This window comes from Somniosus microcephalus, unplaced genomic scaffold (genome assembly GCF_052327205.1).
Source record: "Somniosus microcephalus isolate GS21.2 unplaced genomic scaffold, FLI_Smic_1.0 scaffold238, whole genome shotgun sequence".
In the NCBI taxonomy this organism is placed as follows: Eukaryota; Metazoa; Chordata; class Chondrichthyes; order Squaliformes; family Somniosidae; genus Somniosus; species Somniosus microcephalus.
In genome coordinates, this window is record NW_028225425.1 from 391,025 (window position 1) to 463,113 (window position 72,089).

Genomic DNA, 72,089 nt, shown 5'->3' on the forward strand with positions numbered 1-72,089 from the left:
AGGTACAGCATCTCGCATATGTAAATTTCCAGGTGATCCCTAGGTGCTTGCAAGAGGGCAACACCAAGCGGGGCATATCTATGGGCAACCGTGGGTGACGGAAAAGTGTTTGCTACCTTGGGATTAGCCAAGGGCCAAAAGGGGGGATTGTTAGGATAAAATTTGGTTTTGGAGATATAAAGGGGAGGACCTCAACATTTGACCGGAATAATATGGTCTGTAAGGTACCATTCAGTCTTATTAGGCTGGGATACTTAGCTATATTAACTCTTTTTAAACTAACATAATTAAATTTAGCTGACCAAAGACATTCTGAAGTGTTGCTTGTGGTTACACTGAGTAACTTTTTAGAAAGAACCTGCTCTTGGAAGAGATAAGAATACAAAGGCACGATTAATGAATAGCAGCAAATAAGGCCTTGAAAAGTAGACAGCAGGCTACATAACTCACTTTGGCTTTGTAGTCATGCAGCCATGTCTCTGCTGAAAATACCTTCCCATACTGATAACAAGAGTAAGAGATAGCGCAGGAATACAGAAGTTAGAATGAAGCCTCAAGTCCACAAGCTTCTTACTGACATATCCAAAGGGTACTCGAGTTCAAAGGACAGGCCTAATAGTTGATTGATTAATCATGTAAACTAATGAAGTATTAATATTCTCACGTATACACCCCCATTAGTAATATGTGGGTGCTGTCTAATAAACTGTATAAGCTAAGCTGTATTGCCACTTTCTCCCTTGAGAACGATGTCTCTAGCTAAGGGTAGCTGAGATAGTTCTCCCGTGTGCACTCGTAATAAAACTATTGATCTGGGTAACACCTGAGTCTCTTAGTTCTATTTTAACTTCCAGGTTTTCCTCACTTACAGAGGGTCGCCGTCTCTGTCAACCTTCCACTCCCAGAAATCTGAGACTCTGAGAGACAAAGAAGGGAAGTGTTCTGGGTATTTCAGCCACTGTCTGATTTCAAACAAGTGAATCAAAGAACGACGAGTCTTGTAGAATTTCTCAATGGGTATCATGTGCAAATTTATTTAGCGAGATTGTCACAGGAGCTGAGACAGTAAGAAATAAAATGGCTGGATGAGTGAATCAGAAAACATCGCCTGAAATGTTCAGAATTAGCATAGGCACGGACTGGAGTCGAAGCCGCGCACTTTGGTTTATAAGACCAATGTTTTTACTGCTGGACCACCGTGCCACCTCCACAAAATCAGAGCACGTGATAATCCAGATGTCACACTCAAGATGTCAAATATTATCCAATGTTAATTTCGGAATTGACCTTTCCCCACGGGAACCGGGGTACTGACCGATAGTTCGACCACCAAATGACCTAATATTGGCTTCAGTTTAACATTTCATTTGAATAAGCAGCGCCGCCGACAGTGCGACGGACAGTGCGGCGGACATTGCGGCGGATATTGCGGAGCTGGGGCAGAGCCAACAGCCGCCTCTCTGCAATAAGTGACAATGACGGACCGTTGGAACAGGCCCGGCCAGCTTATTCGATGGAGCATTGGATTCTCAATCTCAGGGTCCTGGATTCCAGCCCCACTTTGCTTTGAGTTTTATTTTGCTTTCACGGCCGAATTCCGGTTGTGAATTCTCGCGGCAGTGTCACCGCGCTGAAAATGAGTCTTTATCCAGTACCTTGTGCTTAATAATATAATTATAGTGTCATAGCGTCATAAAGGAACAAAAGGAGTCCATTCTGCCCATCGCGTCCATGCCAGCTCTCTGTAGAACAATTCAGTCAGTCCCATTTCCCCAGTCTATCCCCGTAGCCCTGCAAGTTTATTTCCCTCAAGTGTCTATCCTGTCCACCATTGAAACCATTGAGTGTCTTCGCTTCCACCACTTCCGTCGGCAGCGAATTCCAGGTCATCACCATCGCTGTATAAAAAGGTTTTTCTTGTATCTCTTGGCCAAACCCTTAAATCAGTGTCCCCTCCTCATTGTACCGTCACCTACCGGGAGCAGCCTTTCCCCGTCTAGCCTATTCAAACCCGTTCTGCGCGGGGGAAGGTCAAAATTTAATCAAAAGGGATAGGGGTAATATATTGGCATGGATTGAAAATTGGTTAACAGACAGTAAAGAGAGAGTAGGAATAACTCGGTCTTTTTCGGGCTGGCAGGTGGTGACAAGTTGGGTACCGCAGGAGTCAATGCTTGGGGCATTCAAAATTATATATCAATGATTTGGATGAGGGAAACTGATGTAATATTTCCAAGCTGCTGACGACACAAAACGGGATTGTGAGTTGTGAGGAGGATGCAAATAGGCTTCAAGGCGATTCAGAGAAGTTGAGTGAGTGGGCAAATACATGGCACATGCAGTATAACGTGGACAAATGTGAAGTTATCCACTTCGGTAGGAAAAACAAAAAGGCAGTTTATTATTTAAATAGTGATAGATTGGGAAATGTTGATGTACAAACGGACCTGAGTGTCCTTGTACACCAGTCACTGAAAGCAAAGAAGCAGGTGCAGCAAGCAGTTAGGAAGGCGACTGGATGGCCTTCATTGCAAGAGCATTTGAGTACAGGAGCAAGGATGTCTTACTACATTTATACAGGGCCTTGGTAAGACCACACCTGGAATACTGTGTGCAGTTTTGTACACCTTACCGAATAAAGGATATAGTTGCCATAGAGGGAGTGCAGCGAAGGTTCAGCAGACTGATTCCTGGGATGGCAGAACTGTCGTGTGTGGAGCGATTGGGTCGAACACGCCTGTATTCGCTTTAGAAGAATCAGAGGGGATTTCATTGAAACATATACAATTCTGACTGGTCTTGTCAGACTGGATGCAGGGAGGATGTTTCCTCTGGCTGGGAGGGTCTAGAAAGGGGGATCACAGTCTCAGGATACGGTTTAGGACATTCAGGGCTGAGATGAGGATATTTTCTTCACTCAGAGGGAGATGAAACTCTCAAATTCTCTACCACAGACGGCTGTGGAGGCCAAGTCACTGAATATATTTAAGAAGCAGATGGATAGATTTCTAGACACAAAAGGCATCAAGGGGGACGTGGAGAGAACATGAATATGGCATTGAGATAGAGGATCAGCCATGATCATATTGAATGGCGGAGCAAGCTGGAAGGGCCGAATGCCCTACTCCTGCTCCTATTTTCTATGTGTTCTAAGTTTCTAACTGAATGAGTTAGGGTTTCAGATGTACAAACATTTCTGACGGGCCTCAGATTTTCTCAGAGATTAAAACCTCCCCTGATTCATTGCCCATTGTAAGGCAGGTGTGACGTTCCAGTCAAAACTCTGTCCAAACCAAACTGGTGACAGTCACAGAATTAGAATGGTCATGCCCTGTGGACCGAGAGGAGCCGCTCCACATCTGTGAAGAAACAGAGTCCACATGAGAAAACATTTTTTTTTACACAGCGAGTTGAGGTAATTGAGGGAACGCACCACGAATATGAGGCCACCTACACATCAGTAAATCACTATTATTCAGGAAAAGACTGCGGACCAGACTAAGCAGGATGGAGTGTTTGGTTTTCTGGTAAGTATGTGAGCGGGCAGTGTGATGCGGGGCTGGCTGCGCTCGCATTACCGGAGGGCCAGGTCCTGCGCACTGTTCAATATAGCTGTGGTACTAGATCTGCAGAATACACAGGGCTGGCAGCGGTGTTGATGGTGCTTGAAGAAGGCACTCGGGAGAAGGATTTGGTTATTGTGCTCGATCAGACGATGTGTTTTGGGAACATGCGCAGCTACTGCAATGGTGGGCGGATATCAATTTTAAGGCCACAGATAACAGTGCGATTGGATTCGGTCCCAAGCGACAAGATATACAGGATTGGGCCCTTCAGTACACGTGGGTGTTGCTTGTGAAAAAGAAGGGCCACAGGAACAAAGGTTGATTGTACAGGACTGATTATACGGGGCACTTGTCTACTACCGCATGGGATGAGGAGTATCTTTCGGTTGTTGTCGATGTGGTATCATGGCTGGCAGAGGCTTTCTTTGCCTGCATCAGATGGCTGAAATTACCGCGACTATACCTTTATATGACATCTTTACTCGTAAATTCATAGAGTCATATGGCACCGAGGAGGCCATTCGGCCCATCGAGCCCGTGCCGGCTCTCTGTAGACCAATCAAGTCAGTCCCATTCCCTACTCTATCCCCAAGTTTATTTCCCTCAAGCGCCTATCCAGTTTCCCCTTCAAAACATTGAGCGTCTCCGCTTCTAACACTTCCATTTGCAGTTAATTGAAGGACCTCATCACTCGCTGCTTAAAAAAGTTTTTCCTCACATCTTCTCTGTATCTCTTGTTTGCCAAAAACCTTAAATCTGGGTCCTGTGGTCCTTCTACCATCAATTAGTTAGAACAGCCTTTCCCGTCTAGGCTATCCAGACCCGTCATATTCTTGTAGACCTCTATCAAATCACCCCTCAACCTCCTTTGCTCTAATGAAAACAAATCCAGCTTCTCCAAGCTGTCTCTTTAACTAATGTCCCCCACCCCCGGAACCATTCTAGTAAATCTCCTCTGCACCCTTCCTAAAGGGTGGTGACCAGAACTGGACGCAATACTCCAGTTGTGGCCTAATCAGCATTTTATGAAGGATCAGAATAACTTCCCTACTTTTATACTCAATACCTCTATTTATGAAGCCCAATATCCCATATTCTTTGTTAACCACTCTCTCAATATGTCCTGCCGTCTTCAGTGACCTATGCAGATTAAAACCCAGTTCCCCCTGTCCCTGCACATTCTTCCAAACTGTGTCGTTATGTGTATATTGCCTCTCCTGTTTCCTTCTGCCAAAATGCATCACCTCACAATTCTCTTTATTAAATTTCATCTGCCAATTGTCTGCCCTTTCTGCTAGCCTTTCTATGTCTTGTTGCAGTCGATTGGTATCATCATCACTGTTTGCCACACCCCCAAGTTTGGTGTCATCGGCAAATTTAGAAATTCTACTCTGAACTCCAAAATTCAGGTCATTTATATATATATAATAAATATCTAAAAAAGAAGTGACCCCAGCACTGACCCTTGGGGAACACCACTGTCTACCATCCTCCAGTCTGACAAACAGCCATTTACCACATCTCGGTTTTTTCTGTCCTTAAGACAATTCCTTATCCAAGCTGCCACTGACCCATCTATTACACGAGACTTTATTTTGTTAACCAGCCTTCTATGTGGTAGATTTTCAAAGGCCTTCCTAAAATCCATGTAGACAACATTCTTTGCATTCCCTTCATCGATCCTCCCTGTTATTTCAAGAAAAAATCAATTAGATTAGTCAAACACGATATGTGGGAGATCCCTCGAACAGTTGATTGTGACAATGGGTCCTCATTTGTGGAGATTGTGGTCAAAGGTATCTTGGAGATTCTTGAGATTGATCAGAATTACTTATATTTTCTTTGCTCTTTCATATTAACTAGAATCTTACTCTAAAGACTGTCTCACTATTTGCCCAGTGTCATGGAGAGAGGTGCCGGATCCCATCAATTATTTAATGTAACAGAAACTAACGTATATAAACACAGCCAGAGATACAACGATTATCGGAAATCACCGGGCAATAGACAAGAGATATTGACAAGGGAAAAGCGATATGCTATCGGAAAATTACGTGAACCCCAGTGGTTAATTAATGGGTTGATGGTTGACTTCCTTATACACCTTGGAATTCAGGAGAACTTAGTTCGCCGTTTGTCGAACAAGTTGAACCCCTGGAGCAGAGAAAACAACCGCCTCTCTGCAATAAGTGAAAATGCTGCAAAGTTAAAACATGCCTGTCTTGATCAGTCGGTTGAGCATTAGATTCTCAATCTCAGAGATATGTATACGAGCCCTACGTCGGGCAAATATTTTTATTGCGTTTTCTGTGAGTCAGGATGGCCGAGCGATCTCCACTGGAGGTGTGGGTTCGAATCCAACTTCTGACATGCAGATCCTTTCACTTCTCCGTGCAACTGTACTTTGTGGAATGAGCTGCAACTGTTTCATCGGCCCAGTTGATTTGTTTTGATCAGAAAACTAAGCCTGGCATTGTTCTCCTTCGAGCACAGAGACCGAATAGAGTTATTCAAAATAATGAGCGTTTTGATTTGGCCAGTAGGGAGAAATTTTCCTCGGGTGAGTGGATCGCAACCAGAGGTCATAGATTTAAATAAATTGGCAAAAAATCTAGAGGAGACATTAGGAGAACTTTTCTCTGTTAGGACCTGGAACATGTTACCTGAAAGGATGGTGGAACCAGATTCCATATAAATTTCAAATGGCAATTGGACATGAATTTGAGGAGAACTAATTAGCAGGTTATGGGGTAAAAGCTGGGGTGTGGAACTAAATTGGACAGTTATAACAAAATAGAAACATAGAAACATAGAAGATAGGAGCAATAGTAGGCCATTCGGCCCCTCGTGCATGTTCCACAAATTAATGCAATCATAATGAATCATCCAAATTCAGTACCCTGTCCTTGCTTTCTCTCCATATCCCTTGATCCCTTTAGCCTTAAGAAATATATCCAACTCCTTCTTGAATATATTTAATATGTTGGCCTCAACTGCCTTCTGTGGTAGAGAATTCCACAGGTTCACCAATCTCTGGGTGAAGAAATTCCTCCACATCTCAGTCCTAAATTGCTTACCCCTTATCCTTTGACTGTGACCCCTGGTTCTGGACTCCCCTGCCATCGGGAACATCCATTCTGCATCTAATCAGTCTAGTCATGTTAGAAATTTATAAGTTTCAATGAGAACCCCTTTTATTCTTCTAAACTCTTAGAATATACGCCTAATCGACCCAATCTCTCTTCAAATGCCATTCCTGCCATCCCAGGTATCAGTCTGGTGAATCTTCGCTGCATTCCCTCCATGGCAAGAACATCCTTCCTCAGATAAGGCGATCAAAACTGCACACGATACTCAAGGTGTGGTCTCACCAAGGCCCTGTACAACTGCAGGGAGACATCCTTTCTCCTGTACCAACATACCATTTGCCTTCTTAACCGCCTGCTGCATCTGTATGTTTACCTTCAGCGACTGGTGCACAACGACACCCAGGTCTCGTTAAACTCCCACTTTTCCCAATCTATTGCTGTTCAGATAATAATCTGTCTTCATGTTTAAGCCACCAAAGTGGACTTGCATCTGCCGAATCACCCAAACTGTCCAAATCATACTGGAGTTTCTCTGCATTCTCCTCACAGCACACACGCCCACCCCACTTTGTATCTTCTGTAATGTTGGAGATATTACATCTGTTCCCTCGTCTAGATCATTAATATATATTGTGAATAGCTGGGGTCCTAGCACCGGTCCCTGCTTTCAGTTCTCAGTTCCCAGTTCTTTCAGAGAACAGGACGGGCCGAACGGCCTCCATCTCTGCGGTCAGATTGTAAGATCCTAAGATTCAGTGATTCTATGACTCCAGCCTGTTCACACTGCAAATAGTCTGCCAGAACCTGTCCTCACTCTCTGGAATTTGCTCCCTAAATCCTTCTGTCTCCTCCTTTAAGATGCTCCGCAAAACCATTAGCTTTGAGGAGATTTTTGGTCACACATTTTAATAGCTCCTTCTTTGTATTAGGCTTCCATGTTTATGATCACACCTCTAGGTAGAGCATTGGTAGATCCACTAGAATTGGGGAGGGGGCCAGGTATATCAAGCTGTGTTCAACACTTTACTGAACACGTGCTTTTCTGTCTGTTGGTGACATTAAATAAATAAGGGCATCTGACACTTCTCTCCCTGACACTGGGAAACCAGTGAGACAGACTTTACAGCAAGGCTCTGTTTATTGTGAAAAATCAAAGAATTTATACTTGCAGAATTAATAGAAGCTGATGTGATTTGAACACACAGCTTTTTTGATCGAAGAAATCAGATGCGCTTCCGTTACGCCACGAGATGTTTCCATATTTCAATCTTCCTCAAACAATGTTTCATTCTCCCGCATAATCACAGCATCACAGGAACATAAACCAGGAATCTGCTCAAAATACAAAGCAGGTCGAGCAGCTTCTGATAAATGATTAACCTTTTGGCGTGCAGAAAATAGTTAGAACTGCAAACAAGGACGTGTGAAAATATAAACTGTGGGTGTCTATATATTGAATCATAGAAATTCACATCACAGGAGGAGGACATTCGGCCCGTCAGGCCTGTGCTGGTTTAGAAAGAGCAGGCGTGCTTAGTCCCACACCCCCGCTTTTTGTTATGTAACCCTGGACGTTCCTCTTCCTCAATTACCTCTGCAAATCCCTTTAAAATCATTTATGGAATCAGCTTCCACCACCTATTCAGTTAGAACGTTCCAGATCCCGACACCTTACAAAATACATTTGGAATGAAGACAGATGCCAGCCCCACCCCCCTGCCAGTAAATTAATACATGTTACAGATACATGTAAATACATTTGCAAGCAGCAGAATCATGAAATGCATTTAGTATAAAAAAATGTAAAAATCAATTTGCATTCAAAACAGATAGATCAATTATATTTAGAATTATCCTAATTACTCCTTCCACCGTTCCCTTGTAGTCTAGTTGTTCGTCATTGCCGCTCTTACCGCTACAGCTCGTGATTAATTACCGCTGATGGGATTAACTCTTACAACAGTTGTTGATTCAGAACCTTTTAAAATTAATTACAGGTACAAATATTTTAATCCCCATTAATTAACTTATAAGGTTCTTTTGCAAAATGAAAGAAATGCTGACATGCTTACTGAGGGACAGTCCATGCTTCAATAGGTTATTTTGCCCATTTCTCTGTGATGGACACTTAATCCTATCGCCTTTCAACACTATATTTTGGAGCCTGGTTTGAAATGTTCTGTGCTTATGACTCCAGGAATTTGGGACAAATTTTCTTAAGTTCTTGTTCTTGCCATGGAGGGAGTTCAGCAAAGATTCACCAGGCTGATACCTGGGATGGCAGGAAGAGGTATGATGAGAGATTGGGTCGATTGGGCTTATACTCGCTGGAGTTTAGAAGAATGAGAGGGGATCTCACTGAAAGTTATAAAATTCTGACAGGACTGGACAGACTAGATGCAGGAAGGATGTTGCCGATGGTCGGGGAGTCCAAAACCAGGGGTAGCAGTCTAAGGATAAGGGGTAAGCCATTTAGGACAGAAATGAGGAGGAATTTCTTCACCCAGAGAGTGGAATTCTCGGCCACAGAAGGCAGTAGAGGCCAATTCATTAAATATATTCAAGAAGGAGTTGGATATATTTCTTAAGGCTAAAGGGATCAATGGATACGGGGAGAAAGCAGGGACAGGGTACTGAATTTGGATGATCAGCCATGATCTCATTGAATGGTGGAGCAGGCTCGATGGGCCGAATGGCCTACTCCTGCTCCTATCTTCTATGTTTCTATGTTTAACAGGATTGGCTATTTCTCAGAAAAAAATTATCTAACACAATGTTTTTAGAAAATACACTGACTTATGTTTCTGACTTCCAAAGTGGATGATCAGACACTTCCCCACATTGAAATCCATTATTCACAGTTTTGCCCACTCACATAATTCATCAATGTCCTTTCACAATTCACTGCCCCCATCTACATTGCGTGCTGTGCTCCGAACTTAGGGCCATCAGCAAACTTGGATATCCGGTTCTCTATTCCTTGATCTAAGTCATATATCAACATAGTGAAAAGCTGACGCCCCAGTCCAGCTCCCAGTGGGACACCGCTAGACACATCCTGCCAATTGGAGTACATACCCATTATTACTACTCTGTGTCCCCTACCTCCTAACCAATTCCCTACCTGTGTCAATATGTTGCCTCAAATTCCAAGTGCTTTGGATTTTGCTTACACTCTCTTCTGAGGAACCTTATCAAATGCCTGCTGGATGTCGCTATATTAAATTTCGTAAATCCCTCTGTATGATGTAGTTTTCGTACTCTCCATGTCTCTAATATTTTATCCTTTCCCTCTACTTTGAAGACCGATACAATACATGTCTGCCATTTCCTTATTTTCAATCACAATGTCGCCTGCGTCTGTCTTTATGGGTCCCGCATTATCCTGTGCCACTCTGTGAGACCGCGAATAATTATGTTAATGCCCATCATTTTGTTGCAGACGGAAGGAAATGCTTATATGATTGACGAGTGACAGGGGAAATTTTATGGCTTTTCTACTCTGCATGTCCTGAACATTTAACCTTGTCGTTTTGCGCACTATATTTTAAGAGGTTGGTTTAAAATGTTGAGTGCGTATGAAACCAGGAATCTGCTGCAGCCGTTGTTAAATTTAAAAGGATTGTAGCCCCTTTCACATGGAAGAAACGTCCATGAGGAGCAAGTTCCCATAAATTGTTTCCGCCCGGGATTCCCCATTGAGGCCCAAATAAATTTTCCCTCACTCCGGTATCTGTAAATGCTGCTAGAAGGCTGAGTGACCGGGATATACTCGCCCCGCCTTTTCAGAAGCCTGTGCTGGGTGTACGGGGAGATTTGGCCCGGGCTGTGACAGCTTGCATTCCAGCGATGGCCAGTAACCCGCTGATTGAGGCTGAATTCGCCGCTTTCGGCTGGCAGCGGGCGATTGCAGAGTGTGGGTTCGGAATGTTGCTGCTTGTCCCGGCCTCACTCAGTCTGGAGCTGGGGAAGAGCGAATTATTGTTGGGTTTGTTTCCAAGGTCTAAAAAGCGGCTTAGAAATGTTGTTGTTGACCGAGGCAGCGCTGCAGGATCCTTGAATCATCTCTCACAATTCAACTGATATCAGCCGGAATGCGCAGCTTTGAGAGGCGCTTTCTGCACCATCAGGGCTGGTGACGGGATCGAGTGAGAGAGCCTCGGAGCATAGTAACAGGAGGAGGTCATTCAGCCCCTCGAGCCTGTTCCACCATTCCATGAGATCATGGCTGATCATCGACCTCAACTCCACTTTCCCGCCCGATCTCCATACCACTTGATTCCCCTAGATTCCAAAAACCTTTCGACTTCAGCCTTGAATATACTCAAACATTCAGCAGTCACATCACCCATGGGCAGAGAATTCCAAAGATTCACAAGCCTCTGGGCACTGTGTTGAACTGTGCACAGTACTCGAGAGTGAGAGAACATAGGAATATAGGAACAGGTGTAGGCCATTCAGCCCCTCGAGCCTATTCCGCCATTCAATGAGATCATGGCTGATCTGTGATCTAACTCCATAAACCCGCCTTTGGCTTATATCGCTTAATACATTTTGGTTAGAAAAAACTATCAATCTCAAAAATAAAATGAACAATTGATCTCGCGTTTGCGGAAGAGAGTTCCAAACTTCTACTACGCTTTGTGTGTAGAAGTGTTTCCCCAATTTCATTCCTGAAATGTCTCTCTAATTTTTAGACTATGTACATTATTCCTAGCATCCCCAACCAGCGGAAATAATTTTTCTGTATCTAACCTATCTGTTCCTCTTATTATCTTGAAACCTCGAACACATCACCCCTTAACCTTCTAAATTCTATGGAATACAAACCTAATTTGTGTAATCTATCCTTCTAACTTAACCCTTGAAGTCCATGCATCATTCTGGTAAACCTACGCTGCACTCTCTCCAGGACCAATATATCCTTCCGAAGGCGTGGTGCCCCGAATTGCTCACAGTACTCCAGGTGTGGTCTAACCAGGGATTTGCATAGCTGCAGAGACACTACATACAGATACCAAAAGAGGGACACTACATACAGAGACACTGTAGAGTTTGAAAGTGTACAGAACCGTACAGAGAAAGAGCAAATGTAAAACAGCAGTGAGATATTGTATTTTGTTAATATCTAAACACAAATGTGAACTATTCTGTTTTCCCAATATTTAATTCAACAAGTTCTCAAAACGTCGCCGTCCACACTGGACTGGGAAATTTTACGTATGTTTGACGAACGTGATAACCACTACACTACGGAAATACTATGGCACGAATGATGTTAGGAAGGTAACCAGAGTGTTAAACTGGGCAGCCGTTCTGTACTTCAGTACCTTGTTTTACAGAAGTAGAGTTACAGTGCTCTATTGAGGAAGGCTGTAGAGAATGGCAGAAATTGATCTGTTAGTAGAATCATCGATTGTCACAGCACAGAAGGAGGCCATTCGCCAATCGTACCTGTGCCGGCTCTTTGAATGAGCTCTCCAGTTAATTCCACTTCCCTGCTCTTTCCCATTGCCCTGCACATTTTTCTCTTTCAAGTAATTATCCAATTTAATTTGGAAAACTGAAATTTTTATTGAGTTTATTCTGATCAAACGAGTCCTTATTTTGCCGAGTCGGTATATACAATCCAATTACAGCAGCTGTATAATCTGTTACAAAGGCAGTTATACAAAGGGGAGAAAGTTTTGCTACAACTATACTTGTTCGTACCTCTGGAGTACTCTATACAGTTCTGGTCACGGCACATATTAAAGGTTATACATTGGCCTCAGAAGCTGGGTGGGAATGTAAGTTGTGAGGAGGATACTAGAAGGCTTCAAGGGGATATAGACAGGCTAAGTGAGTGGGCAAGATCATGGCAAATGGAATATTATGTGGAGAAATGTGAAGGTATCCAATTTGGTAGGAAAAATGGAAAAGCAGAGTATGTTTTAAATGTTGAGTGAATAGAAAATGTTGGTGTTCAGAGGAACCTGAGTGTCCTGGTACACGAATCACTGAAAGTTAACATAGAGGTAAAACAAGCAATTATGAAAGCAAATACTATGTAGGCCTTTATTATAAGAGGATTGGAGTTAAAGGTAAAGACGCCTTACTTCAATTATATTGGACCCCTGTGAAACCACACCTCGAGTATTGTGCACAGTTTTGTTATCCTTATATAAAGTAGGATATACTTGCCATAGAGGGAGCGCAACGAAGGTTCACCAGACTGGTTCCTGGACGGGGGCATTTTCCAATGAGAAGAGATTGAATGGACTAGAAGTATATTCTCTAGAGATTAGAAGAATGAGAGCTGATCTAATTGAAACATACAGAATTCTGACAAGGCTGGACAGGGTAGATGCAGGGAGGATGTTTCCCCTGGCTGTGGAGTCTAGAACCAGGGGTCACAGTCTCAGATAAGGGGTCGGCCATTTAGGACTGGGATGAGGAGAAATGTCTTCACTCAGAAGGTGGCAAATCGTTGGAATTCTCTACCCCAAATTATTGTGGAGGCTCAGTCATTGAATATATTCAAGACAGAGATCTATAGATTTTTGAATATTAATGTTATCAAGGGATATGGGGATAGTGCATGAAAGTGGAGATGAGGTAGACGATCAGCCATGATCTCATTGAATGCTGGATCAGGCTAGAAGGGCCAACTGGTCTTATTGTCTTATGTTCTTAAGCAGTGCAGCACAGATCCAGCAGAAAGTTTTCAGGGTTCCAATTATGAGGGGAGATTACATAAACTAGGTTTGTATTCATTGGAATATGGAAAGTTAAGCGCTGACTTCATTGAAGTTTTTAGCTGTAGGAAATTAATTAATAGGGTTATTGGAGAGAAACATATTTTACACTTGAACATTGTGCACACGACCCTTATTTAGAAAAATGATCGATAACTTTCAGTGACATGGGAGTATTTCTGTTGTCCTATTCTGCACATTCTGTCATGAATCTACCCGCTGAAAGGCATTGAAAGGCTCTGATAGCACAGGTGTTGCAAAAACCCTATCTATCATTATACAAGACGGTTTCTCTACATGTGGTGCGTTGTGCCCTCATCTTTAAATGCGAGTCTCCTCAATATGCAATGATAATTGCAAACTTGAAGGACAGGCATAGGACACGAACCCCATGATGTTCATTTTGAAATTCATAGCAGTCAGCTTTTACATAAAGTGAAAAATGTGCATTGATACGTTTTGGAAATAGATGTTACTTGTATTCCTGTCGTTAGTTGTTCTATTTATTAAACTTCCTGGTGTCTGACTCCCGTTGAGTCTCTTCTTCCTCAATTGAATGAGAAAGGAGGGGTTTGACGTTGACCAGACCCTCACCGCGCCTGATATTTGTAAGCACATCCTTTATATATAGTGTTTTCTGCCCCGTTGATCGACGCCAGCTTTAGCTCGTTATATTATACAAGTATGGAACTAGTAAGAGGGTGACCCAAACTGCTCAAAGCTTTCGGTTTTAAGGAGGGTCTGAGGATGAAGTGGTTTAAGCAGGGAATTCCACAGCATGCTGCCTACACAAACATTATCGCATGTGCCATCAACCAGACCGCGTTGTTATACAACATTTTACTTCGACAAAAATAAAGTTATTAGATGCAGGTAAATTATAATTAAAATGGTCCAGCGAGTTCTGAATTGTTTTCCCTAATACCAGCTGTACAGTAGCCACATATAAAATGTAGCCTCACACGGTGCGATGCCATGTTCCAGTTCCATATATGGAGATACAAAATCAATTTCCATCAGTTTATTTTAAACCAATAACTTAATATATTTCCAATGGTTCGGATGAAGGAACATGATCCATCTACATGTTTTTATCATTTTATTTGAAATGAATACTCATATAAGTATTTGGGTGGCAACTTACTGGATAACAGCACAGTGGCAATGTGTGCAGAATATTTTCCTGCAGCCAATGCCCACATTGACAAACTGGAGCTGTGCGGCAATGAATCGCAACGGAAAAAGAAAGCAGTTGAAATCTTAGTTCCTGGGTGGGCTCGATCCACCAACTTTTAAGTTAACAGCCGAATGCGCTAACCGATTGCGCCACTGAGACAGCCAGATGCATGGTTTCAAGCTGTCCTAAACCAAGGTGTCAGGGAGTTGAAGTTTCAGATTGCTGTGATCGGAACAGCAATTGCCCACTATCAGTTTTGCATTTCCAAATTAAGGAATGAGACATTCATTGTGAACACATAGGCCCAGAAGTCCGGGTCGGGGGCTTCCCGCGGGTGCAAGCCCCCGACCTACACTTACATCTCGCGCTGACATTTGAAGACTGAGCCTGCGTGGATTTCCGGTCTGTGGCCCGGTTCAGCTCCCGGCGCACTGTGCGTGCGTGATCCAGCGGCGTATTTAGTGCAATGAGCCAGCTGGGATCACGTGAGCACTGGGCAACCAATGGGAGTTTACAAAATTCCATTCATGAGTTAGACATAAGACCTGTCAAACTCATGAAAAGTCCGGGCGCCCAAAACAGTACTTACACTTTAAATAAAAGTTTTTAAAAATTCCAATAATTAAATTAACTATTAATAACTGTAAATAAACTAATTTAAACAATTATTCAAATTTATGCCAATTTTTTTTTTCAAGTATTCGGGTCCAAAAATACACTTACCTTACTGTAAATTCTTTACAAATAATACAACTGTGGAAAAAAATTCTAACTTTAATTATTAGACCACTTACCTTATAAAACTAAGTCCTTACGTCTGCTTTTTACATTCGTAAAAAGTGGAGGCCTTCACGCACAGAAAAACCTGTCAAAAAAAACGAAGTTCAACGCGTACGCGCTGCCTCAAATGTTGCTAGGGAACTGCCTCTTAACCATTGGGTTCAGAGGAGAGCAATTGCCGGTTTTCCGCGCATGCGCTGTGCATGCTGAAATCCGGCACTTCCAACGGGCCCACGTGTGAGTACCCCGTCCGTACTCATGCGTTGGGACCGGAATTACTGGGCCATTGAGACTATCTGGTCCCGCACACTGCAGAAATATCCATGTCACCACAAACCAGACCACCTGCAACTGGTGCGGTCTCCCTTCCAGCCTTTCAGTGCCTTTTTTGTGCCGAAGTATTCTGATTGTCCTGAACCCGATGTTAGGCTTGAATTTCTGATCTGCAGTAACGAGAATTCTTTAAATGTCTCAGATCAGTAAATGTCACCGATAACATCAAATTAAATGTCGTAGCGTCTGAAACCAGAGAACGATGTCTTGACCGCCTCTGGTCAATCGGGCAGTTTGCCCTTCATTCTCCTCTGATTCCCTTTCACAAAGCTTATCTAAAGATTCACAAAGCTGTTGACTGTATTTGTTTTTTTGGATCCTTTCAATTTTCCCGCTCCTAACTGGCAATATTTTCGAATACTCCACCTTGCATCATGTTCAGAGATGAGGGAATTCAGTGGTGTGGAGAGACTAGAGAAGCTGGGATTCTGCTCCTTAGAGCAAAGAAGGTTAAGCAGAGATTTAATAGAGGTGTTCCAAATTGAGTGGGAGACGGGGCGGGGTAATAGAGCAGATAGGGAGAAACTGTTTCCACTGACAGGAGGGTCGGTGCCCAAATGCCTTATCTCGTCGTAAACTGGATATCTCAATTTGAAGACTCTGCAAAGCTTTCATGTACAGACTATATTTCAGTCTCCACTCATGAGAACCTGTTTAGGAGCGGTGCTCGAAACCTTCACCTTCTGATTCAGAGATGGTATTACTGTCTCAAAAGCAAAAACTCGCTCCTGCACTCAGCATTTAGAATTTTATCTCATTGCTGCTTGTGGAAATTATCTGTTTACCAATTGTCAATATCGACAGTGACTACATTTCAAATTAATTCATTGTCCTCTAAGCACTTTGCAGCTCCCTGCCAGGTGCTATATAACAGCAAGATTGTATCTTCTCTCTGCCCCTGTATCATGATGTTACAGGTTCTTCTTCCAGCCATGTTATCATTCAAGTATTCCTTACAACACTTTGTACAAAAATAATCCCGAAAATTTTCTTGCCATCTTTTGCTCAGGATTTTACATTTCTGCTGTGCAATTCTAGCTCCCCACACAGCAGAAATGTTTCTCAACAATTTACCCGATCAAAGCCGCTCTGATCGTGAGTATCTCTATCAGATATATTACTAAAATTATTTTTGGGCCGGTGTTGTGAAAAGATCCCCAATCTCTCAAGAACTTCTTAACAAGAACGGTGAGGCTTCTTATTATCTTAGTGAATTAACTGCCCTCTGAAATGGTCTAGCAAGGCACTCAGTTAAGGGGAATTAGTGATGGGCAATTAATGCTGGAATTATGGACCTCTGCCTTGAATATACCCCACAACTGAGTATTCACACAACCACATAATATTCTTCTTTATAATATTGGGCCGGAATTTGCGGTGGGTAAAAATGGCGAACTAACAGTGTTTATCATTTGTACCACGTGCACATCTAAAGGTGGAAATCCTGAAGTTGCGGTCTGTCTTTCACTGCTCCAACACTGGTTGCGCTGTGACATATAAACAAATAGGAAAGAAGCACCGTCATTTAATCCTGGATGTTTCTGAACTGGAGTCAAACCTTTGCAACCAGTACCATCACCCGAACTGATCTCTCCTCCCCCCAATCCAAACCCTTCGCCCCCCGTGGTAATATCACTCCAAAAGCAATCAGATCTCTCGCCATCTCGATTTGATCTCTCCCCCACCACTATCCATCTCTCACCCCCGATCAGATTTCTCCACCCACGATCAATCAATCTTTTACCCCCAGGAACTCATGAAGGGTTACAGAGGATGGAGGAAGGGAGAGATACAAGTGAGAAGGAAGGGAGCTAGATAGGAGAGGGGGGAGAGTGCAAGAGCGGGAGGGGAGAGAGAGTGGGTGGGAGAGAGAGTGAGGGAGATACGGGTGGGAGACGAGGAGGAATAGGTGAGAGAGAGAGGGGATAGTGTGGTAGCGAGAGGTGGTGAGAGAGGGCGAGAGGGATGGAATAGTAGGGTAGAGAGAGGGGGTGAGAGCGGGGAGAGAGAGTGCGTGGGGAGACAGTGAGGGTTAGGAGAGGGGAGAAATAGGGGGAGGGAGAGTTAGATTTTGTGTAAGGGATAGAGTGCGGAGATGGGGGAGAGGAAGGGAGAGATATGGGAGAGAGAGTGTGGGAGACTAAGGGGAGAGAGGGGAAGAAAGGGGAGAGAGAGAAGAGAGAGAAGGGCTGATGGAGAGTGAAGTGGGAGAGAGAGGGAAAGAGATAGAGAGCGAGCGAGAGAGAGAGAGACAGAGCGGGAGAGAGTGGGTGAAGCGAGAGGGGCAATAAGACCAAGGAATGATACAAATAAACCTACCTTGGAAAGTTAATGATATCTCTGGATTGACACGTAAACCCATTGATCACTTCAAACATCCACTCCCTCCACCACCGGCGCACCGTGGCTGCAGTGTGTACTGTTTAATGAATGCACTGAAGCAAATCGCCGAGGTCAGGAGCAGCAGTTACATGGGAACATCCTCAGCTATAATTTCCCTCGAAGGCACATATCATACCGACTTGGACATATATCTCCGTATCTTCATCGCTGTGCCAAAATCCTATAACTTGCGAACTATCAGAACAGTGGGAGCAGCTTTGCCACATGGACTGCAGCGGTTGAAGAAGGCGGCAGGTTCCCAAGAGGCAACTTGGGATGGACAATAAACTTTGCATTGATAGCGATGCCCATGACCAGAGACTGGCCTTTAAAGAGCACTCATAAATGTACTTAGGAACATATTTCCCGGTTAGTAATGCTAGCGAAATAATACATATGATCTTCCTGCAGGTGTTAACAGTATCGCTCAGAATAGTGAAAGGAACCAATGGTCATCTTCGAGAAAAAGTATAAAATTTGAAACCTAGTTTTGAAAATAAATTCTCCATTGTCTTCGGTCTCCGCCACAAACTCCGTTTCCTCGCCATTGACTCCTTCCCTCTCCCTGACAACTCTCTGCGGCTGATTGAAACCGTTCGCAATATTGGTTTCGTATTTGACACTGAGATGAGCTTCTGACTCGCAGACCAACATTGACGCCATCTGGCAATGTCTCCATTTTAAAATGTTCATCCTCATTCTGAAATCCCCCATGGCCTCGCCTCCTCTCTATCTCTGTAACGTCCTCCAGCACTAAACCCGCTGAGACCTCTGCGCTCCTGCAATTAAGGCCTATTGCTCATCCCCAATTTTAATTGCTCCACCATTGGTGGCCGTGCTTTCAGCTGTCTGAGCCCTAAGCTGTGGAATTCCCTCCCTAAACCTCTCCATCTCTCACTCTTCTCCATTCAGAGGCTCCTAAAAACTTAAATTTTTCAGCAAGCGTCTGGTCACCTGTCCTAATATCTCCTTCTGTAGCTCGGTGTCACCATTAGTTTGATGACGCCCCTGTGAACCACCTTGTGACGTTTTACTACTTTAAAATAACGATGTAATTCCTTGGAATTCTTTTGGTGCCTCGCGCTGTATCACTGAGACATACATTGATCTAGCTCCCTCTGCTGGTGACTCTCTGCATCACTCACAGTACTCAGTCACACCTGTATCTATATCCCTCTGTTTCTATCTTTATGCTTCACTCACTGAACTCAGTTACACCTTAATCATTGAATCAGGGAACGGTACAGCACAGAAAGATGACATGCGGCCCATCGTGTCTTTGTCCATTCACCTGCCCTTTGGCCTTGCAAGTTTTTCCACTTTATGTACATATCCAATTCCATTTTAAAAGTTACTTTTGAATTTGCTTCCAAACATTGAAAAGATGACTCTAATAAGCTGGCTTGTAAAGCCTGTTAGTTGTTGCTCATTTGGTAGCAATCTCGACTCAGAACCTTGGATTAAAGTCCTGCTCCAGAGTCTTGAACACATAATTCTAGGCTGACACTTCAGTGCAGTGTTGGGGGAGCGGCGCACTGTCGGAGGGAACTTAGAATTAAGTGCTAAAGCGGGGCCCCGTCTGCTCTCTCAGGTGGAAGTAAAAAATGCCACTATTTCAAAGAAAATTGGGGAGTTCTCCCCGGTGACCAGGCCAATATTTACCCCTTGGCATCCTAAAAAGGGATTATCTGGTTATTCATCTCATTGCTTTTGCAGGACCTCGCTGTGCACAAACTGGCTGTAACGTTCCCTACATTGCAGCTTTGGCTACATTTCAAAAAGTACTTAATTGGCTATAAATCGCTGAAGTCATGAAATGCGCTGTATGTAGGAAATTTCTCTGTTTGTCTCATATTCTTTCATTCTTCTTTCTTCTTTCATCAGTGCCGTTGCTGAGTGGGGCGTTCCCTGCTTCCATTGTTGGTGCTTTATCAATTAGATTCTTTTATCAGGTTCCTACGAATTGCTGGAGAGTGATCGGCTTCACTTGATGGGAACTTATCAGCCGTGGATAATTTTATAGGAGATTGACGCCGAGCCATTGTTGAGGCGCCTCTCCCCTGCATTGGGTATGTAGGTTGCCGGGTCCCATTCGGCACCTGTCAGGCGAGATCCGTGTCGGGTTACTTCAGAGTGATGTGGCCGTGATAAAGCTGCCAATTATAGGGAATCCGCTGCGAAGTCTTAACTTTTAACCTTATTCCACCAATATCACTGAAAACTGAAAACGTCTGCTGAAGATTGACAGCTTGAAAGTACCTTATCATAGAAAACTGCCTAACAGGTAAACCATTATTTAACCGCTGCACCTGTGAGATACAGGTCGGGAGTGAAACTGTACCGTGTGCTGGTCATCCCACACCCTGAGGCTAAGATTATCCTTCACCAGCAGTGCAAGAAGGGTGGAATCGCATCGGCCACCCCTACACTCCACGCCTGATATTCAGCCCCATTTTCGGCCGCCCCAACACTCGCCGCCTGATATTCAGTCCCATTGGCTTCACTAGAATTTAATATGAAGCGGCGAGTACAACAGGCAGCCGATGCGATAGTGCCCCTGTAGAGCTGACCTCCAAGAGGAATTTGTACACATGAATTTGAATTTCGGGAGATGGTCTAAACGAGCGATATGGAATTAGCTGCCTGATTTTCCTTAAAATTGAATGGACAGGGATGGAAATTCGGCGGCTGATTCGATTGAGCCGCTGCCCCTCTTCCAATATTGCGGTGGGATCATTAGTGTCCACAGGGGAGGGCAGACGAGGCAACACTTTAACATCTCATCAGACTTATAATCTGAGGGTCAGGGTCCAAGTCTTTTTCCGGTGCTGCTTTTAAATCAAGATTCTCAATCCCCACTTTTTTGCAGCCCCATGAAACAGTACAATTCACCCTGATATTTGCTGCAGTTTTGTTTTAACTCATAACTACAATGTGTTAAATTCATTGGATGTGTCGCATAAACTTGCCTTCAATTCCCTTGTATTTAGAAGATTGAGGGTGATCTCATCGAGATGTTTAAAATTATAAAATGTTTCGACGGAGCAGATACGGAGAAACAAGTTCCTTCGGTGGGGGGATCAAGAACAAGGGAACACAACATTAAAATTGGAGCCAGGCTGTTCAGGAGTGAAATCAGGAAGTGTTTTTTCACAGACTGGTTGATGGCAATCTGTAACTCGCTCCCCCAAAAGGCTGTGGATGCTGTGGGTGAATGGCAGATTTCAGGACTGAGACCAACATGTTTCTGCTGGGTCAGGGCATCGACCGAAATGGAGCAAAGGCGGGTGAATGGATTTGAGGTGCAGATCAGCCATGATCTGACTGAAGAGTGGTTCAGGTTCAAGGGGCTGAATAACCTGCTCCGGTTTATAATGTTCCTAAACACATTTCCTACACCGCTGTTACTGAGAGTCTGCACAAAAATAAGCAAGGTAAATACTCGGTGGCATTGAATGAGGGACCGTGAGGATGCCTCAGTTTACAGGTTTTGTTTCTTTTGCCTGGCAGTGAGCGCGGAGTGGGCGTAACTTGCTGTTCAGATGAAATAAATTGAATTCCAGTGACGGAGCACTACCGTAATAACCCGAAATAACAATACATCACTACAGGCTGCTTCACTCCATCACACTTAAAGCCCACCTCCGACCGTCGCGGTAAAAGCCGAAGCAGCCCACTGATCCAAACCGTCCAGTTTCCTGGATACAGTCCAAGTCATGCTGCCCTGTCTACCTCCCTACTGCACTCAGGAGGTTCTAACACAGGGCCCGCGGCTCACGGTCAACAAAGTCCTTGGTGATGACCCTCACACTCCTGCTCTTCAGTGCCTCGTACCCGGCAACATCCCAACAATGCAGTAAGTGCAATTTGTTGTTTTGTTCTCAGTGTTTAACCTAAACCTGATATTTATACTTTAGCTGAATTCTTTTCTACTATGTGCCTCTATTTAGAAAGCCAAGGAACCCGTCATTCTTTTAAAAAGATTTGACAATACATCCTGCCACCGTTAAAAATTTCTGTCCGTGAACCCAAGTTCTCTCTCTTCCTGCGCCCCTAATACAATTGTACTATTTAGTGTATATTTCCTCTCCTCACTCATAATTTAGAATCTAAAAAGTGCAGAATTATGGAGCCTTACTCTGCAGAAGGAGCCCATTCGGGCCATCGTACCTCTGTCTGCTCTTTGAAAGAGCAATTAGTCCCACGCACCCTGCACTTTCCCCAAATTTCTGCCCCTTTCCTCTTCATGTACACATCCAATTCCCCTTTTGAAAGTTAGTATTGAATATGCTTCCGTCACCATTTCAGGCATGTACATTCCAGATCGTAGCAACATTGCTGATTTTTTTAATCTCCTAATTCCACCCCTCCACCCCCCATCTCCCCATTGGTTCCTTTGCCAGTTACTTTAAATCTGTGTCCTCTGATTACTGAATCTCCTGCCAGTGGAAGTATTTTCTTCTTATTTATTCTATCAAAGCTTTGCACGATTTTGATCACCTCTATTAAATCTCCCTTTAACCTGTTCTACTTTAAGCAGAACAATTCCAGCTTCATCAGTCTCTCCACACAACTGAAGTCCCTCATCCCTGCTACCATTTTGGAAAATCTCCTCTGAACCCTCTCCAGGGCCTTGACTAAAGTGTGTTGCTCAGAATTGGGCACAATACTCCAACCGGGACCTAACTAATGAGTTACAAACCTTGTCCACAATTCTTTGCTTTTCTACTATGTGCCTCTATTTAACCCGTCATTTTTTTTAAAGATCTGTCAATACGCCCTGCCGCCATCAAAAATTTGTTTACGTGAACCCGAGATCTCTCTCTTCCTGCGCCCCTAATACAATTGTACTATTTAGTTTATATTACCTCTCCTCTTTCTTCATTCAGAATGCACCACTTCAGACTTCTCTGCATTGAATGTCATGTACAATGTGACTGCCCATTGCACTAGTCTGTCTGTGTTCCCCTGAAGTCTGCTAATATCCTCTTCACTGTTTACTACAATGCATGTTCTTACTTTGTGTCCATATGTTATGTTCACCGGCCACATGCGCTTTCAGATTATCCTCTATCTCTTTAATGATACTGCTATCATAATGCTCCTTACTCGCGAGTTGATTAATAATTGGGTTCTGGATTCCAGCGGCTCCAGATAATCAGCGGAAATCACTTCTCTGGAGCATAAAGAGGAAACTGAGTGACGTGTCCGTGGAGCCAGACACCCGGACGTTCATTGCACTGCGCCTGGGGAGTGAGCATGATCTGCAGAGTGAACAAGACATTCTCCAGAGGCTGACTGAGGTGGCTGTTAGAATGGTGGTGGCAGGTAAGATTTCATCTATTTGGTAATGTGGATGTATCTGGATTAAATCTTTATTACTGCTGACGGGATGTGTGGTTGGCAAACTATCGTTAATGAAGGAAATTTGAACCTATGAATGGCCCCATGATACTAATGAACCAACTTATAGCCCGATCATGTCGTATTGCTCTGTTTGATATCAAAACGTGACATTTGGGATGGAGTACATGTGTTATTTGAGATGTTCCACATGGCCAGTGTAGCACGCTTGGGAGGACCAGGTGATTTTGGACCTATGGTTCACAAAGCTCTCCAGCACCAGGTATTCCTCGCCTCATGTCTGTGTCTGTTGTAAACTAATTTATAGAAACTGATTACTATGATTAGACGACCACCCCATTGTCATTGTATCATGCGACTACAAGGAGGTTAGAAGAAGAACTAGATGCACCTCGGCCTTTACTTGTATATTTAAAAAAAAAAGGATAATTTAAAAATAGCAGCTATTGGCCCAGAAATTAGATCCAGGGGCTTGCCGCGCATGCAAGCCCCCAATGAGCACTCACCCGGCGCGCCGACATCTGAAGCCTGAGCCTGCTTGGAATTCCTGTCACTGGCCCGGTTCAGATGTCCGCGTGCTGTGCTTGCCTGATCCAGCGACGTAGTTAGTGCGATGTGCCAGCTGGGATCAGGTGAGCACTGTGCAGCCAATCAGGGGAGGAGAAACTTCCTTCATGAGTTTGATAATAAGAACTGTCAAACTCATGAAAAATACGGGCGGTCAAAAGACTAGTTTAACTTTTAAAAAAATTTAATAAAACATTCCAATAATTAAATAAACTATAAATTACCTTAAAAAACTATTTAAAACAATTAATCAAATTTTTGAAAAAAATAATTTTTTAAGAAATCGGGTCTAAAAATAAACTTTCCTCACTGTAAAGTCCTTAAAAACAATAAAACTGTGGATAAAATGTTTAAATTTTAAATAATAGACCACTTAACTTAAAGAAAAGTTAAATATTTGGGATTCTGTTGGTTTAAGAAGAGTAAAACAAGGTTCCACTGCAGTAGGAGTAAATTGGCACAGCAGGCAGTGGAAACCAGTTTTCTAACCAATCAGCAGGGGTGACTCATTTGGCTGTAAACCAACAAACAGTATAAAAAGACCAGTCCTAGTGCGAGCAAGCACTGAGTGCGAGTCATCAAAGAGTGCTGTGAGTTTGGGTAAGTGTGAAAGTTCGTTAATTGTTATTTCTCTTTAAATCATTCTTGATAAGATTACTTAAGCAGTTTAAGTAAAGGGGAAAAGTTAAATATTTGGGATTCTGTTGGTTTAAGAAGAGTAAAACAAGGTTACACTCTGGTAGGAGTAAATTGGCACAGCAGGCTGTGGAAACCAGTTTTCTAACCAATCCGCAGGGGTGACTCATTTGGCTGTAAACAAACAGTAGGAAAAGGCCAGTCCTAGTGCGAGCAAGCACTGAGTGCGAGTCATCAAAGAGTGCTGTGAGTTTGGGTAAGTGTGAGTTAGGGTAAGTGGGGTGTTAGGTGCTATTTTCAAACTTTAACTCTGTGGGTTGTAGATATTAAGGCCTTTCTGGTGCAGAGTGACTGTTGGTAAACCATTTAACTTCTGTAACTGGAGGGATTGATTTAATTTAAATCCAATTAATTAAAGGGGATACTAGCATCTAAAATCGGACAGAGGGTGTCCATAACTAACAATAAAAAATGTAATTAATTACATAGAATGGAGCAGGTGATGTGTTACTGTTGCGAGATGTGGGAGACGGTGAGCCCCATTGAGGCTCACGGTGATTACATCTGTGACAAGTGTCTGCTGCTACAGGAACTCCAGCTCTGTGTTGATGAGCTGGAGTCTGAGCTTCAGACACTGCGACACATCAGGGAGGGGGAGAAGTACCTGGACTCTGTGTATCAGGAGGTGGTCACAGCTATGAAGTTAATTAACTCAGATGTAGCCCATGGTCAGGGGCAGGACGGTGTGACTACGAGTGAGGCAGGTATGGAATTCCAAGAGGTAGAGCTGGAGGAGCCGCAGCCCTTGCTCTTGTCCAACAGGTTCGAGGCTCTTAATCCCTGTGGGGACAGGAGCAGGGACTGCAGGGAGGATGAGCAACCTGGCCACAGCACCGTGGAACGGGGGGCCATTCAAGAGGGGGGAGTAAATAGAAATGTTGTAGCGGCAGGGGATAGTATTATTAGGGGGATAGATAGAGTTGTCTGCAGCCGAGAGCGAGAGTCCCGAAGGCTGTTTTGCCTATCCGGTGCCAGGGTTAATGACATCTCCACTGGGCTGGAAAGAAATTTGCAGTGGGAGGGGGTGGATCCAGTTGTCGAGGTCCATGTAGGACCAGGAAGCCGGTTCTGTTAAAGGAGTATGAGCAGCTAGGGGTCAAATTAAAAAACAGAACCTCAAGGGTAATAAGCTGAGCCACAAGCGAATTTGGCTAGGACAAATAAAATTAGAGAGTTAAATGCGTGGCTCAAAGACTGGTGTGGGAGAAATGGGTTTTGCTTCCTGGGACACTGGCACCAGTACTGGGGCAGGAAGGAGCTGTTCCATTGGGACGGGCTTCACTTGGCCAGTGCTGGGACTAGAGTCCTGGCGGATCATATAACTAGGGCTGTAGAGAGGGCTTTAAACTAACTAGTGGGGGGGGGAGGTTCCTAGAGAGCAAATAATAAAAATGACAACAGAGAAGGTCATAGACTTAGGTAGTAGTGGGGAAATTAAAAACCAGAGCGTGTCCGGAAGGGGCAGAAGGTATGGAGTAAAAGATAAAGTAATAAAAAGGGCAAAAGCAGGAACTCAATGTCACAAAACATATTTCAAAGTTCTCTATCTGAATGCACGTAGCATTCGTAACAAAATAGATGAGTTAATGGCACAAATAACTACATATGGGTTTGACCTTGCGGCCATTACAGAAACATGGCTGCAGGATGACAATGCCTGGGAATTAAACATACCAGGTTATTTAACGATCAGGAAGGACAGGCAGGAAGGAAGGGGAGGTGGGGTGGCTATGTTAATAAAGGAAGTAATCACTGTAATACAGAGAAATGATATTGGGTCAAAAGATCAGGATAATGAAACAGTTTGGGTGGAGGTAAGGAATAATAAGGGGAAAAAAACACTAGTGGGCGTAGTGTATAGGCCTCCGAACAGTTGCAACTCTGTTGGACGGAGTATCAATCAGGAAATAGTTGAGGCTTGTAATAAGGGAACAGCTATATTTATGGGGGATTTTAACTGACATATTAATTGGACAAAACAAATTGGGCAGGGCTGCCTTGAGGATGAGTTCATTGAGTGTATTAGGGATGGGTTTCTTGAGTAGTATGTAACTGAACCGACCAGGGGGCAAGCAACCTTAGATCTGGTCCTGTGTAACGAGACAGGATTAATTATAAATGTCCTAGTAAAGGATCCCCTTGGAATGAGTGACCATAGCATTGTTGAATTCCATATTCAATTAGAGGGTGAGAAGGTTGGATCTCAAACAAGCGTGCTAAGCTTGAATAAAGGAGACTATGAATGTATGAGAGCGGAATTGAGTAGAGTGGATTGGGAAAATAGATTAAAGGGTAAGACGATACATGATCAGTGGTGTACATTTAAGGAGTTATTTTACAACTTCCAAAAAATATATATTCCACTGAGAAGAAAAGGGTGTAAAAGAAAAGAGAGCCATCCGTGGCTAAGTAAAGAAATTAAGGATAGTATTCGACTAAAAACAAGGGCATATAAGGTAGCCAAATCTAGTGGGAGGATAGAGGATTGGGAAAACTTTCAAAGACAGCAAAAAATAACAAAAAGATTGATTTAGAAAGGGAAGACATATTATGAAAGTAAATTAGCAAAAAATATAAAAACAGATAGTAAGAGTTTTTATAGTGATATAAAAAGGAAAAGGGAGTCTAAAGTAAATGTTGGCCCCTTAGAGGATGAGACCGGGAAATTAATGGTGGGAAATATGGAGATGGCAAAAACACTGAATGAATATTTTGTATCAGTCTTTACAGTAGAGGAGACTAAGAGTATCCCAACACTGGACAAACAGGCGGCTATTGGGGGGGAGGAGCTAAACACGATCAAAATCACAAAGGAAGTCATACTCTGTAAAATAATGGGAGTCAAGGCAAATAAATCACCTGGACCTGATGGCTTACATCCTAGGGTCTTGAGGGAAGTGGCGGTAGGGATTGTGGATGCATTGGTAACATTTTCCAAAACTCCCTGGACTCAGTAAAGGTCCCAGCAGACTGGAAAACTGCTAACGTAACGCCCTTATTTAAAAAGGGCAGTAGACAGAAGGCTGGAAACTATAGACCGGATAGCCTAACATCTGTGGTAGGTAACATTTTGGAGTTCATTATTAAGGAGACAGTAACAGGACAGCTGGATAATCATAATTTAATAGGACAAAGTCAGCATGGTTTTATGAAGGGGAAGTCATGTTTGACAAATTTGCTGGAGTTCTTTGAGGAAGTAACATATAGGGTGGATAAAGGGGAACCAGTGGACATAGTGTATTTAGACTTCCAAACGGCATTTGACAAGGTGCCGCACAAAAGATTATTGCTTAAGATAAAAAGTCACGGGATTGGGGGTAATACTGTGGCATGGATAGAGGATTGGCTATCTAACAGAAGGCAGAGAGTTGGGATAAATCGTTCATTCTCAGACTGGCAATCAGTAACTAGTGGTATTCCACAGGGGTCAGTGATGGGTCCCCAACTCTTTACAATCTATATTAACGATTTGGAGGAGGGGACCAAGTGCAACATATCAAAGTTTGCAGATGATACTATGATGGGAGGGAAAGTAGTGAGTGAGGAAGACATAAAAAACCTGCAAGGGGACATAGACAGGCTAAGTAAGTGGGCAGAGATTTGGCAGATGGAATACAATACTGGAAAGTGTGAGCTTATGCACTTTGGCAGGAAAAATCGTAGAGCAAGTTATTATCTTAATGGCATGAAACTGGAAAGTACTGAAGTGCAAAGGTATCTGGGGCTCATGGTGCACGAAACTCAAAAGATTAGTATGCATGTGCAGCAAGTGATTAAGAAGGCCAATGGAAGGTTGGCTTTCATTGCTAGGTGGATAGAATATAAAAATAGGGATGTATTGCTTCAGTTGTACAAGGTATTGGTGAGTCCGCACCTGGAATACTGCATAAAATTTTGGTGTCCATACTTGCTCTCGAGTCATTACAAAGAAGGTTCACTCGGTTAATCCCGGGGATGAGGGGATGGACATATGAGGAGAGGTTGAGTAGATTGGGACTTTACTCATTGGAGTTCAGAAGAATGAGAGGCGATCTTATTGAAACATATAAGATTGTGAAGGGGTTGGATCGGGTGGATGCGGGGAGGATGTTCCCGATGATGGGTGGAACTAGAACTAGGGGGCATAGTCTTAGAATAAGGGGCTGCTCTTTCAAAACTGAGATGAGGAGGAACTACTTCACTCAGCGGGTGGTTGGTCCATGGAATATGCTGCCCCAAAAACATCTAGAAGCTACATCATTACATAAATTTAAAACAGAAGTAGACAGTTTCCTAGAAGTAAAGGGAATTAAGGGTTACTGGGAGTGGGCAGGAATTTGCAAATGAGTCTAGGTTCGGATCCGACATGGCCCTGTGGGTAGCGGAGTGGGCCCAGGGGCCGTGTAGCCTGATACTGCTACTATTTCGTGTGTCTAATTCTGTTAGGTTCAGGAGATGATTCTGTGATAGTAGATTGGCGGTTAGGATCAGATCAGCCATGATCTTATTGAATGGCGGAGCAGGCTCGAGGGGCCGATTGGCCGACTCCTGCTCCTATTTCTTATGTTCTTATGTTCTTACGCCTCCTTTTTATATGTCTAAAAATTTCAGGCCCTTACACCCTGCAAACCTGTCAAAAAGAAGGAAGTTCAACGCATGCGCGCAGAGCCCTGCGCGCACGCATTGGACCTCTGAACCCCTTGGAGGAAATGCCGGTTTCCCGCACAATCGCTGTGCATGCTGAAATCCGGCACTTCCAATGGGCTCACGCGTGAGTACCCCGTCCGTACTCACGCGTTGGGACTGGAAATACTGGCCCAATATGACTGTCGGTGGTGCCTATTTTGTGAGAGACAACTTAGAAAATTGACACCCGTCATGCAATTCCAATTATTTCCCCCAGTGCAGTTCACTTTATAACAGTCTTCAATTTCTCAAGCATTTGAATCAAGGTCCTAGGGATTAACTTACAGCAATGTGCCATTTAAGTTTCTGTATATTTCTACGTGTGTTTATGTATACGTGTTTATGTATGTGTTTGTGTGTTTCCATGTTTCTTTGTGTTTATCTTTCTGTGTGTTTGTGTCTGTGTGTATCTCTATGTGTTTCTGTGCATCTGTATGCATCTGAGTTTCTGTGTGTGGCTACGTGTCTATATGTATTTATATGTGCATGCGTGTGCATAAATATCCATGCCTGCCGTTTCTGTGTGTATGTGTGTGTGTGTTTGAGATAGAGAAACAGTGAGACGGAGAAAGAGGGAAACAGACACATACAGCGGAAAAAGAAAAGAGGGAGGGAGACTTATCGCTGGAATTCTGCCCTCAGGTGAATGGGCCGAGCTGTCATTTATTGCATCACATTTGTTCATGATACTATTATGGAAATTTTTTTGCCGCTCTAAACATTCTGCTGCTCTTCCACCTAAACCATATATTCGCCATCCTGCATGGTGGTTCTGTTTGTGGCCCTCTCGCTGATTTTAAATCAGAAATCATTGCACTGTCACCTGCTCTAAATTGCATCAGCTGCCCTTTTGCATCACGCATGATTTTCCTTTCCAATGGAGCTGAAAATCGGGCGGGACCGACAATCGGCGGCTAATTCGGTGTCGCCTATTTTACATTTTCGTCCAAATCTAAAGTTATCCCCGGAATCATTTCATATGAAATTTGAAGATGACACAGCTTTATTGGGACAAGAAGGGAGAGTGCTGCCGGGGTCTTGGCCAAAGTTTATTCCCCAGCTGACACTCAAAATAGTTAAAAGAGTGAAGGAGAATGAAGGGGGAGAAATTAACATTTTTGTCGTGCCTTTGCTTCACAGCCAATGATATGCAGCCACTCTGCTTTCATAGATATCCTCCACAACCAATTGGACACAAGATGCCATAAGTAGCAATGAGGTAAATTACCAGTTAATCCATTTACCGTGTCGCTGGTAAAGAATTTAGAACTGGTTACATGGCTATTCACTTCACTGCTGTTTGTGGGATATTGCTGTCCAAAAAATGGCTGCCGAATTGGTCGATATAACAAGGGTGGTTGCACTTCAAATAATTTCTTACCTGTGAAGTACATTGAGTCGTTTTTGAGAGTTTGAATAAAGTGGAATATTAATACAAGTCTTCAGAGTGTAGAAGAGGAAATTATAATCACCAACCAGTTAGCTATTGATGGACCCAGTCAGAGCAACCTGAATCTATTTTGTTCCTCTGCTGCCAGGCGAAAACTTCCCCATAGACCAGTTGGTATTCTGCATCTTAGCCTTCAGGTCCTACTGTCAGAACTCAGTTAAGATATCAGCAGGGAACAAGGAGGTGTATTTGGTGGAGATGCTAAGTGAGCGGCTGTACAGTGAACTGCATTAAGTACCGAGGAGAACAACTTCTAAAGGTAACGTTGTGCACTCGTGCTTTAGGCATGTTATTTGCATAGAGATTGAGATGCATCTTTCAGCAAACCCAGGCTAAAAACCTCCAATCACAGTCACATCTCAGTCTTTACCTCTCTACATAACGAGCATTAACACACCCATCTCAGGCTGTACCTCTACATAACCAGCAATCACACACAGATCTCAGGCTGTACCTGTCACCATAGCCTACAATCACGCTCATATCTCATTCTGAACCTGTCCCCATAACATCCAATCATGCTCACACCTCAGGCAGTACCAGTCTCTATAATCTACAATCAAACTCACACTTCAGGCTGTACCGGTCGCTATAACCTGCAATCAAACTCACATCTCATTCTGTACAGGTCCCCATGACAACCATTCAGAGTCACATCTCATTCCGTACCTCTCCCTATAACCTGCATTCAAACTCACATCTCAGTCTGTACCTGTCCCCATAACCGTCAATGGCACTCACATGTCAGTCTGTACCTGTCCTCATAACCTCCAATCACATTCACATCTCAGTCTGTACCTGTCCCCATAAACTCCAATCACACTCACATCTCAGTCTGTACCTGTCCTCATAACCTCCAATCACATTCACATCTCAGTCTGTACCTGTCCCCAGAAACTCCAATCACACTCAAATGTCAGTCTGTACCAGTCCCCATAACCTCCAATCACACTCACATCTCACTCCTTAAGTTGTTGGTGTCAATAAAAGCGTACTGGTGATAATTCTCACAGTAGAATTCAGCTAGACATCACTGGATTGGTCATGTGGAATGGAGAGCCATGCCGGAGAGCAGTAGTCTGCTGCAGAGTCACTACTAAAATTAATGGGGGATTCAGTAGCAACTTCTTTAACCGAAGAGTAGCGAGAATGTGGAATTTGCTAACACAAGGAGAAGTTGATGCGAATTGTATAGATATATTTAAGGCGAAGTTAGACAAGTTCATGAGGGAGAAAGGAATAGCCCCCTAGGGTAAGCTGCTCGGGTGTGATGAAGTAAGGTAGGAGGAGGCTCATGTGGAGCATAATTAGACCTTTTGAGCCGAATAGCCTTTTCCTGAGTTGTAAATTCTGCACCAATTCTATTCAATTCATTTAAATCCTTGGCCTGATTTCTGACACGCAGAGAGGATCGCGAACAAACCTTGGAGGAATTCTCACAACAGTAGTTCCCGTTTTTCAGATGTGGAATACATCACTAACACCAGAGTCTGCTACTGTATTTTACAGAAAATGCTGGATATCCTCTAAAGGCTTTTACGAAAGTCAGCCTGGCAATCCTGGCGCTGTGTCAGGAGGAGCAACCTGTCCCGGGCTTTCTGGTTCATAATTTCGCCCGGGCTCATCTCAGGATGATTGCTCAACACAAGAAAGAATTAACTGTAGGTATGGCTGTGCAGAAACCACGTTTCATTTCATTATTTCACTAATATCCATTTGATGGAGTTTTGAAAGAGCTTACCGGGGTTCACAGGTTAGGTCGGTGGAGATATCCATTTGACTGAGTTTTGAAAGAGGTTACCTGGGTTCACAGGATATGGTCGGTGAAGATATCCATTTGATGGAGTTTTGAAAGAGGTTACCTGGGTTCACAGGATACGGTCAGTGAAGATATCCATTTGATGGTGTTTTGAAAGAGGTTACCTGGGTTCACAGGTTACGGTCTGTGAAGTTACCAAGTTGATGGCGTTTTGAGGGAGGTTAGCTTGGTTCATAGGAAAGGGTCGGTGAAGATATCCATTTGATGGAGATTTTAACGAGGTTACCTGCGTTCACAGGTTAGGTCGGTGGAGATATCCATTTGACTGAGTTTTGAACGAGGTAACCGGTGTTCACAGGTTGCGGCCGGTGAAGATATCCTATTGATGGAGAATTGAAAGAGGTTACCGGGGTTCACAGGTTACGGTCATTGAAGATATACATTTGATTGAGTTTTGAAAGAGCTTTCCTGGGTTCACAGGTTATGTCGGTGAATATGTCTATTTGATGGAGTTTTCAGAGAGGTTACCTGGGTTCACAGGTTATGTCGGTGAACATATCTATTTGATGGAGTTTTGAGAGAGGTTACCTGGGTTCACAGGTTAGATCGATGAAGATATACATTTGATGGAGATTTGAAAGAGGTCACGGGGTTTCACAGGTTAGGTCATTGAAGGTGTCCATTTGTTGGAGTTTTGAAAGAGGTTCCCGGGCTTCAAAAGTTACCATCCATGAAGGTATCTATTTGTAGGAGTTTTGAAAGAGGTTACCTGGGTTCACAGGTTACGATCGGTGAAGATATCCTTTTGATGGAGTTTTGAAAGAGCTCACCTGGGTTCACAGGTTAGATCAGTGAAGATGTCCATTTGATGGAGATTTGAAAGTGGTTACTGGGGTTCAAAGGTTACAATTGGTGATAATATCCATTTGATGGAGTTTTGAAAGAGGTTACCGGGGTTCATAGGTTACGGTCGGTGAAGTTATCCATTTGATGGAGTTTTGAATGAGGTTACCGGGGTTCTCAGGTTAAGGTCGGTGAAGCTATCCATTTGATGGAGTTTTGAAAGAGGTTACCAGGGTTCACAGGTTATGGTCGGTGAAGATAACCCTTTGATGGAGTTTTGAAAGAGCTTACCTTGTTTGACAGTTACGGTTGGTGAAAATATCCATTTGATGGAGTTTTGAAAGAGATTACGGGGTTCACAGGTTACGGTCAGTGAAGATATCCATTTGATGGAGATTTGAAAGAGGTTACCGGGGCTCACAGGTTACGGTCAGTGAAGATATCCATTTGCTGGAGTTTTGAACGAGGTTACCTGGGTTAACCTGTTACGGTCGGTGAAGATATCAATGTGATAGAGCTTTGAACAGTTACCGGGATGCACAGGTTACGTTTGGTGAAGATATCCATTTGATTGAGTTTTATAAGAGCTTACCTTGGTTCATAGTTTAGATCAGCGAAGATGTCCATTTGATATAGTTTTGAAAGAGGTTACCTCGGTTCACAGGTAATGGTCGGTGAAGATATCTTTTTTTTAAGAGTTTTGAAAGAGGTTTCCGGGTTTCATAGGTTACGGTCCGTGAAGATATCAATTTGATGGAGGTTCGAGAGAAGTTACCTGGGTTCACAGGTTAGGTCAGTGAATATATCCATTTGATGGAGTTTTGAAAGAGGCTACGGGGTTCACAGGTTAGGTCAGTGAAGATATCCATTTGATGGAGTTTTGAAAGAGGTTACCTGGGTTCATAGGATACGGTCAGTGAAGATATCCATTTGATGGAGTTTTTAACGAGGTTACCTGGGTTCACAGGTTACGTCGGTCGAGATACCCATTTGATTGAGTTTTGAAAGAGGTTACCGGTTTTCGCAGTTTACGGTCGGTGAAGATATCCTATTGATGGAGAATTAAAAGAGGTTACCAGGGTTCACAGGTTGCGGTCACTGAAGCTATACATTTGATTGAGTTTTGAAAGAGCTTACCTGGGGTCACAGGTTATGTCGATGAATATGTCGATTTGATGGAGTTTTGAGAGAGGTTACCTGGATTCACAGGTTAGGTCGGTGAATATGTCTATTTCATGGAGATTTGAGAGTGGTTACCTGGGTTCACAGGTTAGGTCGATGAATATATACATTTGATGGACATTTGAAAGAGGTCACCGGGTTTCGCAGGTTAGGTCATTGAAGATCTCCATTTGATAGATTTTTGAAAGAGGTTACCGGGTTTCAAAGGTACCGTCCATGAACGTACCTATTTGTTGGAGTTTTGAAAGAGGTTACCTGGATTCACAGGTTACGGTCTGTGAAGTTATCAAGTTGATGGCGTTTTGAAAGAGCTTACCTGATTTCATAGGATACGGTTGGTGAAGATATCCATTTGATGGAGATTTTAACGAGGTTACCTGTGTTCACAGGTTATGTCGGTGGAGATATCCATTTGATTGAGTTTTATGGTCAGTGAAAATATACTATGATGGAGAATTGAAAGAGGTTACCGGGGTTCACAAGTTACGGTCACTGAAGATATACATTTGATTGAGTTTTGAAAGAGCTTACCCGGGTTCACAGGTTATGTCGGTGAATATGTCCATTTGATGGAGTTTTGAGAGAGGTTACCTGGGTTCACAGGTTATGTCGGTGAATATGTCTATTTGATGGAGTTTTGGGAGAGGTTACCTGGGTTCACAGGTTAGGTCGATGAAGATATACATTTGATGGAGATTTGAAAGAGGTCACCGGGTTTCACAGGTTAGGTCATTGAAGATGTTCACTTGATGGAGTTTTGAAAGAGGTAACCGGGGTTCAAAGGTTACCGTCCATGAAGGTATCTATTTGTTGGAATTTTGAAAGAGGTTACCTGGGTTCACAGGTTACGATCGGTGAAGATATCCTTTTGATGGAGTTTTGAAATAGCTTACCTGGGTTCACAGGTTAGATCGGTGAAGATGTCCATTTGATGGAGATTGGAAAGAGATTACTGGGGTTCAAAGGTTACGATTGGTGAAGCTATCCATTTGATGTAGTTTTGAAAGAGGTTACTTGGGTTCATAGGTTAAGGTCGGTGAAGATATCAATTTAATGGAGCTTTGAATGAGGTTACCGGGATTCACAGGTTACGGTCGGTGAAGATATCCATTTGATGGAGTTTTGAAAGAGGTTACCTTGTTTGACAGGTTACGGTCAGCGAAGATATCCATTTGATGGAGTTTTGAAAGAGTTTTCCGGGGTTCACAGGTTACGGTCACTGAAGGTATCAATTTGATGGAGTTTCGAGAGAGGTTACCTGGGTTCACAGGTTAGGTCAGTGAAGATATCCATTTGATGGAGTTTTGAAAGAGGTTACCTGGGTTCACAGGTTACAGCCTGTGACGTTATCAAGTTGATGGTGTTTTGAAAGATGTTACCTGGTTTCATAGGATACGGTCGGTGAAGATATCCATTTGATAGAGTTTTTAATGAGTTACCATGGTTCACAGGTTAGGTCGGTGGAGATATCCATTTGAATACGTTTTAAAAGAGGCTACTGGTGTTCGCAGGTTACGGTCGGTGAAGATATCCTATTGATGGAGAATTGATAGAGGTTACCGGGGTTCACAGGTTACGGTCACTGAAGATATACATTTGATTGAGTGTTGAAAGAGCTTAGCTGGGTTCACAGGTTATGTCGGTGAATATGTCTATTTGATGGAGTTTTGAGAGAGGTTACCTGGGTTCACAGGTTATTTCGGTGAATATGTCTATTTGATGGAGTTTTGAGAGATGTTACCTGGGTTCACAGGTTAGGTCGATGAAGATATACATTTGATGGAGTTTTGAAAGAGGTCACCAGGTTTCACAGGTTAGGTCATTGAAGATGTCCATTTAATGGAGTTGTGAAAGAGGTTACTGGGGTTCAATGGTTACCGTCCATGAAGGTATCTATTTGCTGGAGTTTTGAAAAAGGTTACCTGGGTTCATAGGTTACGACTGGTGAAGATGTCCATTTGATGGAGATCTGAAAGAGGTTACTGGGGTTCAAAGGTTACGATTGGTGAAGATATCCATTTGATGGAGTTCTGTAAGAGGTTACCGGGGTTCATAGGTTACGGTCGGTGAAGATATCAATTTGATGGAGCTTTGAATGAGGTTACTGGAATTCACATGTTAAGGTCCATGAAGATATCCATTTGGTGGAGTTTTGAATGAGGTTACCGGGGTTCACAGGTTAAGGTCGGTGAAGATACCCATTTGATGGAGTTTTGAAAGAGGTTACCTTGTTTGACAGGTTACGGTTGGTGAGGATATCCATTTGATGGAGTTTTGAAAGAGGTTACGGGGTTTACAGGTTAAGGTCAGTGAAGATATCCATTTGATGGAGTTTTGAATGAGGTTACCGGGGTTCACATATTACGGTCGGTGAAGATATCCATTTGTTGGAGTTTTGAAAGAGGTTACCTTGGTTAACCTGTTACGGTTGGTGAAGATATCAATGTGATAGAGTTTTCAAAGGTTACCGGGGCACACAGTTTACGTTTGGTGAAGATATCCATTTTGATTGGGTTTTGAAAGAGCATACCTTGGTTCATAGGTTAGGTCGACGAAGATGTCCATTTGATATAGTTTTGAAAAATGTTACCTGGGTTCACAGGTAATGGTCGGTGAAGATATCTTTTTTATAAGAGTTTTGAAAGAGTTTTCCGGGGTTCACAGGTTATGGTCGGTGAAGATATCAAATTGATGGAATTTCGAGAGAGGTTACCTGGGTTCACAGGTTAGGTCGGTGAAGATATCCATTTGATGGAGTTTTGAAAGAGTTTACCTGGGTTCACAGGTTAAGGTCGGTGAAGATATCCATTTGTTCGAATTTTGAAAGAGGTTACCTTGGTTCACAGCTTATGGTTGGTGAAGATATCCATTTGATCGAGTTTTGAAAAAGTTACCCGGGTTCGCATGTTACGATTGGTGAAGATAACCATTTGATGGCATTTTGAAAATGGTTCCCTGGGCTCACATTTTACGATTGGTGAAGGTATCCAATTGGTGGAGTTTTGAAAGAGGGTACCTGGGTTCACAGCTTATGATTGGTGAAGAGTGGGTGCTGAAATTGGACCTGGGTGAAATCGCAAAACAGCCAATACAACTAAAGATCGGGCTGGGTCGGATAACGGTTGCAAAATGCAATTCCACCTGTATTGCATTCCCACCCAAGTGCAATTTCACCCCTTGCATGTTTTATCACGAGCAGCATTTCATCATCTCAATATTTTCCCCACAACCCCCAGTTCAATTAGTAGCTAAGACCCGTACAGTTCTGTAGTTGAGACAGGGCCTTGTCGCTGCAATCATTGATTGATAAACTTGTGCTTGGAGGGAGTCCAATATACACCGGCTGAGAGTATAATGAGTGGAAATTTTGGAAGCATCTCTTCATCAATTGGTTCTCGGATCGCTGGTGCCTTGGCAGCTTCGGATATCATAGAATCAGCCAAAGTTACAGAAGGAGGCCAGTCGGCCCATCTTACCTGTGGTGGCCCAAGGAATTAGCTCTCCATTTAATCCCACCGTCCCTTCTCTTTCCCCATAGGCCACAGCCCAGTATTTTTATCCTGATCAAGTATATATCAAATTCATTTTTCAAAGTCACCATTGAATCTGCTTCCACAATCTGATCAGGCAGTGCATTCCAGATTATAACAACTCGCTGCGTAAAAAAGCAAAAATGACTCCCGATCTCCCCTCAGCTTCTTTAGTCAATATATTACATCTGTGTCCTCTCGTTACCGACCCTCCTGTCAAATTTACTCCATGAACCGATGTTAATTGATTTCTTTGTTGTAGATACAATTGCCACCGCGGCACTTAGCCTGAGGTTTCTGTTACACTCGCAACAACCAAGAGGCAGATCTCGGCTTGACATTGCAAAAGCTTTAATGTGGATATTGAGGCGGATTCTAAGTGAAGTGAGAGAGGACAGAACCATTGGGAGCTTGAGCAGTACAGGGCTGGCCATGCAGGTATGGCGATGTGAATATTAGAAAACAGTTTTCTAGATTATTGGAGCTAAGCACAATTAGTAAATAATAGCTTCTTCACACCACATTAAGCAATAGACCATAACCAATTAGAGCTTGGAAACGATATTGCGATATCAGTGTATCAGTGCTTAATATGTTCAGATGACGTTCAGGGTGAAGCAATGCAAAATACAGACTGTTGGAAGATTCGGAGACACCTGGACACCATTCATGGGATATAACTCACCAAGAGCGGAGGGCATTGGTTGAAGGAGATATTATGCGGCGCCAGAGTTTACCTTCCATTGATTCAATGCAAAGGCAGCACGGTGGCATAGTGGTTAGCACTGTTGCCTCACAGCGCCAGGGACCCGGGTTCGAATCCGGCCTCGGGTGACTGCCTGTGTGGAGTTTGCACATTCTCCCCGTGTTTGCGTGGGTTTCCTCCGGGTGCTCCAGTTTCCTCCCACAGTACAAAGATGTGCGGGTTAGTTTGATTGGCTATGATAAATTGACCCTTAGTGTTAGGGGGATTAAATACATGTGGTTACGGGGATAGGGTGGAATATGTGTTGGTGTAGGGGTTACGGGGATCGGGTGGGATATGTGTCGGTGCAGGCTCAATGGGCCGAAATGGCCTCTATCTGCACTGTGGGGTTTCTGTGATTTCTGTGAAAATGGGGCGTGGTATACAAGGGGCGGTGAATTTAAAATTGGCCATTGAACATCATCGCTCAATGTTAAAGTTATCGCAAAAGAAAGTGAATGACTCAATGCTCATCAAATCAAAACACAGTGAAGTGGTGATAAACAATATAAACAGGACGGTGGGTTATATTGAGAAACTAGTTGACTTCCGAATTCCAAGAGGACAATCTTTACATGGAATTTTCAGGACAGAAACAGGCCATTCGTGTGTTTGCGTGCCACACGAGACTCCTCCCGCCCTACTAACCATATCGCCATATCCTTCTATTCCTTTCTCCTGCATGTAGCTTTCCTTAAATCAATATTTGCTATTCGCCTTGTATGCTACTCCTTGTGATAGCGAGTAACAACTTCTATCCACTCTCTAGTTAGGAAGTTTCTCCTGAATTCCTTGCTGGATTTATGAGCGGCTATCTTATATTCATGGCCCCTAGCTTTGGACTCACCCTGCAAGTGGAGACATCTTCTCTACGTCTATCTTATCAAATCCCTTCATAATTTTGAAGCCACTTATAGTTCACCTTTCAGTAATAGAATGATAGAGTAATAGAGTCATAACGGTACAGAACGAGGACATTCCTTCCATCGAGTCCGTGCCGGCTCTCTGTAGAGCAATCCAATCACTCCCATTCCCCTGCTCTATCCCCGTAGCCCTGGAAGTTTACTTCCATCAAGTGCCTACCCAGTCTCCCCGTGAAAGCATTGAGTGTCTCAGCTTCCAGCATTTTCATTAGCAGCCAGTTCCAGGTCATCGCCACTCGCTGCGTAAAAAAAGTTTTCCCTCACATCCCCTTTGTACCTCTTGCCCAAAACCTTAAATGTTTTCTCCCCTAGTCCTTGTACCATCAACTAGTGGGATATCCCGTCTAGCCTATCCAAACCCGTCATTATCTTGTAAACATCCATTAAATCATCCCTCAACCTCCTTTGCTCTAATGAAAACAAATCCCGCTTCTCCAACCTGTCCTTGTACCTAAGATCCCTCATCCCCGGAACGATTCTGGTAAATCTCCTCTGTCCCCTCTCAAGATCCTTCACATCTTTCCTAAACTGTAGTGAACAGAACTGGATGCAATACGCCAGTTGTGGTCTAACCAGCGCTTTAAAGAGGCTGAGCATAACTTCTCTGCTTTTGTACTCAATACCTTTTTTTATGAAGCCGAATATCACATATGCATTGCTCACTACCCTCTCATTATGCCCTGCCACCTTCAGGGACCTATGACATTAACTCCCACGGCCCTCTGTCACTGCACACTTTTTAAGATTGTGCCATTAAGTGTTTGTTGCCTTTCCTTGCTCCTTATGGCTAAATGCATCACCTCACACTTCTCCACATTAAATTACATCTGTCACTTCTCTGTCCATTCTGCTAACCTTTCTATGTCCTTTTGCAATCGATTGGTATCATCCTCATTGTTTGCCACACCACTCCCCCCCCCCACCAAGTTTGATGTCATCAGCAAATTTAGAAATTCTTCTTTTTATTCCAATATCCAGGTCATTTATATATATGATGAAGTAAAGCAGTGGCCCCAGCACTGACCTTTGGGGAACACCACGGTCTACCATCCTGCAGTCTGAAAAACAGCCATTTATCACAACTTGCTGTTTTCTGTACTTAAGCCAATTCCTTATCCAAGCTGCTACTGACCCAAATAATCCATGTACCTCAATATTTTTAACCAGACTACATCCATTGCATTCCCTTTATCGATCCTCCCTGTTACTTCATCAAAAATTTCAATTCGATTAGTCAAACTTGATCTGCATTTTACAAATCCGTGTTGGCTCTGCTTAATTAGATTAAACCTCTCATTGGCTTGATTATTCTTTCTAAAAATTACCCCACCACTGATGTTGAACTGACGGACCTTTCCTTACTACAATTGTCCTTAAACCCTTTCTTAAACAATATTGTCACATTTGCCGCTTTCCAAATCTCAGGCAACTCCCCCACATCTAGCAAAGACTGGAAAATTATGGCAACCCCTTCCGCTATCTCCTCCCCCAATTCCGTTAGCACCCTGGGATGCAAGCCATATGGACCAGGCGACTTATCCATTAGAAGCATACCCTGTCTTTCTAGTGCATCCTGTCTTTCAATTTTCACCACTTCCATTGCTTCTACGTTTTCCACTTCCACCGATATTTTGACAGCATCCACCTCCTTAGTAAACAACAATACAAATTACTCATTGAGTATTCTAGCCTTGCCCTATATCATCTTCTTTGTCCCTAATAGGCCCCACTCTGCCTCTTACTAGCCGCTATGTATTTACATGCTGGTACAAGATTTTTGATTTCCCTTCTCTTTTCTAGAGAAAAAAACCCAACCTGATCTAACTTTCCTAATAGTTACAACGACTGAATTCTGGTATCATTCTTACCAATGTTTTATTGCACCTTCGAAATGTGCCTTTACATCCTTTTAGTAATATCTAGAACAGAGCAGTGCGCGGTAATCTAAGTGTGGTCTAACCAGAACAGTACTATTCACAATGCTAATTGATAGCTTAACCAGACCAGAACTATTCACCGTACTCTAAGTGTGGTCTCACCACACTCTAAACTAATCTAAACTGTACCCTGGTCAGAACGCACCTGGGGTAGATTTTGACTTTTTGCGATGGTGTAACACAGGTGATGGCGATTCTGCAGCCCTTGTAAATCCCTCCCGATTTTTATTTCCAATGACGTGCACTTTATGATACAGTGCTTTCAGACAGATTTCATATTTGCTCAGATTAAATGATCTCCGTATAACTAACATTAAATATTAAAATTATTGTTATTGTCTTTACACTAAGGCCCTGGACGAAAACATAAACGTGTTCACCTCACGTGTCTATAATTGCACCAAGTTTGTGCAGAAAATGGTGCACAAAATTTCTCAGCGAAACTTGGAGAACCTTACAACAGTGTCACAGGTGGCAATAGCCCTGGGAGGAAAGAGTTATCTGGACGTGAACAAGATAACCTGTCCTGAATATAAAGGTAAGGGTACAGCAGCAGACCAAAGTATGGGGTAGATTGAAATTAGACAGTGGTGACGTCGCAAAATGTGCGGTGTCACATCAGGCGCTCGAGATCCGCTCCGCCCCATATTCGGTCCCATTGACTTCAAAAGAACTGAATATCGGGCATGTATATAACCGTAGTTGAGAGCGATTCCTCCTATGTCGCGTCCTCGTCTATATTGAAATTAACCCCATTTCTCAGGGGAATTTATAATGGGGAATAAAGACGCAGCAGACCAATTAAATACATATTTTGGTTCTGTCTTCAGAAAGGCGGAGACAAATAAACTCCCAGAGATGTCGGGAACATAGGGTTTAATGAGAGGGAGGAACTGAATAAAATCAGTATTTGTAGGGAGATGGTGATAGGGAAATTGATGGGAATGAAGGCCGATAAATCCCCAGGGCCTGATAATCTACATCCTAGGGTACTTAAGAAAGTGGCACTAGAAATATTAGATGCATTGCTGGTCATCTTCCAAAATTCTATGGACTCTGGATCAGTTCCAATAGATTAGAGGTTAGCTAATGTAAGCCCACTTTTAAAAAAAAGGTGGTAGAGTAAATCGCAGAATTATAGACTGGTAAGCCTGACATCGGTAATGGGGAAAATGCTAGAGTCCATTATAAAAGATGTAATAGCAGAGCACTGGGAAAACAGTGACAGGATCAGACAAATTCAACATGGATTTACAAAAGGTAAATCATGCTTGACTAATCTACTGGAATTTATTGAGGATTTAAATGGTAGAATAGATGGGGGAGAAACAGTGGATGTGGTGTATTTGGACTTTCAGAAGGATTTCGATAAGCTCCCGCATAAGAGACTAGCGTGCAAAGTTAAAGCACACGGGATTGGGTGTAAGGTACTGACTTGGATAGAAAACTGGTTGGCAGACAAGAAGCAAAGAATTGGAATAAATGGGTCTTATTCCGAGTGGAAGGCAGTGACGACTGTGGTAAAGCATTAATCGGAGCAAAGACCCCAGTTATTCACAATATATATTAATGATCTAGACGAGGGAACTAGAAGTAATATCTCCAAGTTTGCAGACCACACAAAGCTGGGTGTGCGTGTGTGCTGTGAGGAGGATGCAGAGAAACTCCAGTACGATTTGGAAAGGTTGCGCGATTGGGCAGATGCATGGCAGATGCAGTATAATGTAGATAAATGCGGGGTTATCCATTTTGGTGGCAAAAACAGGAAGGCAGATTATTATATGAACGGCAGTAGATTGGGAAAAGGGGAAGTGCAACGAGACCTGGGTGCCCTTGTGCACCAGTCGCTGAAGGTAAGCATGCAGGTGCAGCAGGCTGCTAAGCAGGCAAATGGTATGCTGGCCTTCATAGAGAGAGGATTCGAGTACAGGAGCAAAGGTGTCTTGCTGCAGTTGTACAGGGCCATGGTGAGACCACACCTTGAGTATTGTTTGCAGTGTTGGTCGCCTTATTTGAGGAAGGATGTTCTCGCCATGGAGGGAGTGCAGCGAAGATTCGCCAGACTGATACCTGGGATGGCAGAAACGATGTATGAAGAGAGATTGGGTCGATTAGGCTTATATTTGCTAGAGTTTAGAAGAATGAAAGGGGATCTCATTGAAACTTATAAAATTCTAACAGGACTAGACAGACCAGATGCAGGAAGGCTGCTCCTGATGGCGGGGGAGTCCAGAACCTGGGGTCATAGTCTGGGAATAAAGTGTAAGCCATTTTGGACTGAGATGAGGAGCAATTTCTTCACCCAGTGAGTGGTGAACCTATGGAATTCTCTACCACAGAAGACAGTTGAGGCCAATTCCTTAGATATATTCAAGAAGAAGTTAGATGTATTTCTTAAGGCTCAGGGGATTAAGGGATATTTGGGGAAAGCAGAGGCACGGTACTGAATTTGGATGATCAGCCCTGATCGCATTAATGGCGGAGCAGGCTCGAGGGGCCGAAAGGCCTACTCCTGCTCCTATCTTCTATGTTTCAGCTTTAAGAGCTGCCTAGGTGGGGTTAATAAGGGGGAATGTGGCGGGACGCTTACACAGCCCGAACAGAAAATGCAATGAAAATAACGGAAGGAAAAACGGGCAAGTTCCGTTCTCAGAACGCAAAGCTCAGGTCCAGAATTTCCTGGATGTGCTGATTCCAGGCTGTACAGACGGGAAGCTACTCGCATGTGGTTAGGAATCAAAAATCACAGGAAAGAGCAAATGGAATTGATTCATAGGAAACCGTGTAGAATGAATTTATTTGGCCCATAGTGCCTGTGTCGGCTCTTCGAAATAGCAATACAATTATTTCCAGTGCTCTGCCCTCTCCCCATAGCCCTGCAATTTCCTCCCTTTAATTAGCTATTCAAATCCCCTTTGAAAGTTACTGTTGAATCTGATTGCTCCACACTTTAAGGCAGTGCATTCCAGATCATAACAACTCATCATGTAAAAGAAAATCTCACCATCATGTCGCCTCCGGTTCTTTTGCCAGTTACCTTAAATCTGAGCGAAATAGAATAAAAAGTAGGATGGCATGAATAGTCCTAAAATCAGAAGGCCCGAAGCGGATGTTGGCCTTCTGGTGCTTCTGATTAGCTTTAGAGAATCCGAAATACGAACAGAAGCTCAGATGATCGTTCTTGCCACTTCATTGTTAAGGCAGGTCGGAAGAATGTTGAGTTGAGGGGATGGTAGGCCCATTACAGAGCACGTCGGATCGTTCTATTTTCTAAAGTGACACTTCAGGACATGGGCATCTGTGGCGAGGACGGTATTTCTCGCCCGCCCCTAGATGCCCTGGGGAAGGTGGTGGTGAGCCTTTTCCTTGAACCGCTGGTATTGGTTAACTGCAACCAAGTGCCTTCCTGGGCCACTTCAGAGAGCAGTTAAGAAGTAACCACGTTGGCGTTGGACTGGAGTCAGATATAGGGCAGACCTAGTTGCCCTAACCTGTAGCTTCTGAGGACATTTCAGAAAGCAGTTAATCATCAATCGCGTTGGTGTGGGAGTGGAGTTACAGATAGGGCCAGACCTAGCTGCCCTGAGTTGTGGATTGCTCGCCCATCTCAGAGACTAATTCAGAGACAAGCACAGTGCTCCACCCAGAGGATGCTGAGCATCCACGGGTAACCACTGAGTTGTAGCCTCATGGTTTCAACCTGTTATTTTAAATCACTGTCCATTTTCATGATATTTTCTCGAGGGTATTGGCCAGGAGCACTGATGTGGTGATTTTACCCTTTCACACCTTGACCTTCCTGAATCCTTTATGTCTGCTCAGGTTTCTAAGCGAAATCATTGGAAGCCCTGTGCCATCTGCTTGGCTTCTCTCCCAGCGGGAGGTTCACCAGTGTAGATATCCTCAGGGAGCTTCACATATGACAATGGTCACATTAACTGGAATGCAGAGCTTGTTTGTGCCTGAGCTCTACTTTTCACAGGCACTGATATTGAGCGTGTCTCCAGAAGTTGTGGTTAAAATTGGACCAGAGCAGGGGTGCAAAACAGGCCCGTTTCTTTCTTTATAAACCCCGACATTCGTTCCACTATTTCCAACAGAACCGAATATCTGGCGTGTGGCAAAATGGTTGGCAAATGCGATTCTCCCAGTTTTCCATATTCGCCCACGTCCAATTTCACTAATCGTTGCCTCCAATAATCTATTGACATTGTTTCTCCTTCATTGCACAGTGAAGGGACCAAAAGCCTGTCGATGCTCACCGAATCCCAGAATCCACTTTCCATCAACTCCAGGATTGTGAACCATCGCATCAAAAGTACAACCACGTCCATGAGAAGTTCAGCTGCACCTCGATCGCCCATTCACCCTGCATCAATGGAAAGCTCCTCCTCACTTGGTAAACCAGGTCCACACCCCAGTTCAGCAGCCCAGCCTCCAACTTCCACAGCATCCTTAGTGGCTTTCAGTTTATCCACAATAATGGATTCTCGGATCAGTGCGATTGTGCCCTTCATGACCAGTGTGACCTTGTCCATCGTGACCAGTACGATGTCGCCCGTCATGAACAGTGCGACTGTGCCCATCGAGACCACTGAGAGTGTAGCCATCGTGACCAGTGAAACTGTTCCCAACATGCCCAGTGAGACTCTGCCCATCGTGACGAGTGAGACTGTGCCCAACGTGACCAATGAGACTGTGTCAATCGTGGCCAGTGAGACCCTGCCCAACATGACCAAGGAGACTGTACCCATCGTGACCAGTGCAACTGTGCCCAACATGACAAGTGAGATTGTGCCCATCGTGACCATTGCAACTGAGCCCATCATTACAAGTGAGACTGAGCCCATCGTGAAAAGTGAGACTCTGCCCATCGTAACCAGTGAGACTGTGCCCATCGTGACCAGTGAGTCTGTGCCCATCGTGTCCAGTGAGACTGTGCCCATCGTGACCATTGAGTCTGTGCCCATCGTGGCCACTGAGACTGTGCCCAGCATGGCCAGTGAGACTCTGCCCATCGTGACCAATGAGACTCTGCCTAGCGTGAACATTGAGACTGTGCCCAACGTGACCAGTGAGAATGTGCCCATCGGGAACAGTGCGACTGTGACCAAAGTGACCATTGAGACTGTACCCATCGTGGCCACTGAGACTGTGCCCATCGTGACCACTGAGACTGTGCCCATCGTGACCATTGAGACTGTGCCCATCTTGTCCAGTGTGACTGTGCCCATCGTGAGCAGTGCGAATGTGCCCAGCTTGTCCAGTGCGAATGTGCTTCCGTCTTCCAACAAGGTAAATGCCCCATTATCGACCGATAACAACAATGTGTTCCCACCCTCCCTGGCAGGTAGAACAATGCAACAGTCACCAGCTGTAACTATGAGACCAAAGCTGCTTCCGGCTTTACATTCAGCGTTGAGATTAACTTTTGCGGTGTCTAAAACATCCCAGGACAGTGCTACATTCCGTTCATCATCTATAAATCAGACCACACTATCCCAGGTCAATACAGTGCAATCATCATCTATAAATCAGACTCTACCATCCCAGGTCAATACAGCACCATCATCATCATCTATAAATCAGACCACACCATCCCAGATCTATACAGCACCATCATCATCTATAAATCAGACTACACCATCCCAGGTCAATACAGCACCATCAACATCTATAAATCAGACTACACCATCCCAGCTCCATACAGCACCATCATCATCTATAAATCAGACTACACCATCCCAGGTCAATACAGCACCATCAACATCTATAAACCAGACTACACCATCCCAGCTCCATACAGCACCATCATCATCTATAAATCAGACTACACCATCCCAGGTCAATACAGCACCATCAACATCTATAAATCAGACTACACCATCCCAGCTCCATACAGCACCATCATCATCTATAAATCAGACTACACCATCCCAGGTCAATGCAGCACCATCAACATCTATAAATCAGACTACACCATCCCAGCTCCATTCAGCACCATCATCATCTACAAATCAGACTACACCATCCCAGGTCAATACAGCACCATCATCATCTATCAATCAGGCTACACCATCCCAGGTCAAGACAGCACCATCATCATCTATAAATCCGACTACACCATCCCAGGTCAGTACAGCACCATCATCATCTATAAATCAGACTACAGTATCCCAGGACATTACAACATCATCATCATCTATTACCCAGGCTACGCTATCCCTGTTCAATGTAGTAACACTCTCATCTACTAAGCAGGCTACAACACTCCAGGTCAGTACTACAGCACGTTCATCATCACTAATTCAGGCTGCATCATCCCCAGACCAGTAGGCTAACAGGTTCATGATCGATTAATTCAGAAACATTATCTCTGAATTTCAATAGCAACTTACTATCTTTAAGCTTAGATTCTTCTTCCATGATGAGCAGATTACCATCTTCATCATCTACTAAATCAGATACATCATATCTAGTCATTACAATAACACCCACAACATCTGCTAAATCAGATACATCTGCTCTTATCAGTACAATAGTGCGTTCATCATCTACTAAATCAGATACATCATCTCTGTTCAGTGCAATAGCAACTTCACCATCTACTAAATCAGATACACTTTCTCTGGTCCGTGAAATAACACTCTCACCATCTAGTAATTCAGATATATCATCTCTGGTCAGTGTAATAGCAATTTGACCATCTACTAAATCAGATACATCTTCTCTGGTCAGTACAATAACACCTTCCCCATCTACTTAATCAGATACATCTTCTCTCTTCAGTATTATAACAACCTCACCACGTACTAAATCAGATACACTTTCTATGCTCAGTACAGTAATACCCGCAACATCTACTAAGTCAGATACATCTTCTCTGGTCAGTATAATAGCACCTTCGCCATCTCTAAAACAGATACATCTTCTCTGGTCAGTGAAATAACACTCCCACCAACTACTAAATGAGATAAACCTTATCTGGTAATTACAATAGCCCCTTCACCATCTACTAAATCAGATACACGTTCTCTGGTCAGTGCAATAACACTCTCATCGTCTAGTAAATCAGATAAACCTTCTCTGGTCAGTGCAATAATTTCTCACCATCTACTAAATTAGATAAACATTCATAGTTTCGTACAGTAACACCCGCACCATCTACTAAATCAGATACACCTTCTCTGATCAGTGCAATTACACTCTCGCTATCTGTTAAATCAGATATATATTCTCTGGTCAGTAAAATAGCACCTTCATCATCTACTAATTCGGAAACATCTTCTCTGCTCAGTGCAATAACACTCTCACCGTCTACTAAATCAAATACATCTCCTCTGGTCAGTACAATAGCACCTTCTTCTTCTACTAAATCAGATACATCTTCTCTGGTCAGTACAGTAACGACCTCACCATCTACTAAATTTGATATATCTTCTCTGGTCATTCCAATAGCACCCTCACCATCTACTTAATCAGATACATCTTCTATGATCCAATAACACTCTCAGCATCTATTAAATCAGATACATCTTATCTGGTCATATCAGCCTGTGTAACGTCATTAGTGATGCGAATAACTGTTACTGGTGTATCAATTCCCCAAGTATTTAGTATTATTACTCGATTACCTTTTACACATTTACCAAGTACATCATTGCTACCAAATTGACAAAATACCCTGACTGTATTGGGCGTTTTCGGATTTTCAGAGTCTGATTTATAATTTGATAGGTATTTGAAATAAACTATTAGCTTAACCTTGTATAACCAAAGTTTCAGTTTTGAAATACAAAATGATAAACTATACTAAAATAAAATATCACTGTTTAAAGATGGCGTGCATTTACTTCTTGGCAGCATAGGAAAATTCATCCAGAAGATTATGTGCCTTTTATTTATAAATATTTTCTAAACAATTAAAGTTGCAATAGCAAGAAAAACAAAATTTATGTTACTATAATTATGAAGTTAAAGCAGAAAATGCTACAAACATTCAGCATCTGTGGATGCACAGACACAACAACAATAACAAATTGCATTTAAGCAGCGACTTTAATGTAATAAAACGTCCAAGTCATCCACAGGATCGTCATCAGACAAAAATGTAACACCAAGACACATAGGCCTAGAAATTCAGTTGGGCGCGCCAGCCGTTAGCGCCTTAGGAGGAGTAGATCTCGAGCGCTAGGCGCTTATCGCCCGGGCGCAGTGCGATCTGCGCCTCTCCCCAACTTCAGGACACATTTAGCGCCAGTGTAAAGTCTGTGGGTTGTGCAGTTAATAACGACACAGGCTTCAGGAGTAACAAACAAACAGGACTTTACTATTCGAAGGTCAGGGCGAATCTGCCCAAGGAATCCTACCACAACGCTTATATACTGGTGTGGTCACTGTCAGTATTACAGTATACAGAAGCCAAACAAGTAGTGCCACACCTAAAGTAGTTCTCTTAAAGGTGAACGGTTACATGCAATAGTTTCCTTAAAGGTAGACGGGTACATACACTACAATCCTCCCTTTTTAGCTTACAACATACTGATTCCTTAGTAAACATACATTATAACATATATACAGCTTATGTAAGACAGTTCATAGATTCAGTCTTTCTGGAGGTTTCCGGATTCTGTCCGGATAACACCGCAGTGGTGTCGTCATTCCCGGCGGGCTAGTATGTGCTTCTGGCAAAGTCGATTCGGCTTGAAAAACAGTGTCAGGTTCATCTGATTCCAGTATTACCAGATCGGAAGTAGGTGTTCTGGGTATCTCAGTTTCAACATTACCCGGGTAAGGTGGTGAAGTCGGTTGCCCATTTGTGGTGGACCCTATGATCCGGTCCACATGGCACCTTATTATATTGTCCCCAATGTCCACCGTATACATCAACGGCCCTAGCCTTTTTCCAATAGTTCCAGGCTGCCATTTCTCGGTACGGTAGTCCCGGGCCAAAACTCGTTGGAAAGATCTGGAAAGATCTAGTGGCCCTTTCATTCATGCCTTGGAATTGTCGGTTCTCTACGTCCTTTCTGACGTTTGGTTTGAGTAAATTCAGCCGGCATCTTAGGCGTCTATTAAAAAACATCATGGCGGGAGTTTGATTTGTGACCGCATGTGTTGCATTCCGGTAGGCCAACAAAAAGCTATCCACCTTATGTTGTAGATATATGTCTTCATTACCCATGGCCTTTATGGCCTTCTTGAAGGTCTGGACAAACCTTTCAGCCAATCCATTGGAGGCGGGGTGGTATGGGGCTGACGTGTAGTGCTTAACCCCATTGCTCTTTAAGAATTTCTTGAATTCTTCGGACACAAATTGCGGTCCATTATCAGAACAGATCTGTTCCGGCAGGCCATTCCTCCAAACATAGTCCTTAACACTGTGATGGTTTTTTCCGTGGTGGTGGTGGTCATCTTAATTACTTCCGGCCACTTGGAGTGGGCATCGACCGCTATTAGAAACATCGAGTCCATAAATGGACCAGCAAAGTCGATGTGTACTCTTTGCCAAGGAGATGAGGGCCACTTCCATGGATGCAGAGGAGCCTGTGGTGGCGCGTTCTGAACCCTCTGACATCCTAGGCAGTTCTTAGTGATCTCTTCGATGTCTCCATCAATGCCTGGCCACCACACAAACGCTCTTGCTAGGTTCTTCATCTTCACTCCACCCAGATGTCCTTCGTGCAGCTCCTTTAGCACCTTCCTTTGGAGTTTGAGTGGAATCACCACTCTAGATCCACACATCACGGTTCCTCGACACACTGACAGCTGTTCTTTCCTCTGTGAAAATGCTTGCAGTTTTGGTTCGCTCTGTGCTGGCCATCCCTCCACCGTTAAATCATAGACTCGTGAAAGAGTCGGGTCATTCCTTGTCTCATTCTCAATCATTGAGTTTGTTATCGGTAAACACTCCACTATGGATGAGTGGAACATCTCTACTGGGTCCACTGCACTCGCTTCTTCTACCATCGGTAATGGCAAGCGCGATAACCCATCAGCATTTCCATGCTGTTTGGATCTTTTGTATTCGATGTCATATTGGTGTGCCCCAAGTAACACGGACCACCTTTGTAACCTTTGTGCTGTCATGGTGGAAACGGCCTTGTTTGGGTTGAATATGGACACCAACGGCTGGTGGTCTGTCAGTAATGTGAACTTCTTACATTGCAGGTAATGATTGAATTTCTTCACGCCCCACACGAGACTGAGGGCCTCCCTATCTATTTGAGCATAATTTCGCTCTGCGGGGGTCAACGATCGGGACGCGAATGCCACTGGCCTTTCCGAGCCATTTGGTAGCCTGTGCAACAGTACTGCTCCAAATCCGTACGGGGAAGCATCACAAGCTAGACGAAGGGGTAACGTTGGGTTGAAATGAGCCAACACTTCTTCAGAGGTAATCAACTCCTTGCTTCTGCGAAAAGCCTTTCTGCATTCCTCACTCCAACTCCATGGTGTATCTTTCTGCAACAGAGCATTCAGCGGATGCAGCACCGTGGATAAATTTGGCAGAAACTTGTGATAGTAATTAATCAACCCCAAGAATGATCTTAACTGTGATACGTTTCCTGGAGCGGGGGCCGTCACGACCGCTTCTATCTTTTCAGGTGACTTGTGCAGTCCCTCTCGGTCAATGACATGACCGCAGTATGAGATCCGTTTTTGGAAGAACTCACACTTCTTGCGATTAACCCGAAGGCCATACTCCTTCAACCTGGTGAGTACCAGTTTCAAATTTGTGAGGTGTTCTTCCTCGTCTTTCCCCGTGATCAGAATATCATCTAAGTAGCACTGCGTGCTTGGAATTCCTTGTAATACCTGCTCCATGGCCCTCTGCCAAATTGCTGGCGCCGAAGCTACCCCAAAACCAGTCTATTATAGCGATACAAGCCTCTGTGTGTGTTGATGGTGAGGTACTGGCGTGACTCTTCCTCGACCTCCATCTGTAAATATGCCTGAGCCAGGTCTATCTTGGTGAAGTGCTTCCCTCCAGCCAACGATGCAAAGATATCTTCAATCCGCGGAAGCGGGTATTGTACCGTGTGAAGCACCGGATTCACTGTGATCTTGAAATCTCCGCAGATACGGACCTTCCACGGTCCCCCTGGCTTATTACTTGGTGAGGACTTCATGACGGGAACAATGGGCGTGGCCCACTCACTCCAGTCCACTTTTGACAGGACCCCTGATCGTTCAAGTTCTTCCAGTTCTGCCTCCACAGCTGGTCGTATTGCGTAAGGTACCGATCTGGCCTTAAAAAACTTTGGGCTTGCAATTTCTGCAATCTTAACCTTTGCTTTAATTCCTCGCAGTGTTCCCAGTCCTTGCTGGAATACCTCTTTAGCTTCGTCCAATATTCTGGACAACCGTTCAGGTTTGACATCCTCTTTTCCGGAATCCACCGTCATGGTGTTTACTGAATGCCAGTCCATCTTTATTTTTCGGATCCACTCCCGTCCCAGAAGTGGTGGACCTCCCTCAGGCAACACATACAGGTCCAACCGGTGGTGATCTTTATCCTTGTATCTCACCTTGACTTCTATCTTTCCGATGGGGAATACTTTGTGCCCCGTGTATGTCTGCAGTACTAGTTCCGTATCCCGTAGTGGAATACGCTTGAATAACTTTTTATAGTCATGCTTATTCATGACCGTCAACGCCGATCCGGTGTCCACTTCCATTTTTACTTGGACTTTGGCAATCTGTAGCGTGATCCAGATAGTCTGTCGGTCAGCTTCATTACTCACATTGTGAATTCTTAGACTGTCCAGTCCTTTGCAGTTGGAGTGTGAGTCCGACTTCTGTTCCTTCAGACTCTTCCTAGTCACCTCTTGTACCTTTCTGTACCATTTTTGTGGTGACTCATTATTGTTGTACGTCGTTCCTGACTGGCATACCTTAGCCATGTGACCGAGCTTGCCACATTTCCTACATTCTTGTTTTTTAAACCAGCATTGGTTCTGGTCGTGTGTTGTCTTCCCACAATGATAGCATTTCGTTGTACCCGAAGTAATTTTTTGTACCCTGAGTGCCGCTGCCTTTAGTTGCATTTCCGCAGTTCCTTTCGCTGTGGCTTCGTTTGATGCTGCGATAAGGACAGCCTTATCCAGTGGAAGATCGTTCTCTTCGAGTAGTCGCTTTTGCGTCCCTTCCTTGGACAATCCGCATGCGAACTTGTCTCGCAGTGCCTCTGTCAGATTCCCTCCGAACTGGCAGTGTTTCGCTAGCCTACACAGTTCGACCAAGTATTCCGCATTGCTTTCGTCTTTCCATTGCGTTCTTGCATAGAATTTGAATCGTTCAACCAACATCAACGGTGCGGGGTTCAAGTGATCCTTCAGCACTGCTACAATATCATCGAAAGTCTGATCCAGCGGTTTAGCTGATGAGAGAAGATGCTTCAACAACCCGAATGTTTTCGCACCCATTATGTTAAGTAAGGTTAAAGCTTTTTCATCCTTTGCTATTTTATTAGCCTTACAATGTATCTCAATATGTTCCACGTACGTGGTCCAGTCATCTATCTCAGAATTAAAATCGTTGATGTCCCCACGCTCAGGCATCTTCCTTTCCTTGGGAACAACACAAGTATTCCTTTAAATTATTATTACTTTTTTTTTTCTAAGATGGCGGCTTTTCCCGCGAAAATGGCGGTTCCCCGCTCTTTCCTTCTCTCCCCGCCCCTTCAATGGCGGTTTCCTGCGTCTGTCGTCTTCTCCGCCTAATGGCGGCTTCCCGCGTTTCTTCCCTGGTGGGAGGGGTACGCTTTCCCCACAGCGGACAGGTTCAGCCGCTGGGCTGGCTCTCGCACAGTTCCCCTTACTCAGCTCTGTCTCTCTCTCCCGCTCGCACGGCTCTACCGGCTCTGGGTACACCCCGTTGACAGAGAACAGTTCAGCCGCTGGACTGGCTCTCGCGCAGTCTCTCTCCCCTTGCTCGGCTCTGTCTCTCTCTCTCCCGCCCGCTCGGCTCTACCAGCGCTGGGTACTCCCGTTGGCGGAGAACAGTTCAGCCGCTGGACTGGCTCTCGCGCAGTCTCCCTTGGTCGGCTCTGTTTCTCCCGCACGCTCGGTTTCCATTCACCTCCCAGCCCTCTCGCAGTCCGGTGCTTCCCTCCCCGGCTGCGGCTGAGTTTCTCTCTTCCCGCGCCTACGCTCCCAGTCTCAGCACTGCGTGGCTTCTGTCGCTGCCCGGCTTTCCCGCCGATCGCGGTCTGGCTGTCTCACGACGCCATTGGACCCGACTTTCCGTACGGCTCCTTTCCCCCTCGACCGTGGTCGAGTGCACAGCCCTTATCCTCCGGATATTCTTTACACTTTCCCTTACTCACAGTCTCCATGGCCGCCTTGCTTCCTGCTGATCGGCTCACTCCGCACCGTGGCAGAAGGGACAGTCAGTGCATGTTGCTGATGGAAGCTTTTGTTGCTAAAGTCTTCCTCCTTTCTATTGCTGCAGCCTCGTGTTTTCTCCCAGCAGAACGACGAGGGCGGTTGCCTCTCTTCGACGCTCTTTAGTTGCTTTGGTAGTCTTGCCGCAGGGTACGATCGGACTCGTCGCCACTGTAAAGTCTGTGGGTTGTGCAGTTAATAACGACACAGGCTTCAGGAGTAACAAACAAACAGGACTTTACTATTCGAAGGTCAGGGCGAATCTGCCCAAGGAATCCTACCACAACACTTATATACTGGTGTGGTCACTGTCAGTATTACAGTATACAGAAGCCAAACAAGTAGTGCCACACCTAAAGTAGTTCTCTTAAAGGTGAACGGTTACATACAATAGTTTCCTTAAAGGTAGACGGGTACATACACTACAGCTGGCGCAAAGTCTTAGTGCATGCCCTGCTGCACGCACAGATCATGACGTCATTTAATAGTGCAACGCCCTTTGTGCGCCCCAAACCGGAACTTCACTCGCGCCGGCCCATTGTGCGCCGGGCGGCACGAGCGACTGTGAAGTGGAACGGTACACAGCCCAGCTGGGCCGCGGGGAGCACAAATTAAAGGGCACTTACCCAACAGTATAAAGGCCAGCCATTTTGCAGCATTCACTCTTTTGCAACGGTTTTTTGGACAGAGACCAAGGAGGAGAGTTTACTGGTTTGGACCAACACTTGGACAGGTATTTTTGGCTCAGGCCAGAGCTTACCAATTATCTTTGCCTTCATTCAGAGCTCAGTGTTTGCCAGCATATAATGGGGGCTGCATTGGGTGGCAACGCTGAATTTTAGCCTTATGCCAGAAGGGCTTACAGGCGCCATGAGAGAGTGGCAGCCCTGGCTAAACGCAGAGGGGGCAACAGGCGTCGCCAACTGAGGCCTTACCCACGCAGGGTATACCGCCAGCAGACCTCCTATCTGGCCATGTCTGCCGCGATGTGTGTTAGGAGGCTGCGATTCCGAAAGGAGGTGGTTGCAGACATCTGCCGGCTGCTTCAGAGAGATCTGCAGCCACAGCTGATGCGCAGGACGTCTCTGTCGGTGGCAGTGAATGTGACGGTGGCTCTCAACTTCTATGCCTCCGGTTCCTTCCAATCCGCTACTGGGGACATCGCTAACATCTCACAGTTCGCCGTGCATTGCTGCATCTGCCAGGTGACTGAAGCCCTTTTCAGAAGGAGACATCAATTCATCTCCTTCCCGTGACCCTGGACAAGCAGCAGCAGCGTGCAGTGGGGTTTGCAAGAATAGCGGGCTTCCCCATGGTGCAGGGCGCCATTGACTGCACGCATGTGGCTTTGCGGGCACCTCTTGAGCATGCCGAGGATTACCGCAACCGGAAGGGCTACCATTCCCTCAATGTACAGCTGGTGTGTGACCACAGGCAGCGCATCCGTCAATTCCCGCTTTCCAGGCAGCAGCCACGATGCCTTTATCCTGCGACAGACAACTGTGGCTGACATGTTCCAGGCACAGCCTCCCCCAAGAGGATGGCTTATCGGGGACAAAGGCTATCCTTTGTGTACCTGGCTCATGACCCCGCTCCGCGCACCCATGACCCCTGCTAAAGAGGCATACAACGAGAGTCATCAAGCGATGAGGATCCTCATAGAACAAACAATCGGCGTGCTCAACAATGGTTCCGCTGTCTCGATCGCTCCGGGGGAGCCCTCCAGTATTCGCAGGATCGAGTCTCCCAATTCGTCGTCGTTTCCTGCATGCTGCACAACCTGGCTATCCGCAGGACTCAGGCACTGCCACCTCACATTGGACCACCACCTCAGGAGGAGGAGCAGGAGGAGCATGAGGACGACGAGGACGAGGAGTACCAGCCCAGGAGGGACGCACAAGGTCCAAGGGCCGCCCGTCGGTGGCTTATTGAACGTCACTTCTAGGCCCCCTGTCAGGGAATGGCTTGTGCCAATGATAGAACATGATTGCAGCCGCTCCGCAAGCCCTCAGCCGGTTAAGGAAACAAACACTTCAAAGATCAAACATGGACAATGTGAATAAATAAATGCTTTATTGTACAAACTCTGGGCCCTTCCCACATGAAAACCAAAAACAGACGAAACCCCCAAAAAACACTCAAACACATTACTCGCTCCCACAACCTGGAGAGGATTAGCAAAATAGGGCAACTAAAATGGCCGTCATTCTCGGCCTTCGTCCAAAACAAACATCACATCATCGGCCTTCAAAAAACAAACATCCAATTCTCGGCCTCAAGAAACAAACACAAATGGCCACACATTCAACTATTTGGCCCGCTAGGGCGATGCCTTGGCCATCTTTGGGTGGCCCCTGCCCGCCCTGCTGCTCCGCCTCAAAGTAAGGCCATTGGCTGCTGCAAGGCTGGGGGCAGGCTCCTGAGGGGCTCATGTCGTGACGGCAGATGCCCTTGGGGGTCGGCCTAGTCGAGGTCTGGCCGTCGAGCGGGCGGCTGTTGATTGTTGCAGCTGCGGCTGGCCAGCATCAGTCACTGCAGCAGCTCCTGGCAGCTCCACTGGGGGACTGGCAGTGGCGGCTGGAGGAATGCGTCAAGCTGGCAGATGGCAGGCGCTCGCTGGTCGCCTGAGACACTGGCACTCGCCCGGGCCAGCACTGCAGCATGCGCACCAATTTGCCGAGGGACAGACCGCTGTGCTGCTGCAGTGCGCCGGGTGCCCTGGCGATGCCTGGCTGACACAGCGAGTGTGGCAGCAGTGAGTGCCCGTGTTGACCTGTTCACTGACCGCACCAGAGCAGCCAGCGACTGGACGGCACCACTGATCACCTGGCCAGTCGCTGACAGAGCTGCCCCAAATTCCGCCCGACTCGCTGCCTGATCTGCTCGGTATTCTGCCCGACTGGTGGCCTCTGAGGGCCCAAACTCGGCCACACTCCAAGAGAGGGAATCGATGGACTCAGGCAACCGTGCCACTGCCGCCATGAGCTCCGTGTGCCGGCGCTCCGAGTCCGCGGACAAGTCTTCGAGGCATTCCATCTCCTCGGCGAAGAGCATCTCCTGACTGGAGGCCGGAATCTCCCTCTGGGGAGAAGGCCGCCGAGCTGGCCGACCCTTCCTGCGTTGCTGGAGGCCGCTGGGCCCAGCAATTGGACTCCCCTCCGATGCATCCCCCCTCTGGGGAGAAGGCCGCCGAGCTTCCACCCCCCTCCCACCTTTCTGCAGCCCGCAGGGCCCAGGAGCTCCCCTCCCCTTCAACACTTCCGCCACGCTGCCCTCCAGGGAAGACGTGTCCCCTACATTGGCCTGGGTGGCCGTGGCTGAGGGTTCCCCTGATGGGCCGCCTTCCTCTTGCTCCTCTTCCTGCTCCTCTTCGGAGGGCCTGTCACTGGCAAGTTGAGGGACCTCCTCTTGACCATCTGAAAGCAGGAAGGCACAAGAGTAGCTTTAGAGTGAGGAGAGGGCGTCAGTGCGAGATGCATGAGTGGTGGCATTCAGTGCATTGGTCGGACAGTGGCAAAGGATGTAGATCTGATGCGCAAGTGGGACGAGAGAGGTGCAAAAGGTGATGTCCTTACCATTGCTGCCCAGAACAGGGTCGGCATCTCCACATGCAATGGGCCCAATCACCCGGCCACCCATGAGGCGCTCCACGTGATGTTGCAGGTCGGTGAGTGGCTGGATATGGGGTCGGCCTCCCCCGGTTGCAGTCCGGCTCTTGCGATTATTCGCCAGCTTGGCCTGCAAGAGAAAGGACGGCCTCTAAGTACAGTTTGTCGCCGTGATCTTGTGTGCACTGCCTCCCATGGTGGAATAGCCTGGCCAGTGTGTCGCCATGATCTGGTGTGCACTGCCTCCCATGGTGGAATAGCTTTGCGAGTGTGTTAAGTGCAGGATGTGCAATTGATGCTCATGCCTGTCCCATAGCTGCTGGATGAAGGCTGGCCATTAGAGCTTTCAGGTCCCTTTGCCCATAATGTGAGGTGCACATGCAAGGATGAGGAGGTCACTGGAAAGGGTACTCACCCTGACAATGCATGTGAGGTCATTTAACTTTTTGCGGCATTGGGCACCTGTCCTGGGGACATCGCTGTTGGCTGACAGCTTGCTGGCGACATGCCTCCAGGCTCTCCTGTAGACGCGGACCGTCGCCTTCTTGCCATTGTCTGGGTACAAAACATGGCACCTCTTCTCCACAGCAGCAAGCAGCACACTCAGATCACGCTCTGAGAAGCGCTGCGCACGTTCACGGGCCTTCTCCATGTCTTCAGGCGCTATTTGGGTCCAGCAGCAGTGTTCAGGCCTAGCTGGAGGGCTCCACTATCCAGGGCGTGGCAGCAGACACAGTCGACCCTTCCCCCTTAAGAGCTGGCCGGCGCCAGGGTGTCTGCTGTCAATCACGAGATGGCCGCACCTGCGCTGCGCCCGGCCTCAGCGCTATCGATCACCACCTCCGGCTTAGCGCCCAAATAGAGGCGTCCAGCAGCAGTTTTCGCGCTCGCACGAACTCCTAGGGCGAAGCTAATGAATATCGGAGAAGTGGCAGCGATTTGGCGGCGGCCGCAAACTTTAGCGGACGCCCCACTTTAGCGCCCCAAAAGTGGCGTCAATGAATTTCTAGGCCATTGTGTGAAAAATTCAGTTGTTTGCGCCTCCTGTTAGTGCTTTAAGAGGGCGCTAATGGGGCGCAAAGCAACAAGAGCCCAGGCGCGGCGGTGGTTGCGCTGCTCGCGAAATTACCTAGACATTTTGTGGCGGCTCTAAACGCAACAGCCATGATCTCCTGCGCCGGCAGATTGTGACGTCAGTCGAGTGCACAACGGCCCATTAGCACCCCGCACCGGATATTGAGTTGCGCCCCATGCCTTACCGCCTGCTGCTAGCAACAATAGGTTGAGGAGAGCGTTATACTGTCAGAAAGGGACTAGGGGAGCACTGTTTAAAGGTGACTGCTTTTGGCCTTTTTTTGTCGGTGACATTTTTGCACCACGCATTCTGAGAGAGAGAGAGAGAGAGAGAGAGATTTCTGGAGACATTCAACGGTGTGTGAAGGAGTTCTGAGTACTGAGCAGCACGTTGCAGGTTTATTTTGAAATGCCCTTCCTTGCTTCGCCAGCGCTCTGAGGTAGCGCCTCGCTCCTCGTCTTTGCGGCTTAACACAGATGTGAAGCGCCTGATTTAACGCTCCAATCACCTCCAGTGGTGATAAAAGCCAAGTTTGAAACATAGAAACATAGAAGATAGGAGCAGGAGTAGGCCATTCGGCCCCTCGAGCCTGCACCGCCATTCAATGAGATCATGGCTGATCATCCAAATTCATTACCCCATTCCTGCCTTCTCTCCATATCCCTTGATCCCTTTAGCCTTAAGCAAGATATCCAACTCCTTCTTGAATATATTTAATGACTTGGCCTCTACTGCCTTCTGTGGTAGAGAATTCCACAGGTACACCACTCTCTGGGTGAAGAGATTCCTCCTCATCTCTGTCCTAAGTGGCTTACCCCTTATCCTTAGACTGTCCCCTTGTTCTGGTCTCCCCACCCATCGAGTACATCCTTCCTGCATCTAGTCTGTCTACTCCTGTTAGAATTTCCATTGAGTAATTGTGCCCCAATTGTTCTTAACTTGACATTTTGGACTTGTTGACAAGGTCAATTTAACTGGCGCGGGTGTTGATTCATTAATATTTCACTGCTGAATGGGACAAGGTGGAAGGATGTTCCCATCCACCATTGTGCAAAATCATAAGGGTGTGAACCTAATCAAGGTCGCTCACTGTTTTCTGATAATAATTATATATCGATGTCAAGGAAGTACTCGGGAGGTTAACGTTGAACAGGATGCTTAATTTTTTTAAACGTCGACTTAAAAGTGAAAATTATGGAGCAATTGAATTCTGAGCCCATGAGTTGTATTCTTTCTGAGTCAATGGCAGTAATCATGGGTGGCTAGTCAAGGTGCACATGTATCAGAGAGAAGGTAAAAATGTCCCAACTCTGCCTGAACTTTGCATACAATACCTCAGCATCAGGTTAGTATCCCGGTTGCAGTGAAGGTGATCAAGGTGGTTACTTTACGAGCATAGGATTTGTTAGCTGAGTAAATACTGAGGGCCACCTAGCTCGCCTTCTCCCATCCAGCTAGTCACACGATACAGCGATAAAGGAGTTGTTGACTTATACATGCAATTGATCTTCATCAATTACACTACAACAGACCCAGACATCAGGCGAGGAAAACCCTCAGTGGTGGAGAGCTTTGGGTATCATGGGAACAAAATATGACCTGTTTCTCCAAAGCATGCTACACAAACCACGTCATGTCTCAAATTACACATATACACTATCCGAAAATGGGATTTCCTGAAAGAAGTCCATCTAATTTTCATTTCCGTGTATCAATACTAATTACTCCCTCCGTCTCCCCAGGGAGCCTGCTTCATAGATTGACCACTCACTCACTGAAATGTTGATTGCACAGAATAGTTTTGAATTAAACCCCTTCAAGTGCAGGTCATATGCTCTGGCTCTACTGTTTTTGCACAAGGTGAGCTAACTTCTCATGTTCATACATTGGCCCAGAAATTCGGGTCTCCACGGGTGAGTACACACGGGGTACTCACCCGTAAGCCCAATGGAAGTGCCGGTTTTCTGCATGCACTGCGCATGCGCAGGAAACCGGCACTTCCGTTCCCCTAAAAGCAGGGGTTCAGAGGTTGAACGCGTGTGCGGGGGAGGCTGTGCGTGTGCATCAAACTTAGTTTTTTTTTACAGGTTTTCACGTGAGGGTAAGCCTCCAGGATTTAGAAATGTAAAAAGCAGGCGTAAGGCCTGCTTTTTACAAGGTAAGTGGTGAATTAATTAAAATTAAAACATTTTTTCCACAGGTTTATTATTTTTAAATACTTTAAAGCAAGGTAAGTTTATTTTTAGCCCCGTTAGAATATAAAATTATTTTTTTCAAAATTTTAAATTATTGTTTAATATCGTAATTTAATGTAATTCATAGTTTATTTAAAAAATTTGAAGTTTTTGTTTAATTTATTTGAAGGTTTAGTGCTGTTTTGGGGCCGTAGTATTTATAAGTCTTGACAGCACTTCCTGTCAAGACTTATGAATGGGCATTTCCCTGCTCCGATTGGCTGCCCATGGCCCACGTGATCCCAGGGGACGCATCGAACTAACTGCTCCCCTGGGATACGCAAGCACAGCGCGCCGGCAGCTGGACCAGGCCCCGGATTGGAATTCCACGGGGCACTACAGCTCAACTGCTGGCGCGTTAGGTAAGTGCAGGTCGGGGGCTTGCACCGACGGGAAGCACCCGACCCGAATCTCTGGGCCATTATCTAGTCCCATTAGGATCCTAATAAGAGTTGTCATATCACCTCTCAACCTTCTCATTTCCAGTGACACAATACCCACCCTGATCACCTTCACAGAGTGAGATCTCCGATTTACATGTCGAGCAATCAATATTTTCTCAGGACAATATTTATCCCTCAGTGAACATCACTAAAAACAGATTATCTGGTCATTATCACATTGCTCTTTGAGGGAGCTTGTTGGTCACAAATTGGTTGCCACGTTTCCTACATTACGACAGTGACTGCACTTCAAAAAATAATGCGTTGGCTGTAAAGTGATTTGGTTCATCCTGTGGTCTCGACAGGAGCTATATAAATTCAAGTTTTTATTTCATTATCAATTAATATTGGTGATATTCATGAAGATAATGTCGATATTCAAAAAATGAGGGTGTTTGTAAGTGCGCCGCTATCCATTAGCATCGCCACCATGTTGTACTGACTTGATTGAAGTTTTGCCTCCGTGACCTCAGCTGATAATACAAAAAGTTCAACGTGGATTCTTTGGAGGTTTTCCTGGTCATCTGCTGTAAATGACATTTACCCCCAAGATTCCCGTGGATCTTCCGGCAAGCTATCGCAGACAATCGATGAAGCCCCGTGAATATTTGCACTCTTATGTGCCTGAGGCCACCCCTTTGAGACTTGTTCTGTGACAGAGCTTCTGATGCTAGAGTGTTCTTGGTTGCAAAGTGGATGACTTCACAATAGCTCACACTGAACTTCAATTGCCCTAGTTTTACCTAGTCACTTATTCTGATGGCCAAAACTGAACGCAGTACGCCCAATGGGACTAATCAACGTTCTATACATCGGAAGCATAACTTCCTCTCGAGTGGACCCTAGCGCACTAGATAAAGGTGAATTTCAATCCATGTAACACAAGCAACTGAAAACGATATTTCCTGCTGTTGCAACAAAACAGAGAAATATATTTCGAAATTTTGCAAGAAAGCCTGACCTTTTTCAGTCTTGCGAGATCCAATTGTTCCAGCTTTCAATCTTTTTGAGGACTGTGTACCAGATTTCTAACTACGCTTTGTGTGAAAAAGTGCTTCATGTCTTCGCTCCATAATGGCATCGATCTAATTTTAAGATCATTTCCACTCTTTTTGATTTCACCAGCAGGTAGTTTCCCCCAAATACGGTATACTTATCAGGAAAGGATGAGCAGACTGATTCTCTTTTATCTTAAAAACAGAAGGCTGAGGGTTGACCTATTAAAGGTCTTTACAATTAAGAAATGTTGTTATACAGTGGATACAGAGACAATGTTTCCACTTGAGGGGTAGATCATAACCAGAGGCCATCAATATAATATAGTCACCAATATATCCAAAAGGGAATTCAGAAGAAACTTCTTTACACAGGGGGTAGAGAGAATGTCGAACTCGCTACCACAGGGAGTAGATGAAGCGAACAGTGTAAATGTATTTAAGGGGAGGCTAGACAAGCATATGCGGGAGAAGGGAATAGGGGGTTATTCTGATAGATTTAGTTGAGGAAAGATGGGAGGAGACTCGAGTGGAGCATAATTGCTGGCATGGACTGGTTGGACCGAATGGCCTGCTACTGTGCTGTATATCCTATATAATCCTATGTAATCCTATGTAAATAGGTTCTCTGTCCATCTACCCTATCAAATCATGTTTTTAAATGTTAGCACTGTAAACAGATCAACAATCAACCTAGGGAATACAAACCAAGTTTATGCAACCTGCCCTCGTAAATTAACTCGCTAAACAATGGTATGATTCTGGTGAATCTGTGCTGCAATCCCTCCAAATCCAATATATCCTTCATGACATATAGTGCCCGAAACTCAATGCGGTCCCTTTCATAGTCCGATAATCAACAGGTTTTATGGTGAGCAATATAATGAGTGCGGTGCAATCGAAACATAACGTCCTTTGTATTCCAGTGACTTTGCGAAAGACTATCAAATTCCGTCAGCGTTTTTCATTTTTTTTCTGTATGTCTACTAATTTTTAATTGTTTAAGAACTTGGACTTCCAAAAGACTTTGCTCCCCTACAGTTTCTGACTCTCCAGCTTTTAGAACATTCTCCAATTGGTCATTCTTGGTTTCAGAGTGGATGACTTCACATTTTCCGACAACCAGCTCCTGTTAATATAGTTTCACCAACCAACTTAATCTGACTAAGGCACTTAGATACTTCCCACTCTCATTACAGCTACTTACGTTCGCTCATAACTAAGTGTCTTCTTCAAATTTGGATATGCAGCTCAGTATTGCTTCATCCAAGTCATTAATAGAATTTGAGGCCCCACGACAGATCTCTGGGAAACAGCACGTGTCAGATCAGACGCAGTTGTTAAAGAGAGTGTGTGAGGTGAGAGATGAGTATTTGTGAAGCGAATACTGTGGGAGGCAGTGTGAGTGAAATAGGCGGCGTTATGACAGAAAGAATTTGCAAAATGTGCAGGGTGTATCATCAACATCAGCCAGGAGGTTTGCTGTGTGAATCAGGCAAAACAATCCTCGGCAGCTCCGTCAGTATAACATTCGATTTTTAATCTGAGGCCCAGGTATCATGTCCCTGTCCGGGCATTGCTTTTTCTCAATTCCCACTTTCATGCAGCACCAAAATATAGGAGCAATTCACAATGGTATTTCCTGCCATCTCAACAATACAGATTAATATATTTCGAAACTTTTCAAGGCAGCCTGGCTCTTTCTCAGTCTTGAAAGCTCCAAGTGTCCCAGATTCCACGGGCTTTTTGAGGACTGAGTTCCAGATTCCAGATTCCTAGATACCCTTTGTGTGAAAAACTGCTGCAGGACATCGCTACAGAATGGTGTAGATCTAATTTTAAGATTTTGCCCACTGCTTTGTGATTCGGCCACCAGAGGAAATAGTTTCTCCGTACATCTGCCGTATCAAACCACTTTAAGATTTTAACACCGTGATCAGATTACCAATCAATCTTCTATACTCAATGGAATAAGAACCACTTATATGCGAGGTGTCCTCATAATGTAACCCGCTAAGCTCCGGTGTCATTCTGTTGAATATGTGCTGAAACCTCTGCAATGCCAGTATATCCTTCCTGGGAAGGGCTGCACAAATCTGAATGAAGTACTGCGAATGATCAAGGATCTGAACAACTGAAGCATCACCTCCATTGCATTCCAGCGCCCTGAAGAAATAGGTCAATATTAAATTTTGTTTTTCCATTGTGTTTTGTTTATGCCTAGTATGGTGGTAGAGAGAAAACGGGGAACTACAGAGCAGTTAGCCTGACATCAATAGTAAGGAAAATGCTAGAATCTACTGTTATGGACGTGATAACAGGGCACTTAGCAAATAACAATAGGATTGGGCAGAGTCAACCACGATTTCTGAAAGGGAAATCGTGTTTGACAGACCTGTTAGAATTTTTTGAGTTTATAACTCACATAATAGATATTTGGGAACCAGTGGATGTGGTTTATTTGAATTTCCAGAAGGCATTCGAAAAGGTGCCACAGAAGATGTTATTCAACAAAATTAAGGCTTTTGGGACTGGGAGTAATATGGATTGTGGCTTGGTTAACGGACAGAAAACAGAGTAAGAATAAATGGGTGATTTTCGTGTTGGTGGGCTGTGACTAGTAGGCTTCCGCAAGGATCATTGCTTGAGCCTTAGGTATTCACAATCTACTTCAATGATGATGATGAGGGGAGCAAATGTAACATATTCAAGTTTGCTGATGCTACAAAGTTGGGTGGGAATGTAAGTTGTGAGGATGATGCAAGGAGGCTTCAAGGGGATACAGAAAGTATAGGTGAATGGACAAGAACAAGGCAAATCGAATATAATGTGGAAAAATACGATGTTATCCACTTTGGTAGGAAAAATAGAAAAGCAGAGTATTTTTTAAATGGTGCGAGATTGGGAAATGTTGGTGTTCAAAGGGAGCTGGGTTTCCTTGTAGGCCAATCACTTCAAGTTAACATGCAGGTTCAGCAAGCAATTAGGAAAGCAAGTGGTATTAAAAGACGATTTGAGTATAAGTGTAAAGACACCTTACAGCAAATATATTGGGCCCTGGTGCGACAACACCTGGAGTTTTACAGTTTTAGTCTCCTTACCTGAGGAAGGATATACTTGCCATAGAGGGCGTGCATGAAATGTTCACCAGACTGATTCCTGGGTTGAGCGGATTGTCCTATGAGGAAAGATTGACTACACAAGATCTATATTCTCAGGAGTTTAGAAGAATGAGAGGTGAGCTCACTGAAACATACAAATTACTTACAGCACTTGACAGTGTGGGTGCAGGGAGGTTCTGTCCTCTGGCTGGGGAGTCTAGAACCAGGGGTCACCGTCTCAGAATAAGGGTCGTCCGTTTAGGACTGAGATGAGGAGAAATTTCGATCAGAAGGTATGAATCTCTGGAATTCTCAAATCAAAGGGTTGTGGATGCTCAGTCGCTGTGTACATTCAAGAAAGTGATCGATACATTTTTGAATATTAAATGGAATCAAGGGATATAGCGAAAGTTCATGAAATTGGAGATGAGGTACACGATCAGCCATGATCTTATTGAATGGCGGAGCAGGCTGGATGAGCCAATGGGCCTACTTCTGCTCCTATTTCTTTTGCTCTGATGTACTTGTTTTCAAAGATTTCATAACATGAACTTTTGAATCCTTTGCTCCCCTACTGTTTCTAACCCAATAGCCTTTAGAATATACTCCGAGTTATCTTTCTCGTTTTTATTGTGGATGATTCACACTTGCCGACATTGAACACCTTTTGATATAGGTTTGCTAACTCATTTTATGTTTCTATGTCTCTTTGTAACTTCTCGATCTTGTTCGTACTACATACGCTTCATAATAACTTAGTGTCATTTTCATACTTGTATAAATAGCGGTCTATTGTTTCATCAAAATAATTAAAAAATATGGTGAAAATTTCAGGCCCCAGTACAGAAACCAGGGAGTCAGCAGTTTTCACAAAGAATTGTTGAAATCGGATGCATACCAGCATTTTCCTGTATGGACATCACCATTAATGCTTGCGAGGACCTTCACCGGTAATGCTAAATTAGGGTTGACACAATTATATTAGATTAGCTGCAGCACCAATAATATTAGAGAAGGATCGCCACCAGTAATGTTAGCAAAGGGTCACCACCAGTAATGTAAGAATAGATTCAAAAACATTAATTAGAGTGTACAGTCACACATTTATTAATGATAGAGTAGATTCACCACCAGTAATGTTAGCGAAGGGTCACCACCAGTAATGTAAGAATAGATTCAAAACCATTAATTAGAGTATACAGTCACACATTTATTAATGTTAAAAAAGGGTCGCCACTTGTAATTATAGAGTAGAGTCACCAAATGAAATGTTAGAGTAGGATCACCAACATAATGATAGCATAGGACCACAAACAGTAAGGTCAGAGCAGAGTCACCAGCAGTAACGTTAGAGTAGCGTCCCACCAGTAATGTTGGAGTAGATTCACCACCAGTAATGTCAGAGTCGGTTCATCACTAGTAATGTTAGACTTGAGTCACGACCAGTAATGTCAGAGTAGGGTCACTGACATGAATCAGACATTCATAAAAGATAGACTTATGAAATGATACCGAACGGTGGTGCTGTCCAGGGAGTGTGTAAATACTTTGGCACGGACCCAGCTTGCACAAGGACATTCATAACAGGAACTAGTGAAGGACACAAATAGACCTCTATGTTGTAATACAGTCGATTAAAGCTTTGTTTAACGCTTAGACCAAGTGCCGAGTAGCTTTCTTACGTCAGCCACCACCAATAATGTTAGAGTAGAGTCAACACCAGTATTGTTAGATTAGTGTCACCACCAATAATGTTAGAGTAGGTCCACCACCAGTAAAGTTAGAGTAGGTTAATCGTCAGTGATGTTACAGTGGAGTCACCACCAGTGATGTTGTAGTAGTGTGGCCACCAGTAATGTTATATCACGTGCACCACTAATAATGTTAGGTTCGTGTCATCACCAGTAGGCTTCGAGTCGGATCACCACCAGTGATGTTAGGGTCACCACGAGTAATGTTAGAGTAGAGTCATCACCAGTAATGTCTGCGCAGGGTCATCACCAACAATGTTAGATTAGATTCACCACCAGTAATGTTAGAGTAGGGTCGCCACCAGTAATGTTAGATTGGATTCAATACCAGTAATGTTAGAGTAGGGTCGCCACCAGTAGTGATACAGTAGGTTCATCACCAGTAATGTTAGAATAGGTTCGCTACTAGTAACGCTAGCGTACAATCACCACTTCATTAATAATAGAGTAGGGTCACCAACAGTTATGTTAGAGTAGAGTCAGCATCAATAATGTTAGAGTAAGGTCACCATTAGTAAGGTTAGATTAGATTCGCCTCCAGTAAAGTTTGAATAGTGTCACAATGAGTACTGTTAGGGCTGTTCACAACATTAACATTACAGCAGATTCATCGTCAATAGTTTTAGAGTAGAGTCATCAGCAGTAATGTCAGAGCAGGAACACCACCAGTAATGTTAGACAACACCAGTAATGTTACAGCAGAGTCACGGCCAGTACATTTAGTGTAGATCAACACCAGTAAAGTTATATTAGTTACACCACGAATAAGGTTAGAGTTAGGTCATTACCAGCAATGTCGGAGTAGGATCACAACCAATAATGTGAGAGTAGGGTCACCATCAGCAGTTTTAGTGTAGTGCCATCAACAGTAATGTTAGTGTAGAGTCGCCACTTGTAACGGTAGAATCGAGTCAACACCAGTAATGTTAGAGTAGTGTCACCACCACTAATGTTAGAGTCGGGTATCCACTAATGTGTGAATAGATTCAAAACCAGTAATGTTTGCGTACAGTCACCACTTTATTAATGTTACATAAGGGTAGTTTCACTACCAATAATGTTACAGTAGTCACCACCTTTAATGTTAGAGTAGGTTCACCACCTTTAATGTTAGAGTAGGTTCAGCACCAGTAATGTTAGAGTAATATCACCACCAATATTTTTAGAATAGGATCTCCACCAGTAATGCTAGTGTAGATTCACCACCAGTAATGGTAGAAAGATGCACCACCATTAATGTTAGAGCAGATTCACCACCATGAATGTTAGAATATGATAATTACTCTTAATGTTAGTGTCGGATCTTTGGCGGTAATGTTAGAGCCGAGTCTATAGTGTTTATCATTTCAGTACAGAACAAATTTCAATTATAGAATGTATGAGTGTAGATTTCAACGAATTAATATGAAGCTCGAATGTCCTAACGCTAGGTCTGGGAGGGATGTTTCCTTCACGAGTTATGGGGCATGCACAGAGCACAATCTTTTTGGTATTACTTTCCATTCATTGATTTTAATGAACGAAATTTCATGGACTGAGCGCTTCAATTTCCCCAGTGGCGGCCCGGGCAAACTGAAGTGGAAAATCACACCTTGTTTGTTAAGTGACTGTAACTAACGCCAATTATGGGGTAATCTGATTTTCTCACAGGGGCAGCGATTCTTCTATAAAGAGGGGAGCATTTATGGATCTCAGTTGAACTCCAGACGGTGCCGTGAAGCTGCACAGAATTCAAAAATACTTCTAAAAATGGACCGGCCAACAATGGTACAGGTAAAGATAATTTACTATCCTATTCTCGCAGCCTTTGGGGCTCCAGGTAAGTCAATGCATCCTGTTGCCTCATGGCTGTTGACTATCACAGTGTCAATGCAACAAATTCCGAACATGTCATCATTGCAGAGTCATTTATCCAACAGGATCAGTTGGTGAATATCAGCCGGAATCGTGTCAGTCCACACGACTACTGAGGCATTGTTCCGGTCGGTAGATCGCGGGAACAGGGAGCTCAATTTTCCTCCCTGTACTAAGGAAGGGCGAGGCTGATTCCCCGGCCCCTCTAATAGTACATAGCTCACCACAGAATGTGTTACATGTGGTCCATGATAACCATTTCATCTGTACCGTTGTTCCCTGTCTATTTAGATTGATAATTATGCGCACTGCAGCCACCTCCTTCCATCTGAGGACTGTGAAAGATATTTGGAGCAATAATTCCCGCTCAGGGAGCTGCTCCCCTCCCCTCGGCTGCAAAGAACCTTCGAGGCTCCAGCAGCTCCCGCTCTGTTACCGAGCAGCTCCCTCGGGGCGATTAGAAATAGAAAAAATGCAGAGTTTTGACCTACATCGAATGATTGTGTCTCAGCTGAATGTATTATTTGAATTCATATCTTTCCAGTAATTGTTTGTAAATTATAATTAACAGCTGACGATGCCTGACAGTAGGATGCTGGAAACAGCCAACATTCGGTCCCTCTATCGCCAGTGTTCAATGTTTTATTTCTTTTAAACAAATTGTCCAATGATCGCCTATTTTATAGAGAAATAATCAGAGTTTATGAAACTAAACAGGTAAACATCCGGACATTTCCCCAAAATAAGCTGTGTGGTTTATCCGAGCGTTACCGTTCTCCCTCTTTCTCACAGCGAACCTACTGACAATCGTGATTCTCTCCAGGGGAAACTGCGGCCTTTCCAAATGTATCTCTGTCTACATGGTGGCCATGGCAACAGCAGATCTACTGGTCATTATCTTACATGTAATAGTGTATCAAACTTTCAGTTCTCACTTTCCATATTCATTCCTGAACTACACTGCCGTTTGTAAATTAAATCTATATACGAATCCTGCTACCGTGTGTATGTCTGTGTGGTTTACCATCTCGTTTACATTTGACCGATTTGTAGCTATATGTTGTCAGAACTTTAAAGCAAAATATTGCACAGTGAAAACTGCGGCAGCGGTTATAACAACTGTTTCTGTCCTGATCTGTTAAGGGAACATCCCCTTTTGGTTTGCATATGAAACTGAGCGAATAAGTAACAATATTCCTTGGGGTTGCCGCTACAGTGTGACCTTTTTTATATCGCGTGCAGGTGTAGCCTACTCCTGGTTACAAAGTATTTTAGTTGCATGGATTCCTTTTGCATTGATATTACTGTTTAATTGTTTGACAGTCAGACGCATTTTAGTGGCCAGTAGAGTCCGCAGGGGACTCCGAGGCCACAGCAGTGAGAATCCTGGCAATCCAGAGATGGAGAGCCGAAGGAAATCCATCATTTTACTGTTCAGTGTTTCGGGCAGTTTTATTGTGTTGTGGCTGACAGCTGTCGTTAGTTATTTAACTACCAAATTGACAAACACCGCGCATTACCGAGGTGATTATACATCCCCTGCATACATTGCCACAGAAACCGGATATATGCTCCATTATTTGAATTCCTGTACAAACACATGAATTTATGCAATTACTCAAACTAAATTCAGGGAAGAGCTAAAGAACGTGGTGAAATCTCCTTGGACATTCATTCAGAATTTAGTTAAAAAATGACAAATTAAAGCAAAGATTCGTGTCTGGACTGGAGCTCAATTCTACTACGATGAAAATGGATTGTTCTCTTTCAATAAATGTAAAAATCAACCAGAGATTCCTTTTCAAACTAGAGTTAACTTACAGCCCGTGTTCCATTTTAGAACTGCCGTCTTTCTGTTAAGACAGACATGGGTTGTTGTTGTGAGAATGAACAGGTATCAGAAAATATTTCCTAC